Genomic DNA, 69,816 nt, shown 5'->3' with positions numbered 1-69,816 from the left:
ACACTTACATACAAAATACACAGAGGAGAGACTTGTCTAGGGCGTCTAGATGGTACAGATCATAAAGATTTTCAAAATAAATCCATATGTCATCCAACCCCCGATGGAAATGCCTATCTTGTACTCGAGCACGAAAACATTGTGTGCCATGCTATGTCACAGCTCTGTCTAAGCCCTTATTCTTCGTCGGTCCTGACCTCACCCTATCTACATAATGAAGGGTCTAGAAAAAGCTGTGACAGAGCAGGCACAATGTGACTAATGCCCCAATAGCAACACTACTTCGTTTACATTTCACACTTGTTGGTAAGTGTCTGTGAACTACAATGCAAAATCACATTAATTCTCAATCAGAAAAACCTGAATAAATTAATTGAAAGAAATCTCTAATTAATTGAAATAAATCTCCATAACTCCTAATTATTTTGACACCCTTCAATTCCAGGAGAACACTCTTTTCAATATCCAGAAACCATCTAGAAGAAAAAAAACTTATTTCGGAAAATGTATATGTCGGTAACCTCGACCCTGCAGTGATGACACTGCCTTTTGGGGGGACACGGTGCGGTACAAGGATGTCATCAATCGGCCAGACGCAGCACCAACATTTCCGGTTAATAGGAACACAGCACTTGGCACAGGCAGCATGCTCGTTGATATGCTCTTAGTGCAACAACGCCACGCTGACTGCGTCAAATGCTGTCTTCGTATCAATCGGAAGTGCTGGTGATGCGACCAGCCGATTCGCGACGTCCATATAGCATATCGTGTATCCCCGAAAGGTAGTGTCATCACTGTTGGATGGAGATTAACGATGTATACTTGTTTCGAAATAAAGATTTTTTTAGCTTCTAGATGGTTTCAATGTGAGCCTGAATAAATACATCACTAGAGTGTCAAAATAATCAATTCATAATAAAAAAAATCTATTATAATTCTTTCATTAATTCATTATAAAAAAATTAACTATCCACATTATGGTCATATCTACTACAATCACATGCTTTGTCTACACTCATTCTAAAAATTTCTACTATCCACATGCTCATCTGAATCTAAAAATAAAAAATGTGCTACGGTCATTTCTAATATATAGAAAATGATTGAAAAATATGTCTATAAATTTTCCATATTCAACCTAGCCAATAAACCTACTCCCACATTCAAGTCATCGGTTCTATATATCTCAAATCATTGCATAAATCAAAGAAATCATGCTCATCCTCACTATTTCCAAAAGTCACAAATTTCTCTAATTATGGAGCATAAAACGAAGAATAAAGACTATCAATGAAGAGAGGGTGAAGTTGCAAACCTTTGTCGCACTTGGATGACTAGAACACTCACTAAAACTAGAACAAATGGCGGCAACTCTCTAAGGGGAAGAACAACCCCGAGCACGAGCTTCTCTGGCAAAATGGCACTAGCTCGGGCTCGGGGAGGAAGAAGACGCCAATTTATAGTGGGCGCACTAGTACCGGCTGGTGGCTCGAGCCGGTACTAAAGCGCCACATTTAGTACGGGATGGAGCCACCAGCCGGTACTAAGTTTCCTGGCGGCCATTTAATACCGATTGGTGGCTCCAGCCGGTACTAAATTGTCACCAGCCGTTGCAGGCGGAGGTCAGAGCCTGTCGGTGGCGCACTCTAGTGCCGGTTGGAGCCACCAGCCGGTACTAATAGGCTCCCAGGGCCACTGTTCCTTTGGCCCGGTACTAAATTTGTACGTTGGTACCGGCCAAAGCCGTGACTGGTACTAACGGTCGTGGACGAATGTGCGTTTTTCCAGTAGTGTTTATAGCGGTTAAAACAAATGAGGATCATCCATCAAACTAAAATCGACGGCTGAAACATAAACGAGGTAAAAAAAATCAATCGGTATCAAAATATGTGTGACTCATACCAAAATAGAAAAGGTACCTCTTGGTACCTTCTGGTACCTTACCGTAACACATCTCAAAGTACAATTTTAGTTTTCCTCTGCTTTGTGGAATGTATACTTTACTTTCTTTTCCAGGCAATCGCTTTTTCTTTTTGCGTGCTGGCTGGGCGGGGTATCAGATTGTCCAATTGAGCCTTGGTCTTTTCCTAGTGCCTTAACCCTCTAGCAGGCATCGCACCAGGTCTGCTGCTATATATGTGTCACTTGACAATGTATGACTTGCATTCATCTCCCCCAAAATATGCCAAGGTGGCTATTGCGCCACCATATATAGACAACCTTTAATTTCTCCCCCAACTGAAATATCATCGACCACTTCTCTGGTTTTCCTGTAAGTTTTGCTCTGTCTTTACATAGCTAGATCTCCCATAATGCGTGTACACTTTCAGTGTGTATCTGCATGCAGGAAAAAAAAAGAAGCCAATATAACATTACCGGCCCTTTTCTTGTTAAAAGAAATGGCATACACTATCAGTTTCTTATCATGATCGATATGAAGGATACAGAAGTAGCCGGGACGATACACTTCTAAACTAGATGAAAAAAACTTCACATAGGTCATCTTAGTGCATGGAAGGTTATTATTGTAAGTAGCCAGAAATAGTAATGAAAATGATGAGATTTTTTATATCTGTCACCTAGTAGTTCTTCAGCGACGCGTAGTAGAATTTTCTTTGCCATAACGTTTTTCCGCTTGGCTACATTGTCCAAGAACGCTCTCTTGAATCTTTCCCGCCTAAAGCTTTGCACATCATTTCATAAACCAGATCGACCTTGGCTTGGATCTAGTATCACTTGATATGTTTATATGGTCAAATATATATGTATAACTGCCAAATATGGAAACCCAGATACTAGTGACGAAACAAGAACCATGTATAGTATACAAGAGAAAAGATTTGGCAAATACAACCACTACTTCCGTAAGGAAGCATTCCTCTCTGACACACGCTCTGTTTCTCATTAATTTGGTGGTTGCGCACACTTTTTAATTTGCTAATAATTTAGTGCTCCCTCATATTAATTAATTTCTAGAAGGCACTATAATTCTTTGAGATCTTTTACGGTGGTAGTAAGGTACTAACCGGTACCAGGAGGTACTACTTCATTGTTTACCGTTCATCTGAAAAATTCGGTACTAGACTTCTTCTTTTTTGTTTACCAGGCCTACTTATTTTTGGTACCGGACCCACATATTTGGTACCATTTTTTTGTTAATTACCTTCAGGTACCTCTTACTATGATGGACGATTCGTATTATTAGGAAAAAAAGTCCAAATTATTACCCTAAATTATGACCAAAGTCCGGATAACTCCCTAAACTATGTTTTCATTCAATTTACACCCTGAACTATATCATTTGGTTCAATTTACCCCCTAGTAGAATTTGTATTTTTTATTTCTCCATACACAAGTGGAATTTTAACTTCGAATTATGCAAAGTGGTAATAGACATCACAACGGATGTCAAAAAATATATTATGAATTTATCATCATTATTTTTCATATAAATTTATGTTTCAATGATCAATTTATTATTAAATCCACTACCCCATCAAAATAGCGATGAAAAAAGCATGATACATTTTTCTAACATATTTCATGATATCTACTATTATCTCACAAAATTTTAACATAAGATTCCATTTGTGCATGGAGAAAAAAAAACAAAATGTATTAGGGGGTATATTGAACAAAATGACAAAGTTTTGGGGGCAAACTAAACCAACAAATAGTTTAGGGGTTATCCGGACTTTAGCCATAATTTTTGTTTTGCGAGGTAACTTTAGCCATAGTTGAGGGTAGTAATTTGGACTTTTCTAATATTACATTATAAAATCTCTAATTCTAATAGAAGTTCTCATGGCAGTGGGAATGCTTTGGCCGGCAGCCGGCTAGAAGAAGCTAGATACGGCTAAGGTTTTACAATGTTGTGTGTGTAAATTAATAAAAAGAAAAGAGTACGTAATTTTGACTTGTTGTGTGTCAATATAATTGATTGACGAATTCATTTCAGAAGCAAGCGAGCTAGAGGAATCGATGGCAGGAGCAGAGGTTGTGATGGAGGCATGGAAAGAATGGGGTCTCCAAGCGCTGGTGCTGCTCAGCCTGACTGTCCAGGTCGCACTCCTCATCGTAGCGGAGCTCCGCCGCCACATCGACTCCGGTGTGCTAATGGCCTTCGTCGGGTCGGCATACATGCTGGCCGATGCGACGGCGATCTACGTCCTCGGGCACCTGTCCGTGACAAGCAGGTCGCCGGAGCACGAGCTGCTGGCGCTATGGGCGCCATTCCTGCTGCTGCACCTGGGTGGGCAGGACAACATCACCGCCTACGCCCTCGAGGACAACAAGCTGTGGCTGCGCCACCTGCAGACGTTCATCGCGCAGGTGGCCGCCGCCGCCTACATCATCTACGGGTCCTCGATCATCGTCGGCGAGCGCTGGTCCTTGCTCCTGCTGGTCACTATCCTCGTGTTTTTCGTCGGTCTTGTCAAGTATGGGGAAAGAGTGTGGGCGCTCCGGTGCGCCGGTAGCAGCCCAACTGGAAACTACCGGGGTCGTCGTGGAGGTGGAGAAGGTTCAGAGTGTCCATTGGTGGTGCCGGAGTCCTTGAAAAGGCGCCGCTTGGATCCAGAAGCCTTCCTGCTGAAAGCTCACCTGCTATTGGATTATGCCAAGGATGTGTTCAAGGGGCCGTTATCTCCTATAGCTTTGTATGGCACAGCTACTCCAGCAGGATCAGAGCTGGATGGGGAGGACGTGTACAAGATGGTCGAGATGCAGGTCTCCCTGGTCCACGACCTCTTCTATACCAAGGCTGAGGTCACGCACACTTGGTATGGCCTCTGCATCCGTCTGCTTTCGTGTCTGGCCGTCGGCGTGGCCTTCTTGTTGTTTAATATACTGCTCTTGTGCGACGGCCATCATCGTAAGCTCAAGGGAGGTTACAGTTACAGCAGGGTGGATGTCATTGTGACCTACGTCCTCTTCGTCGGGGCCGTCGTCCTGGAGACTGCGTCCCTTGTCAGGGCCATGTTCTCGAGCTGGACATGTGCTCTGCTACTGAAACGCAGTAGCCTGCGCAGCAGCGGATCGAAAAGAATCGCTGCAAGTACTTTTGTTGTGGGTGTCGTTTTGTATCTCCGCCGGCTGGTACGAGCGGCAGATTTGAGGAGGAGGTGCAGCTGGTCGCGCTGCATGCGGCAGCACAACCTGGTTCAGTTTTGCGTGCGCAGCAGGGCCAGCCGAATAAGAAGAGTAGCGAAATGGGTGGGAGTCGAGAATTGGTGGGACATGCAGGCTTGCTCATGGTCCGTCCCTGTCTCAGCGTGCATCAAGCAGCTGCTGCTGAAGAGAATCAAGGCGATGCCGGAGGCTCGAGAGGAGGACGAGGAAGAAGAAGAGGAAATGCAGGAGGCTCAGGTGGAAGAGGAGGAAGAGGAAAGCTCTGCTTCCACTTCTTCGTCTCAGCGTGCGGTACCAGAGGCGAGGCAATGGGGTCGGGAGGCACTCATGAACAGAGGATTGTACGAGAACTTGGCCTCTTGTGTCAAGTTCAACAAGCTGGATGAGAGCATCCTGGTATGGCACATCGCCATTGACGTCTACCTGGGCTGCTGGTACAAGGATCAGCAGGAGCAAGCAAACCCTCCAGATGGCGGCGGCGGCGGTGACCGGGGCCGGGCACCGGCTGATCTCGCCGAGGCGGCGCAGGCGCTGTCCAACTACCTGCTTTTCCTCGCCGCACGTCCCCATATGCTGCCTCCAGATGGCAGCGGCGATGCGTACGGCGAATTGACGGAGTGCCTCACCACTTGCGTGGATTGCAGCTCAGTTGAGGTACTGCGTCGCCTGCTACGACGTTACGACGAGGACCTCCCTGCTAATCGCATTACATCCAACAAACCGTTGCGGAGAGGATGCGAGCTCGGTAAGGTCCTCGTCGGCCGGCGAGACTCACCAACCGTTTGTGACACGCTAGAGATGATCTGCGAGGTGTGGGTGGATATGCTGTGCTACGTGGGCCGCGGGTGCGGCAGGGAATCGCACGCCAAGCAGCTCAGCAGTGGCGGCGAGCTCCTCACCGTCGCTGCCCTTGTAGCAAGATACATGACTTCGCCGAAGTTGCGCCGGTTGGTATCAGCGTCAACCCAAAGTAATTTGCAACACTTTCAATCTGTATGAGCTAGTTAATTAGCTCGTTTTATTAATTGTTATTACTGCCCGCCTGTAAAACTTGATCAGTCATCCATTTTGTAAATATTATTTTCCAAACATTTGGTTGTTCAGATGTATTGTGTGGAGTTAGAACATAGCTATAGTCCTATATGGCTTCAGAAGTTTGTTTTTGTTACGAAACTTCCAGTGTTTAAGATCCGTATTATAGTAGATGGATAGTTAACATGACGTTATTTCATTGTTGCATGTATTGTAGATGTATTGTGTACTAGTTGCATGTCAAAGTTGTAATAGATGTTTATGTTTGTTCAAGTTAAAACCATACCATGGAAACAAGCACTATTTAAAAATGTGAGATATTCAAAAATTCATAAATTGCTCATATAAAGTCTGATAAAAAAATATTTATCCATAATTAGTTCTTGTTAAGATCTTAACTTTATGGTTCATCCAAACAGATCTAATGTAAAATAGTCGTTGGACCCCAGCCCCCTACCGGCCCATCATACTGGGAGTTTTGAACCCGGCCCCCGCGTCGCCCTGAGGGGCGACTCGGGCGGCGCCGCTCCCTCACCCCGAGCCCCCCTCCTTCCTCCCCTCCACCTCGCCGCCGCCGGAGCTCGCCGATGGAAGTCCACTCGGCCGCGATGAGGGCGGCGGCAGGCACTTTGCCCCCCTTTCCCTTGAAGTTCTCCTTCTTCCACAACCTTCCCCTTCTCCCTTCTCTCTTCTTGCCGGTGGTGGCATGCCAGTTGGTGGCCGGCGCCGTCCTTCTGGCGCCAGTGGCCGCAGATCCGGCGGCGATGGCCGCAGATCCGGTGCCTCCCGGGTCGTTGGAGCCTGCCCCTTGCAGATCGGCTTGGGGGGCGTCTGCGGCCTGGGCGGCCGGAGGGGCATGGCTACCGCGGCTCACCGCGGTTGCGCGCGGCTGTGGCGCTGCGGCGGCGGCGTCAACAGCCTGGTGGCCTGTGGGGCGCGGCTGCGGCAGCTCCCGCGGCAGCGCGCTGCTGGGACGCCTCGGCGGCAGCTCCCGCCTGGCGTGACGGCGCCCACGGCAGGGCCGTCGTCGGGGCCCACGGTGGCTTGTGGCTTGTCGCCGCCTGCCTGCCTTTCCTGACGGTCCGGCCTCCGCCGCTGCGTAAGTTTTTGTCTCGTTTCCCATAAAAACGAGACCGTTGATCTATGGTCTGCCGCACTTTGAATGGAATTCAGGCAGGGGATTCTCTCCCCTTCCGGTGACCCTTCAAAAAAAAAGTCGTTGACAATATTTTTATTTGAATTTGTTTAGATGCACAATTAATCGTCCAAAGTTTTGGTCAACAAAAGCTAAATGAATGCAGAGGGTGGAGTTCTGACAGCTTAGCGCCTAAGGCCACTCCATAGGTTGACTAGTAATTTGTGCGCGCCCATGCACACGGTTGAATCCAAACTTGCATGAGATAAGTGGTTTCATGATGAAGCTAATGTAATTTATTATATATATTGATGTACATATATTACATAGAGCCTCAATGTGGCAATTATCGATATGTGTGTGTGTGTGTGTGTGTGTGTGTGTGTGTGTGTGTGTGTGTGTGTGTGTGTGTGTGTCTATATATTGATTTGGCAAATTGTTTGGGAAAATAAGTAGGTTTTAGAAATATAATAATTCAGTGATGTCAATGTGGTGCCGTAAATCTATCAAACATTAGAACCATCAGTATACATATTGAAAAAGAAGATATTAGAACCATAATTGCTAACCTGTTTTGGTAGAATATTTGTAGCAAAACGAAAAACTAAAAGGATTAGTGTTTAAAGAAGGTACTAATGAAGGCCGCCACATCTTTTATTCGAACCTGCATCAGTGAAACATATATCTTGGAGCCTGATCTAAACCCTAGTTTTTTACTCTATTCTCATCTCAAGCCATAGTTACTTGTAAGTTGTAACTGCAAATCTGCAATATATTATTGGATCCTAATTTTTTTTAGGAAACACCGTGTCTAGAAATATACACTGATTTGTAGTTCAAACCTAAACAGCCAAATGTGTCCAGAAGTTAAGGTTCCAAGTATAGCGTGCTAATAAGCAACTGAAGTGGGTAATCGGAGGTCAGGTCACCAGGCATGATTCATTCAGGTACGAACTTAAACAGGTTGTGTGCGTGCATTTGATGGCACTAAACATCAGAGATCAATAATGGTAGGGACATAAACACGCTCACCTGGACAGTATGTAAAATGCATGATCTTAGTGATGGGCAAAACTTATGTCTGTGCTGTAGCTCCCCCTTCACCATTTCCATCCATAGTGCTAGCCTTTCCACTGTAATTGGCTTGACTGGTACATATTGACATATGTAACGTTCAGTCACTGATTGGTTCCTGTCATATGTAATGGTACAGTTACCGATTAGTGATTAGTACATATTTTTTGCAAGTCAATTCAGTTCGTTCCCTATAGAATTTTTGTGGAGGCAATAGGCATTAAATTGCACTAGAAGGAGCTCAAATAAGTGTTGGATTTATATGGGCTAGGCCCAATTTATTCAATAAATCAAAGGAATATTAAAAGGCACGTATCTAATGCAAGGGAGTTAAAGCGGTTAAATCCCGTATTGGTAGTTGTTGAGAGAATCCTAACAACTTATTAGGTGTGCCACGTGTACACCAACTGTGAAGTTGGAAAATGAGACTGGCGAGCCACGCGCGCGCTCACTTGCCTCACCTCACCGGGCCGAGGCCATGGGCGCGGCGCGGCGCGGCCGGACGTGATGTTGTGATTGATTGGATTTCGTTTGTTACCTTAACAGACGAGATCTGGTCGACTCAAGTATGGCAAGCAACCCTCCCACAGGCGTCCAGGTGCATTCCCCCTTCCCCTCCGCTCACCTATATAAGCCAGACCTCCCCTCTCGAGGGACTCACCTCAGAAACCTTCAGATACTCCTACTTAGGAGATCTCTCTCTTCTCCCTCTGTTTTTCTGCTGCTTTCACATTCCCATTGCCAGAGCTTGCGCGCACAAGTCCGGCCCACAAATCCTCGAAGGTCCAGCTGTTGACCAGCTTCGGCGGTATTTCCTCCTGCTGTACGGCTACGGCATCACTAACCAATTGTCTCGCACCGCTTCTGCTGTCGTGCATTCCAGATCTGAGCGGTGTGGAGGGGAGGGGGGAGTTCCAGTTGGGCAGGGGCGGAACTTAGCGGGGGCCAAGGTGGGCAATGCCCCCCCTAAGTTAGAATAATTCTTCATCAAGACTTAATTTCACCTTTTAAGTGTTAGAAAAATGCTAATCTGGCCCCCTCTCATTGCATTTGTTCTCATACTGGCCACCTATCCTTTCTTGTCCAAGCTCCGCCGCTACTATTGGGCCGCCGCAGCACCACCGCCGGTCGCCGTGTTCCGCTTACAGTGGGTGCCGCTTGTCATGGGGACACACCTTGCTCCCCGTCGCATGTCTTCTTGGCTGCCCCGGCTACCGAAGAGGAGGTCAACGAGGTCTGGAAGCCTCTTCCACACCGCGCAAGGGGCAGGGCAGGATCGCGCTCGCCGTAGCTGAGTGTGACGGGTGGGGGCCATGCCGTCCGGAGATGCTGTCAGAGGGGACATGGAGGGGAGCCAGCCGGCGCGGGGGGAGGGGGTGGTACTGCCTGCACCAGGGGATCTGACGCTGGTGGATCCTACCATGCCACTGGGTGACGAGAGGGGACAGGAGAGCCTGTCGTTGCCGCGTAGGGGGAGAACCACAAGCGACTAGCCGAAAACACTAGATCCTGCCGCCGCTATTGCTGTAGGGTTAATTGGATATATGCCATTATAACTAGCGCGATTCGACGATACACCATTACAATTCATCAAATATGAGACTTGCCATTACAATTCGATGACAACCTGAGATATACCATTATGTACACTTGGCTCGACCATGGGCCCACTTGCAGGTGACGGTAGACATACTGTAATTTCGTAGGGACTAAATTACCCTCACTGGCGCCGTATGAAGCGAACGCATGGACTAGATCAAACCGAGCCTGACATTCCCCACTCTTATTTCCACTTCACGAACCCTAACCCTAACCCTAGCAACTGCGACGGCGACGGTGACTCTGACTCGAGGCTGCGGCGGAGCTTTGGAGACGGCAGGCCCCCGCATGAACGTTGATGGAGGAAGTGTGATGGCAGCGGACCCTTCCCTCTGCTGCGCTCCGACAATGGAGGCTAGCGAGAACATGTATTATCCTTTCTCCTCTCATTATTTAGGGTTCAATTTGCGGTGGGTTCAAATTAGTGTGGGATCGATTTGGGGTGGGTTCGACATGTGGTAGGATTGGTTTAGGGGTAACCTGACTTATTTGAGTTGATATGTTTGCTATTAGGCTTGACTTGTTCTCCCTAGAGACACTGACAGACCCTGTATGGATGACTGGGTATTCCCAGGAATACCCTACTCTTATGCAAACAATCCAAGTATACATGGTATATAAATGTGTATAATTCGGTTGGACTACATCTCATCTACGAAATCTTGGCCCAAAACTTAGAAGGCGCGTCAATTCATGGCCCATTACATCAACTGTAGAAAGAATGGATTGATCCCCGTCCCCCTAATCACAGCTAGGCATATACGGTGGCGCCCGTGTGTTGCCTAATGCCTCTCCTTCTCTTTACACTCAATCCCTCCCCAAAATCACTCAAATCGAACCCTAGGAGCGTTCGGTCGTTAGGTGGCAGCTCCGGAGAAGGTGAGCTAGCATCAGCCCTCGGCGGCTTGGCCGGCCACAGTCGGCCTCCAGCTACCACAGTGCCACGTTGGCACAAGGGCAGGGGCTGTAGGCCGCGAGCGGTGGTTGGAAGGGACATGAGGTTCTATATAAAGAATCATTGTTGTCACCATGTTGACATGTTTTTAAGTGTCATTGACAGCCAACTTAGAGAGCTTAATGACAGGTTCGATGAGGTAAACACGGATTTGCTTCTTTGTATGGTAGCGTTCAATCCAGTAGATTCATTTGCTGCTTTTGACAAAGAGAGTCTGATTAAGCTTGCTGGATTTTATCCTAATGATTTCTCAAAAAGAGAGATGGACCGTCTTCCTTGTGCACTCCAACTCTTTATCACTGATTTTGCGTGGAAATGAAAGGTTCGAAAATGTGAAATCTCAGGCTGAACTTTCCATTAAGATTGTTGAAACAAATAGGCATACCAGGCATGAAGTTGTGTACATGCTTCTTAAATTGGTGCTAATCCTCCCTGTAGCAGCTGCTAGTGTGGAGAGAATTTTCAACAATGAACTATGTGAAGAATAAGTTGAGAAATAGGATGGGGGATCAATACTTATGCGATTGCTTGGTCACATTTATTGAGCGTGAGTTCTTTTTGCAAGTGAAGGATAGTGACATCATCAATCACTATCAAGCTATGAAGGAACGCAAAGTTAAAATTAAATTGTAATCTTTTCTAGTATTCTGTAACCTCTGTTTCTTACTAGTATGGACAAGTTTAATATTTGAACAAGTTGTACCTTTTATTTATGATATGCATTGCTACTGTGAACATTTTTGTGGTTTGGGAATACCCAACTTTGAGATCCTGGGTCCGCCAGTTCCTAGAGATTAAGGTCGAAGGTTTCCCACAACGGACTCTTTGGGTAGGAAATCATACTCAAAGGGGACGGTGATTAAGTGGGATGTGGAGATAGGATCATTTACACTAGAGTTTTTGCTTGATAGTTTAAGGAAGGAGGTGAAATGGGCACCAGATTAGGCTCCACAGTGTGGTTTCTTGATAAAAGATGAGGTGAGGACATCAAACTTGTTGATGAAAGCCAAATGATTAATATGTTTACTGGGGACTTAAAATATGTGACTTTGTACATGAGTTGCACTCTGTTGCCAGATTCAGGGCTGCATATGCAGGAAAAATTGAGCCTATGCTAGACAGATCACAGTGGCCTGTTGTTGACCTTAGATTTTGTAACACCCTAAAATTTATCACATCAAAATTGTAGAAACAATTTATGAATTTTCTAGGATTTATTTAAGGGTTTAATAAATTTCCATGATTTAATTGGAATTATCTAGGGTTTAAATCAATTTAATATCATTTTATTAGAATTCATAAAGTTTCTATTGCATACATGATGGTGCATTGATTTTGAGTTGTTGGATTCAAAGTTTGGTTTGAATTCAAACTAGTTTGAATGTGTTTAGGAAAATAGAAAGCCTTATCTTTTTCTCTTTTCTTAGCCCGCTCGCACTTCTAGCCCGGCCTGCTTTTCTTTTCTTCCCCGCGCGCTGCCCCCTCCACTTAGTGGGCCGCAGCCCATTAGCAACCACGCCGGCCTGCCTCGCCAGCCCGCTTGTTGGCACAGCTCGCTCGGCCTCCGGCCCGCTCTGCCGCTCTGAGGCGAAGGCGCCCCCAGCCTTTGCGCCTCCGCCCGCAGCTGCTGACAGGCGGGACCTGCTTGTCATCTCCCTCCTCAAGCCATGCTCAAGCCAGACTCTACCCGAGTCCCGGCCGCACCCGCCGTCCCTGCCTTCCATCCCTCTATTTCCCTTGGCCCGCATGCCAAGAAGGTGCCAGGCCCCATAAATAGCTGATGCCACACCCCTTCCGACCCTCTATTGCAAGCGCCCGAGCTTCTCCAAGCCCTAGCATCGCCGCCGCCTTTGGAGCTCAGGCCGCCGCACCGATATCCCCGACCGCCACCCGGAGCTCGACGAGGAACACACGCCGAGGATCCCACGGAGTTAAGGAAGCTTCCAGAGGTGATCTCGTTCGCCCTCTCTCTTCACATGCGCCGCACGAGCTCGCCGGAGCCGCCGCTCCGCCTCACTGAGCCCGCCGCTTCCTCCGTTGCCTAATCCCCGACGAGAACCCCCTAGATAGGTTCCCCATGTCTCAAGCTCTCTTCCCGTGTATTTCTCTTGCCGAAATGTGCACTGGAGCTCAATTTCGAGTTCGCGCCGGCGAACTCCGCCGGCGTCGGCCATCGGCTGCCGCCATGGCGCCACCTCCCAACCTCCCCCTCTCCCAAATCGAATCTGAGCCGTCCATCTTAGATCAACGGCTCAGATCTAAGTCAACTAAAGTAATATTGGTCAGCCCTGCTCTTTCTCTTTAAGAGTCCCTGAGGTTTAGGGTTAATTACATTTAGGTCCCTGGTTTTCGCGAGTTAGCCCCTGGAACCTTTAAAACCTTGCCAGCCAGCCCCTAGAGCTTGTTTTTAGCGTAGTTTCTTTGTTTTAACTCCGATTTAGGTGATTCTTGCACTCACGCGAAGCTTATCATGTTTACTACATCTCTGTTATGTTATCTTGTACTGTTTAACATGTTTCTTGTACTTTTTTACTTAATTTGTGCTTGTTTGTTGCATATGTTTGGTGATTGATGCGTATAGATGACGAGCTGTTCGAGGGATTCCAATGAGAAGGCTGTGAAGATATAGGACAGTAGGAATTCTTTGAGGAAGGCAGGTGGCCTTGATCATGCTCTTGTCCTATGTGCTCCACATTTTATTTTATTAATCACCTGCATGCATTGAGTATAATAACTTGACGGGAACCTTTTTAAGGACATGCCTAGTTCTCATGATTATTCCTTGTCACTTGGGTTATCACTAGACATTGGGTAGCCATTGCTTTGTAGCTCTACCCGAGTTATGGTGGATTGAACTTTAATGATCAATTTGACTTTATTTATGCTCCATGTTATTCTACTGTTTAAACAAGATCATATGCTTAATCGGAACATGGAGAACTACCCGAGAAATTGGTGTTACCACATACTAACGGGCTCTGGTCCTGACTAATTAATTAGGAACTTTAATGAATAGTAATCTTACCCGAAAGGGGCAAGTGGGGCGGTGGTTAGATGGGGTATAGCCCGGTCCTCTTGTGATGCGCTGAAAAGCTACTATACTCATTAGGGAGGGTTATATTCCGTGGCTGATCCGGAAACCTATTGGGTTATTGTTTATTAATGTTCCTTTGTAAAAGTCTTGAGGTGAAATCCTGGCCACTCACCTTGGAAGTGTTCAAGGGCTTTGCAAACCCGAGCATTAGGGATGACATCTAATGTGGGTTTAGTGTACAACCTTTGCATAGTGTAAATCTATTGCAATAGTTGTGCTCCCTGGTCAAGGAGCGACTCGGATCTTCACATGATTAATGAACTTGAAGTTGATATAAATTGTTTATGCTTGTGTTTATTGTTCATACTCTTTACTATTGCTTAATTGGGATGGTATGTACTTACACCTTTAATTGCTAATAAAACTTGAAAACCCCATAAAAGTTATGCAGTATAACCATGTCAGCCTTCTTTGTGATAGCCTTTGCATGTCATATGATTCCCACACTCACTGAGTTAGTACTCACGCTTGTTTATTTTCAAACAAAATCCCGGATGGGTACGCTGTTCAGATTGTGGAGAAGGAGTTGCTGAGTACATTGAGGATTTTGTGGATTTCTAGGCATACGTCTCTACCAGTCAACTGCCTGTGACGAAGACCTTTGTTCAATAAAGACGTTTTAGTTATTCATTTCGGTTAAAGACTTTGTCTTTCGGAGTGTAATAATGATACTTTATACTTTATTCGTATGCACTGTCTTTGTTATTCACTTATGACGTCGTATTATGTGTGAAACTTGATCCTGGCACACATAACATATACACTTGGTTTTGCCTTTATAAAACCGGGTGTGACAGATTCAAAATGTTGCCACCTATACTGAAAAAGAGCAGGGGGAAGGCCTAGAGTGCAAAGGATAAGAACAAGCATCGAGCAAAATGCTACCAAAAAGAAAGTCAGCTGCAGGAGGTGCAAAGGTGTCGGTTTTGGATGACCGGCACCCTATACAAGGGGGTACCTGTGGAGAGGATTAATGGGCTTCGGCGTAGCCTGAGCTAGATGGTGAACGCAGAGACAACGATTTAGACAGGTTCGGGCCATTGAGAATAGCGTAATACCCTATGTCATGTGTGGTGTTTGCCTTGCATTGGATTGCGGTGTATGATTGATTGTACAAGGGGGTGTGCCCTGCCCTCCTTTATATAGTCTAGGGGGCAGGAGCACGGCTCTAGTCCTAGTTGACAAAGTTAGGAGAGTCCTACTCTATTACAAGAGAAGTCCCGCCTTAGCTTGACCAGGTGATGCTTGAGTCCGGGGTAAGCCATGCCACCTTGTCCCGCGTCTACCAGGCTGTCATTGGGCTGGCCCAAGAGGGATGGCCCTTACTCTTTAGGAACCCCTAGGATCTTGGTCCGTCAAGCCCCCAAGCTGTTCATGGTTGATCATCTTAGTCGTATGGAATCTCCAGCGTCTTGGCGAGTAGAATCAAGTGGTCTCTGAGTAGCCCCTGAGCGTGCGGAGTACAAATCTTTAGAGAAGCCATGATGTGCTCTTCAGAGTCTTCGAAAAATTCATTGGTGTGGACCAAACATGGGTACCCAGTGGGTGTTGCCCCCGATCCTAGAGTTGTTTGAAACTCAAACAGGTTTAGGGTCTGTCTTGATCTTCGAATCTTCAAAATGGCATGCATTTGCAAAACGCCCCGAGCCTCATGCTGTTTTGCATAAAGAGCTTGAGGGTCTTTTCGCACTTTTCCCAACTTGAGTAAGTCTTTCTTCGAAAAATTTCAGACACATCCTTTGAGGACATGTATCCAACAGCCCTCAACCCTATAATCGAGTATTGGAACTCAATTATAGGGTCCATGACATCCTCAGAGGTGCAAATATTGCCACCCCATGCTTTGACCAGCTGTCGCCCAATGACAGCTTGGGTCCTTCTTTCCATCATATTTGTCGATGTTAACTGGCTTGAACTTTCAAGGAAACTTTGCTCAGAGTAAGCATTTAGAAAAGCATGGGAAATGATCCACGGCTTCTCCTCATACGGTGTGAGATTGCTCCGAAGCAGGCGAATGGTGGCCCCTATTTCGGTTGGCGCCACGGTGTGAAGATTCAGCATAGTCATCGCCTCGATTAGCAGCCGGGGGACGGCTACCCCAACTCCTATTGAGATGATTGCACAAATCATCTGGAACCAGCTGTCTTTTGCCTCTCCTGTTGTCTTGATCGCGTCCACATCCCCCGCTGGAGCCATGGTGGGAAGGTGCGGCGTAGGAACTTGTTTGATGATCTTTTTGCACCATCACAGCTGTACTCTCTAGCATCACTTGGAGTTGTTCGAATTCAGGCAGGAGGCTGTCCCTACGGTTGCGCATCTCATTGATGACAAACTGAAGGTTAGCACCAAGAGTGGTCTAGACCTTGTGACCTCCTACCATCTCGAACTCTGACTGGGATTCCTTGCTGAACTTGATATGGCGACTTGGCGATCTTCTTGTGCCTTGTGGCATCTTTCCATTCTCACGCGTCTTGATCATGCATTTATGCTTCAAGGCGTTGGCGAGCGTCTCGCCATTGTTGAGCGCGAATGCGCCATTAGGAATGCTGCCTATTCTTCCTCTCCCTTCGAGTTTGTCGCTCTTCGGTTTGCCCAGTTACCGGCACTTTTTCGTCTGAGGTGTCTTCCAATTCTTCATCATTCTCGTCGACTATATCAGTGATAGTGGCGTAGACTTCTCGCCTCGAACTGTAGCCAGAAGTGGAGCCGATCTCACAAGCGCAAAGCTCGGTTGGAGTAACATAACCAAGGGGCTCGCCCTCTTGGTACGGGAGTAAGTCCGTAGTAGCAATGATCTGGGAGGAGTCGAGGGATTCCTCAGTTGGACAGCTGTCTGGCCTATGGACAATCTTACCCTTCGTGGTTGTCGAGAAGACTAAGCCCTCCTGGGTCACTGCTAGGGGCGTCTCTTGCTTGAAGGTGTCCGCCTCTCGTGGGAGAGTGGACGAGATGGCTTGCGTTGCCTTCTTCTTGTAGATTGAAGAGGCGTTCTTGAGCCCGTATGGAAAACAGACTTGATTCTGACCGCGGTTGCGCGATGGCTTAGTAGCCGACTCAGACAACCTCGTCGTGTTGGAGTTAGATCCGGGGCGCATCCGAGTCTTAGCTGGACTAGAGAGCATGAGTTCACTGAGCTGATCGGCGAGTTCCTTCGGCGGATCTTGAGCTGAAGGCGGTGGAGTCGTGAGAGCCTCCATAAGCTGATGACGAAGCTTGCCATCGTCGCCTGTCGTGCAGACCCACAAGCCGGAGATGAATGTCATCTCGGTGCGAAAGTGGAGATGATGATGGGGTCCATCGAGCTTCCGAATGGTTTCTCACCGAAAGCCCCTACCTGGCGCGCCAAGTGTCAGTTTTGGATGACCAGCACCCTATACACGGGGGTACTCGTGGAGAGGATTGATGGGCTTCGGTGTAACCTGAGCTAGATGGTGAACGCATAAACAAAGATGTAGATAGGTTCGGGCCACTGAGAATAGCGCAATAGCTTATGTCTTGTGTGGTGTTTGCCTTGCGTTGGATTGTGGTGTATGATTGTTTGTACAAGGGGGTGTGTCCTGCCCTCCTTTATATAGTCCAAGGGGCAGGAGCACGTTTCTAGTCCTAGTCGACTAAGCTAGGAGAGTCCTACGCTATTACAAGAGAAGTCATGTCTTAGTCCGACCAGATGATGCTGGAGTCTGGGGTAAGCGCGCGCCACCTTGTCCCGCGCCTACCGGACTGTTAGTGGGGCGGCCCAAGAGGGGTGGCCCTTACTCCGTAGGAACCCGTAGGATCTTGGTCCGTCAAAATGCTATGGCCACTTCACCAATACTTGCAGGATGAGAGAAGGTTAAGACAATGTTGGACCATCTCAACACAAGAAACAGAAAGTGGCTAAGAAGAAGAAGTCCCCTAAGAAGAAGTCCCCTAAGAAGAAGAAGACACCACTAAAAAAGAAGCTAAAGAAGGCTGAAAGTGTTCCACCAACAACTATTGTCAGAAGCCTTAAACATTGCTGGGATTCTAGTGTATGTCATGTGGGGTACCCTTTCATGTGAACTTGTGATGTGACCTTGGAATGTCTTTTGGTGTGTGAAGATCTGAACTTGTGATGTAATATCTCTATGATCTAACATCGTCTGAACTTGTGATGTCGATCTACATCTGAACTTGTGATGTAATATCTCTATCTACACATCTGAACTTGTGATGTTGAGATCTATCTGTCAATTTGTGAGCTTCCTATCTATCTGTCAACTTGTGAACCATATACAACTCCAGAAGTATGTTTTCAACATGATTACTATCAAAATTCATGGAAATTAACTAATCACAACAAAATTCATAAAAATTTGACAGGATTCTTCCCCTTCTTCAGTTCACTACATAGAAGTCATGCAAAAGGTAACACTACATCTTCCCAAATTTCACTTGCAAATAATTGTCATAACCATGCCAAGCACTACGCCTACAACTAGAGCTATTACAACAGCATTACTGTCAAAAGCCTTCTTCCCCTTCTTCACCTTTGATTTCTCCATCTTCAGTTCCTAAATCTGCACTAGAGCCATGTCAATCTGTTGCATGAGCTGATCAATCTCTTGCTTCATCTCACCAATCTGCTGCTTAAGGTCCCTTTCCCTCGGATTCAACTTCTTGTTGCCTACATCATTGTCATACTGCTCCACAGACCTGATGTATCCACAAGTAGTTGGGTCTTCCTACGGCAAGCAGAACACCAGACACAGTTTGAGGGAAACAAGCACAAATCCAGCAAATTTGACCAAACAAACTGACCTTACTGACCTTAAAGTTTTTGGGTCACTTGATGAAAACCTGGTTGTACGTCTCCCGTTGCCTGCTTCGAATCCTAATCAAAGGACCGCAGCAGCCAGGGCACTCACCAAGGGGCACCTGGGTTAGAGGGATATTTCGACAGCAAAGTGATAAACTTCTTAAGATTCTCTTCCCCTTCTATTATTCCTTCCTCCTGCTCAAGCCGGAAAATTCTAGTTTTCCATCTCTTGCCATTTGTACCAGTTGAAAGTACTTGGTATTATTATCCCCTTGTAACAACTTTGTGGTTTTGGCCCTTTGGAACCATTTGATTTCTTCCTCTCTAAGGAGTTGCGTCAGTCTATCCTTTATGCTTTGCTTTAAATCGATTTCTTGCTGACTTAGCAGCATTGTTTCAGCCTTTATATATAACTCAGAAGCCTTCCTAAGAAGTTCCTATTTTTCCTTTTTATATGCACCTTTCATATTTTTTGCCCATCCCCTTAGAAATTGTCTTAACCTTCTAATCTTATTCTGCCAAACTTGCATTGGTGTAATGGAGCGTACCTGTATATTGGTGTCTTTATATGGTACCTTTAACATTTAATACAGGTATGTTTTGATAAAAAAAATTACGGCACGACAAGATCCCGGACCTCACCAAGCTCCCCGATCCACAGCTCTTCATTCGCCAATTCACGGTGCTAATATGATATGTTAGAAAAAAATATTTGCATGAATATTTCATCATTATTTTCATGTAATTTTGTATCTCTAGGGATAAAAAGTTAATTTAGCCGCACATGCTCCTACCAATTACAATAGTCATGAATACTACTTACTTCCTTTTTTACACAAGTTATGGTGACCAATGTAACCACACCAATTTCTACTCAAAACTCAACTAGTGGCCGGAGAAGGAAAAAGGGGGATAAATTTTATTGGGGTCAGATTGAACCAATTTATATAGTCTAGAAGGAGTCGAATCGATCTTATTCATTGGGTTAAGTGAACAAAGTGAGTTGTTTGAGATAGTAACATAGACTTTTTCCTTAATAAAACAATGAGTTCATTTATATGCTATTTAACTAATTACATGCCTAATGTCAATACCAATTTGGTTTGAGAATTTGTTGAACCAAACATTTTTCAATCTTTGAATGCATATAAAAGATCCAAATTTATGAAGTCTAGACAAAATAAATTCATTACATGGATAAAAAGATAGAAAAAGGGAAAGGAAAACAGGAAGACATCTTACTTTGTTGTCGTGAGGTGAGATGCTCCTTTGAGGTGGGCCGTTATGGGCCGTTGCGCTTTTGCTAGTGGGCTGTCGGAATTTGGGTAGTAAATTTTTTAAGCCTCCAAAGTCTCTCATTCCCGTAAACTCTTTTTTTTTTTTGAAGAGAACAAGGGCCTTTCGGAGGGCTCTTCAAAACAGATTCATGTGAAGTCAAAAGAAGCAGCTTGATCCAGCTTCTAGTTCATTTTTACCCTGATTTACAAAATGACTTCACATTACAATGTCCTGATTTGCGCAAAACAGATGAAGCCGAAGCCAAACGGGTTTTCTCTTTAAAAATGCGTCTCTTGCGGTGGCCCCACTTGCCTGTGATACCACTTGCCTGTGATAAAATGATCCAGCTTGCACAGTCGGATCGTTTCACGGTAATTCCTTCTCGCATGTGCCTGCCTACAGGGCCTAGTTACTTGTAATCTTGTGCTGTACCTGTTGAAAAAGGCAGTGCAAATGGAATCTAGTAACATGCATGTGGTGCCCTCAGTAACCTAGGGATGTGGGTAATTTATTTGGAGGTCTAAGTTTTCATAGCAGAAGAGGGTGTGAGATGGGTAGTGTGGTGTGATTAGGTGCAAGCTGCTGAGATGCTTTTTAGGGTTTTGTTTTTTTTTTCAAATACGATACTCCTCCAAGAGAGTAGACTGGCAGGTTTTGGAATAGGTTTTGAAATTTACAAAATCACCATAGACGTGGCTGTTGATGACATGTCATCTGCTGTAGTAGCACTAATCACATATACTCCCTCCGTTCGGAAATGATCTACATATTTTGACTAGAGAAAGTCATTCGAAGTAAAGTTTGACTTATTAATCACTCTTAGAATATAATGTCAATTACGAATAACTCAATGTCATCTCAAAACCTCTTTGAATACATATGTATTGACATAAATTTTATAAACTAATTATACATATAATTTAACTAATTATTAGTCAAAGTTTATAAAATTTGACTTTCTCTAGTCAAAATATGTAGATCATTTCCGAACGGAGGGAGTATATGCTAAGCATAGAACTCAAACCCGTGTAGGTTGGTTCCACCAGAAATGTTCAGAGAGTTTATGGTCACTGTCATATGGTCTACGCTAAAAATTTCTTGTTTTTAGTGAGTTATTCCCATGTACTATTACTGTATTGCTGTAAGTTGGTTATTGCTTTTGATTTTTGGTACTCTAAGAAAGAAGTTGTCTTGAATGTTTGATTTGGTGGATTATAAAAGAACTTGAACTATACCTTGGGCTTCTTGAGACCAAAGAGAAAAATTGGTGTTCAGTTGTCACCATAATACCTTATGAAGGTTGAAAATATTATCATCAATATTTTGTCTCAAGTTTTCTGAATGAAAAACGGCCAACTTTTATGTGAAGTGCCATCGTTCAATAATAGTTGTAACGAACAGCTCCAAGTAGAATAATAGAGCTTATGTTGAATACTTTGAAATAGTACAGTTCATGCTCTAAAATATATCTGAATTGTTTAACCATCTCTTGCTGTAATTTACTAGGATAACACTCTACTTGGATCCAGAAAAGAAAATGGGCATTGCATTGGGATCTAGAATCTCTTGTTTTTGCGAGTAAACATGTTGCTCCAGCTTTGTGTCTGCAGGCTGCAGAGCAAGTATGCAGTAATTTAGTGGCATTTGGTAAGAAGAATTTTTACAGCTTGCTCCGCATGTACTTTTTCCAGGATCCACAAGCACAGCATGATTCACTTCTTGAAGTTTTAACACGGATACGGACACTACTGGAATCGAGTAGTTTGCCGTGTGCCTGGGGCACACGGCAAAACCCATATTGCACACGGCAACGCGCACACGGCATACATGTGTCGGTAAAGTGCTCATGGCACACGGCGAAGCTTCCGACACACGGCAAAATAAATGAACAGTAAATAAAAAAATTGGGCCCGGCCACACCCCCGCCGCCGCTCGCACCCCTGCCGCTGCTGCCCTGCCGGCCGCCGCACGCTGCTGCCACCAACAGACCGCCACCACTAGAAGCCGCCGCCGTAGGAGCCATATCCCCCTCCACCGTCGACGTCAAGCACCGGAGGAAGAGTTCGTCGCCGTCGCCATCGCCGTCCCCCAGTGCGCCCTCCCGGCGGGGAAGAAGGGAAGGGCCGGCACGTGGTGGCTCCAGCGGCGGCGGGCCGGATCCGGCCTCCAGCCGGGGAAGGAGGGTCCGGGCCCATAGATTCGGCGACGGGAGAGGAGAGGAAAGGGGCCGCGCGGCGGAGGAGGAGCAGGGGCCGCAGATCCGGTGGCCGGAGAGGAGAGGGAGAGGGCCGCACGCCAGAGGAGGAGCAGGGACCGCCGCACCATGAGAGGGCCGCACCGGGAGGGGGCTGCCGGACCTTGCGCCGTCCGCCGCCGCTGTCGGAGCTCGCGTTGTCCGCCGTCGCTGCCGGAGCTCTCGCCGCGCAGTCCGCCGCCGCTGCCGAAGCTCGAGCCGAAGCTCGCGCCGCGCCTGGAGCTTGCTGCCGGTAGGGGGCACTCCCAGTATGCCGCCACCGCTCCTCGCCCCGCCGCTGCTCCTCACTACCGGCCTAGCAGGAGAGGGGAGGCGAGGGGAGGAGAGGAAAGTAGGGGAGGGGAGGCGACCAGGCAGGAGTGGAGACCAGGAGGGGCGGTGGGGGATCTGAGGGAGGAGAGGTAGGGAGGTGGTGCCGGTTAAGTGTGTGGGTGGGTGGGTTGGTGGGGTGGGGTGGAGGGTTGTTTGCCGTGTGCCCCAGATCTGGGCACACGACAAACAGTTTACCGTGTGTTTTTTGTTCGACACACGGCAAACGTTCCGTTTGCCGTGTGCTAAAAAATTTGCACATGGCAAAAGTTTGGACACACGGCAAACTGGCCGTTTCCCGTAGTGGGATACGGGTATCGGATACGATACGTATCAGATACGCGGATACGCACTTTCTCAAAAAATACCGATACGGGGATATATCTAGAATAATTAATAATTATATATAAATATCACGTAATCAGATATTTATCCTTATCTAATTCCGAGGTTCAGAGAGAAACTGCTGCTAAAAAAATAGTTAATCAGACACACTGGAACCACGCATCTCCATCCTTATCTCTTCTGTTCCAACCTTATCCCTTCCTCCCCCTCCGCCAGCCAGCTCCCCACCCAGCTCCCGCCGCCGCCTTCGGCTTGCGCGTCGCGCCCCGCCCACATGTCGCACCACACCTCTAGCCCACACGTAGCACCCCGCCTCCACCGCAGCCCAGCTCTCCGTTTGAACCTCGTCACCGACGTGGCCGCCCAGCTGCCCGCCTCCGGCTCGTGTGCCGTTGTCCTGCTTCCGCTCGCTCCCTTCCTCCCCGCTGTCTGCTCGAGCGAGAGATGGCGAAATCGAGGGGGCCAATAGCAGAATCGAGCGGGCGACAGCATGCGCAGGCCCCGCCGACCGCTGGCCGTCGTCTTGCCCTGGACCCCCGCACGGGCCCAATCGCCGCGGGGGCGGCGCGAGAGGGAAGGGCATGAGGGAGAGACCTCTGCCTCCGGTCACGGCTCCTCCTCTGCTCCACATCCCCTCCGCATCAACGGCCGCCACTCCTCCTCTGCCTCCTGTCGGCAGCAGCAGCCGCCACCGCTCCTCTGCCTCCCCTTAGCACTCCGCAGAAGCGGCCGCCGCTCCTACTCTGCAGCGGGGTGGAGTATTGGGCCGTCTTATGGTTTAGCCACGTATCGGATACACGTATCCATACTAATATGTATCCAAAATTTTAGGATACGGCCTGGAACCTATCCAAGATGTATCTAGGGCGTATTCATATCCGATACGTACCGAATACGGATACACCACCCTCTTGGCGTATCCGTGCAACAGAGCCCAGAACCGATCATGATTCTCTGCTGCACGGCTTATTAGATCAGTTCTTGGGGTTGAGGTGTACAGTAACCATATAGATCAGAACAAAAATGTCAGCATTTCAGAAACATGTTGCATTGGTAAATTGTAAAACATTTCAAAATTTCTAGTATTTTGCATAGATGGTTTAATCATCTTACTCTCACTTTTTTTCATGAAATGGCTTCGTTGAGGTAAAGGTAATAAGCATGATAAGTGTTCATGTATGACACTGACATAACTGCTCTTCAACCTATACCCCCCCCCCTCCAAAATTAAAGAGTTGTATGTGTGGGTGGGATTATTCCTGAAGAAATTTAATGTTTTAGAATACTTGTTAGACCAAAGAAAATTGAGTTTCATCATTAAACATTATATGGTTGTAGCATCTCTCCCAAATATTTCTAATACACTTTTTCACCTGGTTGTAATTTATAAAAAGTCCGTTTCCGTATTGACAATTGTTTAAAAAGTTGTCATATTAGAAGCTATGGGAAATACGAATGTAATTAGTTAATATATAAAGTTTGGCCTTTTTTAATCCTACTACGTGTGTGGGGGGGGGGTGGGGTGGGGGTGGGGGCGAGGGGGATCAAACTGAATGCTTACTGTTACTATTAAATCCTTGATGTGAAGTCTTTGTAACCAATGATAATGTCTTAAATGCACACGAGTGGCAATGATCACTTGTCACTATCCCATGATACCAATTGGCCGTCAAATGGGTCCCCTGTGCCAAACTTTCCAGTGTGACCCGGTTCTTTAAACCCCCCAAAACCAGGAACTAGCAGCATGACCTAACCAATTCAGTGACATCCAACAGCTAAAGAAAAAACAGACAACTCAACTTTAGACCAAAACCTATATGCGCAACCAAAAGTTGATTGGTGATATTTGACTAAAACTTTGGATCGTAGGCAAGCTCGTGATTTAACATTGTGGCACACAATTGTTAGGAGTTTTCGTTAGTTCAACTTTCACCCGTAATAATATGAAGAATATAGGATTAGTATCTCATGGAGAGGTGGGAACATATGTAAGCCTATTTGACATTGCAATCTTGTTATGGCCATATTTGTTTCAGCTTGTAGATTGTAAGAAGCAGCTTGCATATAGTAACATTGTACAAGCTGTGTGGATCAGTTTATTCGATTGTAACAGTTTATATATGGATTGTTACAATCTGAGCGAGAAGTTGCTTGCTAGCGCTTATTTCAGCATGCGATTCTAAAAGCTACAATCCACAATTCCACACTGAGAGGGCTTATGTTTTAGAATGCTTTTAGATATCTCATTTATTTTTTAAATTTAGTTACAGGAAAAGATATTATTGTCTTCCATCCATGAATGTATCAGATGAATAGAAAATGTGGAAGGGGTAAAAATAGGATAATATAATAACTTTAATTTCAGCTCCATTTGTTACTACCTTAGAGGGTTTCACAACTGTTTTTACGTGATAACACGCACAAGAAACATAAACCACACAAACTGTGTCTCGAAAAAAAAGAGCATGTAAAGAAAAGAAAGCATAAATAAATATCAAAAAAAATTGATACCATCATTTTCAACTATATTAATCCTACAATGATCTTCCCCATAAATCGCAACTAACCACATTTTTTTTCATATCTACAACCTATCGGGTATACTGTATTAACAACTACGCATGCTTGCACAAGATTGGAGTGCTATGCCCTTTTGCTGACTTCATGAATGCAGGAAAATAAACCCTTGTTGTGCATGACCCTTTTGTGGCACTAGTATATGACTATATGTATCATGAAGACAGTGAACTAGTGAAGGATGAACCCCACAACAAGTCATCCTAATCCAAGGCACTTATGCCTCCCAGTTCCTTCTGCTTTACCTCAAAAGAAACCCCACAACCCCATTCAAATTAGAGAGATTCTTTTCCTGGGGCACAATTGACTAGTTACCTGCAGCCTAACATGGCTCCAATTTAAATAGGTAGCCACAGGCCGGAGCCCGAGGCAGAGCCTACCATTGAGCCATCTGGTTAAGCTGAGATTGTCAATATTCTAATATTAGATTAGACAGAAGGTTAGGCTGTAGTGTAAACACTGTTAATGTAGTACTAGGACTGTAGGAGTAGAAGTACATGTTTAGGATTAAGGCATCATAGGGCTAACGTGGTAAATTAAAGTTGTTAAAGTGTTAACCACCCCTCAGAACGAAGTCACACCCCCAAACTACCTTCATGCTGAACGTTACCATTTGATTCTAACTTTTTGACAGCTCAAGTTTAAGTTGCACAAAACTCCCTGACATTGTCATTATTTATTTGCAAGTACACGCGAGTGTTGTGGCTAAACCTAGTAGTGCAAAACAAACGATGTCAATTTTTTGTTGAGATTGTTGACAGTCCTTCACGGTTGATTCTATTGTATTAATACAGATCTTCACATCAATTTGCCAATAGGAGCAATATTTGAAATGCCAATCCTTAAAACATGATATACTAAAACACTTAAATATTTAAATAAAATGGATCATGATAAATTGTTTCACTACATGGAGTATTTCTCATGATTCAAAAGACACGAAATGAGTATTGTCTATTCCTTAGGTTTGCTGGACTGACCCAAATTGCCAACTCCTTGTTTAAGAATATAACTTGACAGATATTGACCTCATTTAACACTTTAATTTATATTATCTCTCACTCATGGTTTAGTGTTGCATGATCTTAATATATAAAAATATGCATCTAGAGGGGCTAAAATGCGAATGCAAGAGTAAAAAGGACCGGCAACTTATCTAATCAACTCACATATATGCATCTAGAATAGTCTTTGTCTTGGTTTGTGTTTGATTAGCTAGCTAACCCCTTGTTATTTGCAATGGAGGCTGTTATTGTGGCGGTCATCTAATTTGTACACCTTGCAAAATTTGATATAAACTAGTTCAAATAAGTCACAAATTCAAAGTGAAAAAATTAGCACTAGCTGTGCAGTGTGGCATCATATACGTGCGTGGAGGTGATGACAACTTGAGAAGGCAGCACATACGGCTCCCTCCGTCCCATAAAGAGTGCAATTTTGAATTTGAAAAAATTCCACAAAGAGAGCAATTCTAGAAATCAGATCTTAACTAGCTACCTAATTAAAGGGTCAGATTTGATTTGCATTCTAAAACAAACTTTATATGGCAAACAAATGAGGGCATGAGAGTCTTTTCATATCAACACTAATCTATCTAAAAATATAGAATTATACTCTTCATGAGACGGAAGGAGCATGCATCTGCAAGACTATCACCACCTACTATGATGGCGGTAAAACCCAGAGAGAGATGACGCTATAAGAAGTAAGTTGATAACTAATAAATAGTTACCAGTAGTAACTAATTAACCTTGTTTATAGTCTCTGCGCGCTCGCGTGACGTACGCGTGATCCAATGAATAACCCATGCCGGCATCTTCACATCTCTATGCTAACAATGCACTAGTTCAGAGAGGGACAAGCTTGCAGTGCCGTATGCTGTTTAATATCTATCAGTGGTTAGGTCAGTCTTAATGGAAGTGTCATAGGAGTGTCATGAGCATTAAATTTGCTAATATTACATAGTCATTATGAAGAGAAAAGATATGGAGTGTTATGAAATATGAGAGAAGTGTCATCACTATAATACTCTGTCATAGAATGTCAGAGGAGTATCATCACTATAATACTCCTCCGGCTCGATTATCTAGTTGATGGTCTTGGTAACTGTGCCGATGATACTGAGACTGACCTTAGTTTGAGGAACAAACGATATCTATACATACTCCCTCCATTCTGAAATATAAGACATTTTGCTTTTTTTCAAATCAAAGTACTTTAAATTTAACCAAATTTATAGTGAAGAATATTAATATCTAACACATCAAATAAGTAAATTATAAAAATATATGTCATAATGGATCTAATTATTATCGTTTGACATTCAAAGTAATATTACTCTTTTCTATAAACTTAGTCAAACTTAGAACAATTTGATTTAGGACAAACCAAAATGTCTTACATTTCAAGATAGAGGGAGTACATTTAGAATTAACAGATTTATCAAATTGCTCATGCAACTTCAGATACCTAACTTTAGGCTGTGTTTATATCCAAAAAATTTACCCCAAAACCCGTCACATCGAATATTTAGACACATGCATGGAGTACTAAATAAATTTTGTTTACAAAACTTTTTGCATAGATGAGTTGAAAATCGCGAGACGAATCTAATAAGCCTACTTAATTCATGATTTGCAACAGTGATGTAACTATCCGCTAATCATAGATTAATTAGGCTCGTTAGATTCATCTCGCAATTTACAACTCATCTGTGCAAAAAAATTTATAAATAGATTTTATTTAATACTCCGAAATAGCAAGATTCCCTTTCAAATTTTTTTTTGTCAAAACATCTAAACACAGCCTTACATTCAGAATTAACTGTATCAACTAACCTGGCATTCTACACAGGATTTTGTGCCAACTTCACTTTCGCTCAGCCAAGATTGATAGCGAAAATATGGAGTAAAGTAGATATTTAAGGATTTGAACAAGAAAATCTTTGAGGTCAATTGTAGCTCTCTATAATCATCACATTTTATTGGTAGAATAAAAAATCCCAGTATTGACTCTAAGACCAGTCTTAGTGGGGGGTTTCATGGGAGTATTTCCAAGGGTGACACATCATCATCACAGTCTTGATTTGCGGGATGAAACACCATCTCTCAATGCACAGTTTCATATGCTAGCCTTAACATTTAATTGTTGTATGGTGTTTGTGATCACTTGTGCCATACAAACTATGTAGCCAAATCTAAACTTGTTGCCATTTGAATGGCTGCATGCTTCTCATCAGTTGCTGCACCATTTGGTCCATATTTTTTTTTGTTTTCTTTTGCTTACTAGAACATGATCATAGTAGAAATAAAAATAAATAGTCAAAGGTCTTTTAAGTTGCATTCATACTAGAAATTTTAGAGAGATGACAAATACACCCTGCAGATACACGCTTTGACACACACATACATCAAGCTTTCACACACGGATATCAGTACTCACACTTGAACGGAATTCAAACATTCAGACTTGAATTCAAGTAGAAAAATCTTAGTATTGTTCTACGAGTTTTGGAATTTAGGCACTACAATTCTAACCGAAACATCTCAGTATAGTTCTCAGGAAGCAGGAAGCATTTTTTTTAAGGGAAAATTCGATTCATGCCACCACAACTCCGTGAAATTGGGTTTCACGTTGAAAATCATGCCACTCAATGGCATGGATTTCAACATGAAATCCAACTTCGTGAAATTGTAGTGGCATGGATCAAACTGACCCTTTTTTTAAAGCAAGCCAATATTGTTTAGAGGCAGCAACTAACAAAAACTTTCACCCTGGACATAATAGGTCCTTCCTCCAGTGAGACAACAGCAAGTCAACAAGCAAAACTGAAACATCTCAATAGTTGCTTTGTCCCTCTGTACTTCACAGAGTGGCTGGAATTCATCTACTTGGTCACCCTGCGAAACGAATAGCTCACAAAGTCAACTCCAGTTATACAGGGATTGCAAGGCAGGAATTCTAAAATTCAAGATGAGTGAACAAACAAAGCTTGTGACACAATCTATGCAAGGCTAATTTGAATTTCAGATCTCATTCCCAGGGTAGTGTTCTAGAGCTCTTTTTTTCTTGGGACAGGGCATATTTTTGCAATGTTAAGAAATAACAATTATATTCTTCACTGCCTGTGCTCATTCCCTCCCCTGATAAGTGGAATTAAATTGCTCGACTATGCTGTATGACCCAATAACAAGCACGAATTTACAAGGGAATATGGGAAACAAAATCCGTCACCGTTAACAAACGAAATCGCTCACCAGCGCATCCCCGCCGTCCAGCACGCAACACAGGTAGCATATGACACTAGGGTATATAGTGCAGGCACATGGATGGTGATATAGTCTGAGGATTGATAGTCACTGGGGTGTTAGTTATCCAAAACTCTTGTTAGGCTGTGTGCTTTTGGGCCGAGGCTGGGAATATTTCAAGAAGTTGTATCTCCTCAATGTAATGATTTGAAATTAATAAAATTTCTCTTTCCCAAAAAAAAAGCATATGACAGGGTGCGTACGTGTAGCATTGCAGATATAGAAAACACCCAAAGCAAAAGAGGCCAGCCATTGCTAATCCCTCCTCTCCCCTAATTTGTCAGAGCCTCACTAATTTCTTTCCCGCCCTCCAATGCAAATGCTTTCTCTCTCCACCACCAGGAGAGAGAAGCTAGCGAAAGAACAAGGGCATTGAGGGTTTTGAGGAGCCCGATGCCTTGATGCAAGAACCCATATTCATCGTCCACTCTTCCTGCATTAACCGAGCAGGCAAGCCGTCTCAAAAAAAAAAAAACCGAGCAGGCAAGCGGCAGGACACAAGCAAACACCTTTGAGGGTTTTGAGGAAGAGAGAGAAGCAAGAGCGAGAGTGTGTGAGAGTGCCCTCCTTCCTCCACACACACACAGCACCACACACACACAGCAGCAGCATTGAATTGAATCCATTCCATCTCCATTGAGATCATCGCCACTCCCGGGGCAGCAAGCAAGCCTTTGCTGCTTGGTGCCTTGTGCACTGCCCGAGCCCCAAACACCGCGCAGTTTTTCATGCGGCTGCCGTTGCCATTGCCGTCGCCAAGCCCCATGAGCCGCCGCCACCTCCTCCTCCCCCTTCCCCTCCTCTTAATCTACCTCCTCCTCGCCGCCTCTTCCCCCTCTGCTGCTGCCGCGGGCTCGTCAGAGGTCGCCTTCCTGACGTCCTGGCTCAACACCACGGCGGCGCGGCCGCCCGACTGGTCGCTGGCCGCGGCTTCCCCGTGCAACTGGTCCCACATCTCCTGCGACGGCGCCGGCGCCGGCGTCACGTCCGTGTCCTTCCAGTCCGTGCACCTCGCGGTCACGGTCCCGGCGGGCCTCTGCGCCGCGCTTCCCGGGCTCGTGTCGTTCGTGGTCTCCGATGCCAACCTGACCGGCGGCGTCCCCGACGACCTGTGGCGGTGCCGCCGCCTCGCCGTGCTTGACATCAGCGGGAACGCGCTCACCGGCCCCATCCCGCCGTCGCTCGGCAACGCCTCAGCGATGGAGACGCTGGCGCTCAACTCCAACCAGCTGTCCGGCCCCATCCCTCCGGAGCTCGCCGGCCTCGCGCCGACGCTCAGGAACCTCCACCTGTTCGACAACCGCCTCTCCGGCGAGCTCCCTCCGGCGCTCGGCGAGCTGCGGCTGCTGGAGTCGCTGCGCGCCGGCGGCAACCACGACCTGGCGGGGCCGATCCCGGACTCCCTGTCCCAGCTCTCCAACCTCGTCGTGCTCGGCCTCGCCGACACCAAGATCTCCGGCCCGCTCCCGGCGTCGCTCGGCCGGCTCCAGAGCCTCGAGACGCTCTCCATCTACACCACGGCGCTCTCCGGCGCCATCCCGCCGGAGCTCGGCAACTGCTCCAACCTCACCAACATCTACCTCTACGAGAACTCGCTCTCCGGCCCGCTGCCGCCGTCGCTCGGCGCCCTGGCGCGGCTGCAGAAGCTGCTGCTCTGGCAGAACGCGCTCACCGGCCCCATCCCGGAGTCCCTCGGCAACCTCACCTCACTCGTCTCGCTCGACCTCTCCATCAACTCCATCTCCGGCACCATCCCGGCGTCGCTCGGCCGGCTGCCGGCGCTGCAGGATCTCATGCTCAGCGACAACAACATCACCGGCACCATCCCGCCATCGCTCGCCAACGCCACGTCGCTGGTGCAGCTGCAGGTAGACACCAACGAGATCTCCGGCCTCATCCCGCCGGAGTTCGGCCGCCTCTCCGGCCTGCAGGTGCTCTTCGCGTGGCAGAACCAGCTCGAGGGCGCCATCCCGGCGACGCTCGCGTCCCTCGCCAACCTCCAGGCGCTCGACCTCTCGCACAACCACCTCACCGGCGTCATCCCGCCGGGGCTCTTCCTGCTCCGTAACCTCACCAAGCTGCTGCTCCTCTCCAACGACCTCTCCGGGCCGCTGCCGCCGGAGATCGGCAAGGCAGCCAGTCTCGTGCGGCTGCGGCTCGGAGGCAACCGCATCGCGGGGTCGATACCGGCCTCCGTGTCGGGCATGAAGAGCATCACCTTCCTCGACCTCGGCAGCAACCGGCTCGCCGGGCCGGTGCCGGCCGAGCTCGGCAGCTGCTCGCAGCTCCAGATGCTTGACCTCAGCAACAACTCGCTCTCCGGGCCGCTGCCGGAGTCGCTCGCCGCCGTGCACGGCCTGCAAGAGCTCGACGTCTCGCACAACCGGCTCACCGGCGCCGTGCCCGACGCGTTCGGGAACCTGGAGGCGCTGAGTAGGCTGGTGCTCTGCGGCAACTCGCTGTCCGGGCCGATACCGGCGGTGCTCGGGCGGTGCCGCAGCCTCGAGCGCCTGGACCTGAGCGACAACGACCTCACCGGAAGCATCCCCGACGAGCTCTGCGACATCGACGGGCTCGACATCGCTCTGAACCTGAGCCGGAACGGCCTCACGGGGCCGATCCCGGCCAAGATATCGGCGCTGAGCAAGCTCTCGGTGCTGGACCTGTCGTACAACGCGCTCGACGGCAGCCTCGCGCCGCTCGCCGGGCTGGACAACCTCGTCACGCTCAACGTGTCCAGCAACAACTTCTCCGGGTACCTCCCCGACACGAAGCTCTTCCGGCAGCTCTCGGCGTCCAGCCTTGCCGGCAATGCCGGGCTCTGCACTAAAGGCGGGGACGTCTGCTTCGTGAGCATCGACGCCAACGGGCACCCGGTGATGAACACCGCCGAGGAGGCGCAGCGCGTGCACCGCCTGAAGCTGGCCATCGCGCTGCTGGTGACCGCGACGGTGGCGATGGTGCTCGGCATGATCGGCATACTGCGAGCGCAGCGGATGGGCGGCTTCGGCGGCGGCGGGAAGAGCGGCGGCGGCGGCGGGAGCGACTCGGAGAGCGGCGGCGAGCTGTCGTGGCCGTGGCAGTTCACGCCGTTCCAGAAGCTGAGCTTCTCGGTTGACCAGGTGGTGAGGAACCTGGTGGACGGCAACGTCATCGGCAAGGGCTGCTCCGGCGTGGTGTACCGCGTGAGCCTCGACACCGGCGAGGTGATCGCCGTGAAGAAGCTGTGGCCGGCCAGCAGCGGCAGCAGCCACTCGGCGGCGTGCAAGGACGACGGCGGCGGCCGCGTCCGGGACTCGTTCTCGGCGGAGGTGCGCACGCTGGGTACCATCCGGCACAAGAACATCGTCCGCTTCCTGGGGTGCTGCTGGAACAAGACCACCCGGCTGCTCATGTACGACTACATGGCCAACGGCAGCCTCGGCGCGGTGCTCCACGAGCGACGCGGCGGCGGCGGCGCGCAGCTGGAGTGGGACGTCCGGTACCGGATTGTGCTCGGCGCCGCGCAGGGGCTCGCGTACCTGCACCACGACTGCGTGCCGCCGATCGTGCACCGGGACATCAAGGCCAACAACATCCTCATCGGCCTCGACTTCGAGGCCTACATCGCCGACTTCGGCCTCGCCAAGCTCGTCGAGGACGGCGACTTTGGCCGCTCCTCCAACACCGTCGCCGGCTCCTACGGCTACATCGCCCCTGGTACGAACTTGAATTGTACTAAGCTTTAATTCTGCTGAAAATTATTGTTGCAATTAATTGAGATCACGAACATTTGTTTCTGAATTCTGATGAACAACGAACAATGGGATCCATGGTCGTGCAGAGTACGGGTACATGATGAAAATCACGGAGAAGAGCGACGTGTACAGCTACGGCGTGGTGGTGCTGGAGGTGCTGACGGGGAAGCAGCCGATCGACCCCACGATTCCGGACGGCCTGCACGTGGTGGACTGGGTGCGGCGGCGCAGCAGGGACCGTGCCGCCGTGCTGGACCCGGTGCTGCAGGGCCGGTCGGCCGCCGAGGTGGAGGAGATGCTGCAGGTGATGGGCGTGGCGCTGCTGTGCGTGAGCCCGGCTCCCGACGACCGGCCGACGATGAAGGACGTGGCGGCGATGCTCAAGGAGATCCGGCTGGAGCGCGAGGACGTGGCCAACGTCGACGTCCTCCTCAAGGGCGGCTCGTCGCCTCCGCCCCATCATGCCGCCGCGGCAACAGCGGCGGCGGCCAAGTTGGCGTCGTCGTCCACGTCGAGCACGCTGCCGTACCGGCCGGGCCCGAGCAACAGCAACAGCAGCAGCTTCTCCGCCATCTACTCCTCGTCCCACAAGGCCATGTCACCCTTTGGCTGAAGCTGAACCAGCAAAGAAGCTGCAGGGTCGCAAACTAAACATGCAGGGAGGTGATGTGATGCAACACCAAGCTGTTACCAGCAGCAAGTTAGTGATGGTGGTGAGCTGTGTAAATGAGAGGATAATAGGTTGTTTGCATTTGTTTCTGTTTTTGGAGGACTTAGGATTAGACCTTGGAGCAAAGGCTTTAATGCCTTTCTTTCATGAGTGCTGAGTGTATGTTTGTTCGAATAAAGATGAAAATTTGCATGCTCATGCAGATGTGCAAGATTTAGAAGCGTTTGCAATGCTTAAAGCCTTAAAGCTTGTTTCGATGTAAAATGGCCGAGTTCTGACTGCATTGCATCTTTCAGAAGATGCAGACTAGCAGTTTCTGTACAAGACTGAACAGCCAAATCAGGATCGGATAGCTCATAGCTCCATGAAACAGCAGTAGACTCTGACGCAAATTGTGCACAGTAAAGGCAAAAATAGATCCAGGTCAATGCCACATCTCCAAGACCATAAGAAGTCAATAGCATCCAATTATATTAATGAGAAAAGATGGAGCAAATTTTAGTGATAAAACAAAGGTAATATTCTAATGATACAACAGGACACTATCATGGAAGCCTAATCTGAACTCTGAAGCCCTTGTACCAAAAATGACATCCATGCTGCAAAACAGAAACCCATGGATCCATCCTCCAAGAAAATTGGAAACAGGAGGTTCTATTGCATCAGCGTTGTTTTGAACCATCATTCAAACCATTCAAGTATGCGTCAGGTACTGAAATCCTAAATACGTTGTAGTGATGATTAAGACTTTTCTCCCCATGCAGCCTGTAGACTCCACCGAGTGCTCCATTAACCGGATTAGGGAAAGCGTAGAACACACGCTTGAATCTATGATGTACAAGTGCCATCGCACACCTTCAAATAAAGTAACAGGTAAGCAACGCAAACAATAAGAGGGGGAAAATGATGTCAAAGTTAGATGAAGATTGAACTTACATTGCGCATGGTTCCCAAACAAGGTAGATATCAAATCCTGTGCACAGATATGGTCTGCTTGTTTCGGACAAGTTGCCATAGCATGATTCATCTGCTGATTGCTCTTTATCCTTAAGTTCAAATTTGATGAGTCAGAAAAAAAAGTAGAGGAAAGAATATGCATCATTGCTAGTTTCATAAAACAGTAAATAAGTAATCGCAATGAGAATTTTATGCCAACAAGCAATAAGGCTCACTTTTGTATCTGCCTTTAGCCTTTTTGCCGGTTCATTATAGTTCTCCAGGTTGCAATTTGAACCTGGCTTCGTTATTGAAGTTGAAGAAGGGAACATCGTTCTATCCCTCTCAGCAGCATTTTCAACGGCAACCATGGCAGCATGTCTTAGAGGATGCCATGCAAAACAGCCTTCACCGGGCAATGGCTTCTGCTCCATAGTCCTTTGTTTCGTCCATCCCCAAGGATTTATACATGATACTTCCATGTTCAAACTGTTGGGTTTAGACAAAAAGAATCTTGGAAGTAACAAATTGCCATCATTATCAGTTGGTTCACTCAAAGAGCAGGTATCATTTGTTCTGACTTCAGAAAATTTGTTTCCTTCATCAGAAGTATCATGCTGGTGTGTCTGGTCTGTAGCCTTTGCAATTATTTGTGTACTTGATGGATCAACAATAACGGCAGCATTGCCTACCTGGTACATGCAGTTAACCATAGTGGAGGTTAGCGAAAAATACTTGATCAACAGAAAACATACAGCAAGATAAAATAAAACTGTGCAAATAACTTAGCATGCTTGACCAACACTTGATATAACAGAAAGACAGATTTTGTCCATTTCGCATAGCTGCAGCTGTGGTTTCTAGCCTCCACAAGCTGGTTTCTTGAGAAAAAGCTCAACAAGAAACTTGAGCTGGTCTTATTCTCTTCGTACACGCATCATTGGTGCTTGATAGCTGAGCTCCTCTCCAAGGGACACAGTGGTAATGCTCCAAAGACTGCCGATGAGCATATATTTGCAAATTTTTCTCTTCAGTGATGCAGGAGGATCAAAGAGTACCCATTTTTTATTTCTTTTATTTCGGCATTGCAAACAAGACCAACCCTACGGGCAACTTCAATGGCACCCACTCATGTTTAGCATAGTAACTTCAGGTCTAGCTCAGAAGTTGGGACTAGGAGAGAATTCAAACAAATTTATGTCATGAAATATTATCTCAAGTGTAGTAAGGATAGATTGCGTATGAATCATGGGCTGTGTTGCATTGAGTTTCGAGGGCGTATATAAATATGGGGTACAAGACATGGGGGGCAAGAAGCCTCCCCAAGATATTTCCTATACTACCAAATATACTCCAACATCCCTCCGCAGTCGTAGCGGTAGCAATACGAATGGTCAAACTGGAGAACAATAGAGACATCCCCCGCAATCGGAACGCAGTTGCGAATGTTACAGATGGAGCAGAAACTAGGAAGAGCTTATGCAGATGATAGCCCCTTAGTGCCGAAGTAACCAAAGTCGAGGTGGACATGGTCGAAGCCGTGGCGAAGGGCGCGGGTCCGAAGCATCAACAAAGGCACTCGAGTACACAAAATCAGCAGCTTCTTGTTGATCAGCTCGGCGACGATGATAAACCGACCACGTAGACGGTGCAGCTAACAAGCACAAAAGCGTCTTCCTTTCAGCAGCATCGACGGCACTGTCTCCGAGGTGGCGGCAGTAGGCGCGGACTCGGTCCGAGAGCCAGTATGACAAAGCGGATCAGTAGCATGGGTAGCACTAGCGCCTGAACCGGTGGTGATGGCCTGACTACGAGCACCGGCGCTCTCGTCGTCAAGAGTGTCAATGATGTAGCGACGATGAAACGGCAGGGCGACGCAAACCCGATCTCTGATCGGGAGAAAAGAAACATAGCAACAAGATGAACCTTAGATACAAAGCCCCATGGTGTTGTGGCCCGCCAGTGATGGCGGTGAAGCGGCGCGGTGAAGAGGCGTGATGGACGGGGAAGGGCAAGGTGGCCCCAATAGAGCCCATCCGGCGATGGATCTTGTCAAGGGTGCCGACCCGAGCAGGGTGTAGTAGCCTGGCGAAGACGTCAACAAGCAACACGGTGACCCGGCGCCCGACCCTAGTGCTTCAATGGTGTGGGAACCCAGCACCCGTCCATGCGACCTCCGTAGCCATGCGCTCATGCTCAAAGCTGTGACGGCGGCGGCACAAGAGGAGATAAGGGCAGCCCTAGGCCAGATGCGCAAGAAGGTGCGACAAGAGGAGGAGGTGACGAGGCAGCCCTACGAGATCGAATCACCATGGCAGAGGTAGGCATCTGCTTCTGCTTGACCACGATGGGCGTGGCAGATTGGAGGGATCAGCCGCGCATCCTACAAGGACGCTGGCCTCGGTGGAGATCGATCTCCCCGGTGGCGGCGTGAAGGCAACGAAGCCTTCGGTCTATGATTGGTAACCTAAACTTGTGATACCATGTAGGAAGCATAGATTGTGTATAAATTGTGGGCTGTATTGCATTGTCTTGAGGGCGTATATATAGGGGGTACAAGACATGGGGTGGGGGGGGGGCAAGAAGCCTCCCCAAGATGTTTCCTATACTACCAAATATACTCTAACATTAATTATATGAGGTGTGTATAGTCTATACCTTCTCACCATCTCGCATAAATTTTGATGTTAATACGGAAATGTGCAATTGTCAATTGCATTCCTAATATATGATGGCATCAGATCATTGAAAACCCACCCAACTTCACTAAAAACCACTGCAATTTTCCCCTTCAATCTAAAGCCATTGGTGTTCAATCTGTCACCACCCCACGACTTCCGATCAGTTATTGCTGGTCTCTACTCTCTAGTCTAGTGCTGCAACACAACTCCACCATGATTGACCATGCTGCCAGCCCCAGCCAATCGCCATTGTTCCAATCCAGCAGCAGCCAGCTGGACATCCATTTGGTTCATGTTTTGACCAATTTAGTTGTCACCCAGGTTTTTTTTTATTGTCAGGAATTAGTCTCGCAGCTGCCAGATCTGGTTTCCCAGGTGGGCAGGTAGTGTACTCGGTCTCCAAGTGATCTGCTCTGCTTGTTCATGTCATTCAATGGTGTGGTGTCATAAATTAAATGTACATAAACTTTCTGAAACGTTTATGCCTGGCCTAAACAATTACACATATAACAACGCTAAGCTAGTGATTGGTAGCCTGAGTTAGGGTCTAGTCAGGCTTCCATGGTGCCGGATAGGTTTGATTGGATTCTTGCATAGGACCCTTAGCCAGGCTTGTGCAATGCAAATGGGTATATACAGCCTGCATACTTGGAAACACATTTAATTTCCATCTCCAGCTTGTGCAGCCTGCATAAGCTTCAGCGCAGTTCCGCTCACCTCCATCTCTCTCGCACCTCTCCCTCTCTGCTCCTGATCCTCCGGTGCACAACGATCGAGCCGTGTGCCTGTGCCTCATCTGAGCCAGCCCAATGATGCTAACCGATGATGGATTTTCCTCGATGGGTGGCGGATTTCTTTTCTTTGATCTGGATTCATGTTGGCGCGTGAAATCTGATTGGCGGCTTTGGGCCGTGGGGGAGGGCGTCGCGTCGATGTACAGGCAGGGGAGGCACCTGGAGCGGTCAACTCAAAGCGGGTGCTTGACCATGGCGGCAGCAGAGGTTATGAGGCCTAAGCACCATGTACCCGCCCTCACTAGGTGACTAGTTGAACCTGACAAAATGATGATTGGACTGTTGTGTTGTGACAGCTGATTCAGTTGCCTATGCAGATGTGCAAGTGCTGCTTAATTTGGCCAAGTAGTAGGAGCAAACCTTGATAGTAAATTTGATTGCTAATGCAGTGCAAGTTTGTGAATCCCGACTTGAGTGTCCCAGTTAATCAGAATGGGTCAAAAACATTGTTTGCGAAGGATCCCAATAGATATTTGCTTAATTACTCTTTAGTTTATCTGTCATTGGATATCCATTTGCTGAATAGTGTTCTTAATAGATTTGGCGAGAGGGAGAGCAGCATGTCTGAGATGAATGCTCGACGCTACTCCATCACCACTGCCTCCCGACCAGTTCAGGAGTGCTTCAAAAGTGTTTCAGTTTCATCAGAGTTTCAGTTTCTTGAGAGTCTGTAAAGTTGATCCAGTCAGTGTTGTTTCCTATTCTTTAGGAATTGTCATGGTTGTCGTGCCTGAGTTTTAGCAGTCACTAAGGCCACGATCCCCGGTCACTCAGACATGTAATATATACTTTATTTGTTTGGCTATCTAATCAAAACAAAGCACAGAGCACAGCAAGCTTTCAGCTGCACAAAACCACGAGCTCTTCAGCTCACTAGAGAACGCAGAAAGTAAATGAGGTACTGTGAGTTGAACTCACTATGGGAGAGGAGAGGTGACTATACACGATACAGGCCAGCCAAGCAAACATCCACGAAACAAGCCAGGCTAAAGTTAGCACAACAACCAAACAAAGGGGGTTCATACTGCTCCAGCCCAGGCTAAGACTGGCCAAGGCTTACTCCAAGCCAGGCTTGGGCTAAGCCCAGCAACCAATCACCACCTAAGTAGCATCCTACTGATGAGTACAGCATAATCCCAGCCCCATATGAGATTACATTTGAAAACAATGGAGAACAATATAATATAGCTTCAACAAAGTAATCCAAAACCAAGAGTGGTCACCTTTGATAATTGAATAGCAGTCTTCATGCAATTAAATATTGATGGTAATTCCTCCTCTTGAAATCCACGGACAATATCAAGGCTGTAAATTAACATAGAAGGCCATCAGAAAGGATGCCTATAGCACAGAAGAAAACAGCATGGAGACTACTCAGTGAAGCTGCCGTATCCAGACAACTCTGTTTGTTAGTACTGAAACTGTATCTACAGATAACAGAACTACTGAACAATTCTAATTGTCAATTGGACGCAAATGTTTGTTACTGTCAGGAATAAGTCTACATAAACACCTAAAGTATTGCGGCCTGTTTACTTAGCCCCTTAAACTATAAAACTGGATATTGAACACTCCAAACTATTTGAAACTGTCTAAATAACTCCCTGAGCAGTTTTGAAAGGTGGTTTTGCTGACGTGGCACCACTGGCGCATCACATGGATGCATTGGACATAGCATATTGTTTAGCGTACCTTAGTACTTTGGTTATCTGTGATGGAAAAGATAAAGGGATGTCAAGGGTAGAGATATTGAAAGGTTAGACACATGCACGTGTCCAAACTGTTTTGTCATGCCATGTAGAACATGCCACGTACATAAATTTGTCCATGTCAGCACGCCGCATCAGCCAAACCGCTATGCAAAACCATCTAGGGGGTTATTTAAATGGTTTTGAATAGTTCGGGATGTTCAATATCCGGGTTTCATAGTTTCGGGGGGTTAAGTAGATGGACCTCAATACTTCAAGGGGTTATGTAGACTTATTCCTTGCTGTAATCCCATTCTGTTAAACAGTTCAGTAAAAAGATTGGATTAATCTTTTGTAAATCCTGAGCCATAATTTCATGTTAACAACAGGAGCCCATCCACACCACCATCCACTTGAACTCAAAACCTAAGAGCTATGCAACTGATATAATCAATGTCATTCCATCACTGAACAAACTCACAAGGACAACTATAGACCATACTGAAAGCAATGGAGATTGCAGGGAATAGTTGTGACACCTCCGGTGTTTAGCACTGTTTAAAACATGCAATCAACATAAAATGGCACGTTAAACCCCCCCCCCCAATTCTCAATTACTTAAAGCCGAAGTTCCGTTTAATTACACCAAAAAGTCAACTCTCACACCTTTGCTCAAATGAACTTTTGCCCAAAACGAAAGTTGTAGAGTTTGACAAGATAAACAACTTTCGTGTTCAAAGTTTTTCAAGTTACAACATGAAATTTGGAGTTAGCCCCAAAAAACAAGCGGGATCATTAAACTTGAATTCAAATTTTAAACTTTCAAATCATCGCTCAAATGAATTTTTGCCTGAAAGGAAAGTTGTAGGAAATTTAATTTTGAACAACTTTCGTGTTCAAAATTTTTCGAGTTTCAATTGAAAATCTCGAGTTTGGACTAAGTCAAACCGTGGACTTTTCTTTCTCTCTCTCCACTCCCTTTCTCTCTCCCTCGCTGACCCTCCCCTCTCTGCGCGCGCGCGCAGGCACTTGAGCGCGCCCGCGCGTGCCTCGCTGCGCCGCTGCCCCCGTGCTCGATGCCCGGCCTTGAGTGCTCGCCTGCACGCCGCGCCACTGACCTTCCCCTCCCCCGTCCCGTCGAAGCCTGAGTCACTCTGCTCCGTGACGAGCACGCCGCTAGCGACGAACACTCGGCGACGCGCCGCGACGCCGCCGTGGCGCCCAAACGAGCCGGCCTTGCACCTACCAAGCCGCTGACCGCGGCCGGCCATCAATGCCGCGCGCCACCGGCCCCCAAACCTCCTCCCTTTCCTCCCCGGGTTCGCTTTAAACGGCCAGAACCTCCCCCGTGCGCGCCTGAGCTCGCCGCCGTCCGCTGACCGGCCGCCACCCACGTTCCTCCCCTGCCCGAGCTCCTTTCCCCCTTCTTTTGCTCCCAGCAGCACCATCGCCCCTCCACCCTTCCCTCTCGTGCAACAGAAGGCCACCCGAGCCCTTGCCGCCGCCCAGAACACCCCCGCTAGCGCCATGGCCGCCGTTCCTCCGTAGGCCGCCGTGGAGCCCTACTCTCCGCCCCTCCTCGACTCAAATTGACCCCCAAACTCGCTTCCTCGTGGTCCAGTGAAGCTCCCCAGCCGGTCGTCGCCCTCCCTCCCACGCCGGAGCGGCGCCGCAGCAGCTCGACGCCGCCGGCGAGCCACTGCTCCGCCGCCGACCCCGCCACCGGCCGCCCCCGACCTCGACAAGCCTACCTCCGAGTAGCTCTTGCCTCCCTCTTGCCGTTCCCCCACTTCCCCGCCGCCGGCGAGCCTCCTCCTCGTCGGGAAACAACCGCCGCCGCCTCCCCTGTTCTTGGCTCCGGCCAAGGGCATGTCTGTGAGCCCCCAATTTGTTCCAGGGGCCTAGATGCAAGTTTACATTTCCTTTTTCTTTTTGTTTTGAAAAACAGCAAACTTGTAAATTCGTTTAAAAATCGTAGAAAAATCAGAAAAATGCAAACTCAACTGTTCTGGAATCTTTGCAAAGAGATCTACAACTTTTGCTACATGCACTTTTTCTTTTGCTCAATAGTTTTTACTTCATTTAAAATACAAAGAAAATGTACCTTTTATTAGATCTCAAGTTACAAGCATGAGCTGTTAGCCATTTTTGGTCAGTGGGTTACATGTTAGATGTATAAACTTGTGTAAAAGTTTCGTGGACAGTTTACATGCCTAGCTATCAGTTTATTTAAATCTTGATGTATGCCTAGTATAAATAGTTTTGTTTTTCCAAGTTGTTCCACCTTGAACCACAAGCTGAAACTTTTTCAGTGCCTCTGAGTTGTTACCTGGATGCTCTAGAAAAATGTAGGGACTTTTTACCCAAACAGAACATGCTCAAGTGTTTTATGCTATGAATAAATACACTAAACTAAGAAAAATAGTTCCTCTGCCTAGAAAAATCTGATGTTTTTAGAAGAGCTGCTATTTTAGTACTGTATCTTGCTGGAAAAATTTTAACCTCTGAAACTCATTAGAACTACCTGTGGAAATTAATTTTCTTTACGGCAGTTGTACTTTGCTCTATTTTTCATGCCCTGTACAATGCTTGTTTAATTGTGAAAAATTTATGGAAAGCTCATCTTTAGGTAGGCAACACTCAGTTAAAATTTCATTACCATTACTTACATAGTTTGACCTGTAAAATTCATTTTTGTTTCTAGCAGTAGTTGTTTGTTTTATTTTTCATGGTTAATAGGCTGCATGAAATGGGCTGAAAATTTCACAGTAGGCAAGTTACTCAGATATGTACCTTGCATAAAAATTTCAAACCCAGAATCTCTGTGTAACTTTATTTATGATAAGAACATGCTTAACCTAGTAATAAATGAGAAAAATCATTTCTTTTGCTGCATAAGGAGAAAAGGTAAAATCCACCCTAGTTACTCTGTGAAGTCAGTTATAATGATTATTACTCTATAAATGATTGGCCAAAATAATGTAACCGAATATTTTGCAAATCATCTTGAGTTGCGTTGGATTACAACTCTATAGTGAAGAATTGAATAAATCGATATCACTAAAGTAACTCACGCTTATGCATTCATATAGATTCGACTACTCTCCCTGACGGTACGTACGAGTTGGTGCCGGAGTCCGAGAGTGAGCAGCGTGAAGCTCAAGTGAATCTAACTGAAGCCACTGAAGACCTGAACCAGAGTTCAGAAGAGCCCAACGCTAGCTCCGGTCAGGAAGGCAAGCCCCGGAGCATGTCCTACCTATTTTAATTTATGCAACTATTTATATTCCTATTTATTTGTGCATTTAAGTTGTAGGAATTGTTTGGAACCTTAGTTGCATGATCCTAGGTACCTATGCTTGAACACTAGTATGTGTAGGTCGCTAGTTGGCTATGCTAATGGTTCGGTAGAAGTCGAGTGATTTCCTGTCACTCGCGAGCTCATAGGAGTTGAGTGACTACTACACACTGAAATATAAGGTTTACGGGCGGGGTTGTTGTACTCATGATACTCCGTCTGTTTAGTGAAAATGGATAAGGTCGCGGTGTGTGGTAGTAGTGGTTAAGCGTTTGAACGTACTAACCACATGCCGAGAATATGGTAATCGGTAAGCTTAAGTACCTGATGGAACCGGCCGTGGAACATACTCCCCACTGTCTGGTCTATGGTCACGCACGGGTGCAGGGCACCCTAGGGCGGTGGGCCTGTTTCATGCCCGGGGAAAAAGGGGAAAAGTCGCGTGGGTGATTGCATTCCCCATGCGTGTGTTTAGGTCTGCCTGGCCAGGTTAACAAATTCGATTCGAATCGTCCGTCTCTCACGGATATTGAGACTGCTTAATCTTTTTGCCACATAGAGTAAGAAGTGGAACAATGATGATGAGAAATATGACTGAATGATGAAAAATAATTGTTTTTCACCATGTATGCTTTAGGGTAGATGCTAATGTAGAATGGTTAATCAAACTAGAACTTAAAAGCTAAAATCGAAAAATAAGGACTTACTCTTTATTGCTTTTCGGCAAAGACAAACCCCTCAAGCCAAAAGCCTTGCATGTCTAGTTAGAGGGCTAATTATATCCTAGTCGGGTAAGCCTTACTGAGTATTAGTATACTCAGCCTTGTTGAGTATTAGTATACTCAGCCTTACTTGTAACTCAATTTTATTTCAGGTGATACTTTTGAGGACATGATTGCTAGTTTGACTTGGCCGTGTACTCTGCCTCCTGGTTGATCGGTGGAGTGGGATACGACTCCGGCCAACGATGACAATGCCGAGTGATGTCATGTACGGGCTTCATCATGACATCTTATATCGTCGTTTAGTACTCGTTTTATTTCTGCTGCAGTGAACTCTGAACTACTTTCAATCTGAACTCCAAGTACCTTTCGGAGATTTCGAACTTGGTTTGTAATAATTAAGTTAAGACTCTGTAATGTAATGTAACTGTGAGTTGTTGTACTCTCTGGACTCACCTTCGTGTGGGTTACATGTAAGCTTTGGGTTCGATCGACGCTCAGGTGGATTCTTCGGGACTTTTACCCGACAGCCCTACCGGATTACTCCGTTTGAAGTGCGTGTTAGCCTGGATTACCTTTAAGGTGATGGTTAGCGCACTTGAGCCGGATTAATTTGGGCGGTACTGCCACAATAGTAGATCGATTAATCAGGAGAGAGTACAGGAGTTTATATAGGCAAGGGTCATGGTAGGGTTTATGGAAGTATAACTGTACACGAGATCCTTGCCTATTCCTAATCAATCAAGGCCTATCCGGCGGGCAGTTCATCTTGGGCACTAAGCCAATGAACCTGCCCCTATTACTATCCACGTACAAGCCAATGAACCTTGCTAACACGCCCCCGCAGTCTGATCGTCAGCCACTAACGTTCAAGCTGGACCGAAACTCCCCGAAGATCGACGAAGGAAGCCCTTTCGTGAAGACGTTAGCATACTGCGAAGTGGTGGGAACATGCAGTACTTTGACATGGCCAAGGGCGACGCGCTCCCGAACGAAGTGGAGGTCAATCTCAATGTGCTTGGTCTGCTGATGCTGCACCGGGTTGCTGGACATGTAGACAGCACTGATGTTATCACAGTACACAACCGTGGCGCGGCAGAGGGGAGTGTGAAGCTCAAGCAGTAACTGGCGCAGCCAGGTGGTCTCTGCCACAGCATTGGCCACTGCTCGGTACTCGGCCTCGGCGCTGGATCGGGACACAGTGTTCTGGCGCTTGGAGGACTAGGAGACAAGATTGTCACTGAGGAACACCGCATAACCCGCAATGTTCTTAAGGCGTTAAGGCGAGGCACGGCGAGCGACCCCGTCGGCACGGCGAGGCGACACCTAGGCGGACGCCTAGGCGAGCAAGGCGACGCCTTATAGCAGCAGGATGTAGGGAGAAAAAGAAAAAAGAGAAGGAAGGAGAAGGGAGAAAAAGAAAAAGAATAAGAGAAAGGAGACAACTTGGCCCAGCCCACTAAAAGCCCAAGCACCACCCCACATTCCCACCAGGCCTGACCTAGCTCCCCTCTCCCGAACACTCTCAAACTTGCCCACCCTTCGCTCGCGAGTCCCTGCCGGCGGCGGCGGCTGCCTTCCGCTCCTCTCCCTCCTCGCCCTCGCCCTCTCCCTCCTTCTCCCTCCCTCACCGGAGCTAGCAGGAAGCTTCCCCCTCCTCTCCCTCTCCCTTCTCCCTCCCTCAAGTTCTCCAGGTGAGCCGCTGCCTGCTGGATCCGCGCCAGCCGCCAGAGCCAGCAGGGAAGCCTTCCCTTCCTCTCCCTTCTCCCTCCCTTCCTCACGCTCTCCAGATGGCTGCTGTCCGTCGGATCGACGCCAGAGCTAGCAGGAAGCTGTTTCTCCTCTTCCTCCCCCTTCTCCCTCCCTCCCTCTCTCACTTTGCTGCTGTTATGGTAAGGCGACCATGGACACCTCATCCCGGTCGCTCCTTCCCCTTACTCTTCCTCTCTTCTGGCTGGGCGTCGGCGACGCCTTGGCCTCCCTGAGCGCCTTGACGCCTTGGCGACGCCTAGGCGACGCCTTAAGAACCATGATAACCCGATGTGGATTTGCGTGTGTCAGGACAACCAACCCAATCTGTGTCGGAGTAAGCAACAAGATCATCAACTCCGGAGGGACGCAGGTGAAGCCCCAGGTAAAGTGTACCACGGATGTATCGCAGGATCCGCTTCAAGGCAGCCAGATGGGGTTCTCGCGGGTCGTGCATGTGGAGGCAGACCAGCTGAGCAGCATAGGCAATATCTGGTCTGGTGAAGGTGAGGTACTAGAGTGCGCCTGCCAAGCTGCGAAAATTAGTCGGATCCGAGAGAGGTGCACCATCAACTGCAGAAACCTTGGGGTTGGTGTCAACCGGAGTAGAACAAGGTTTGCAGTCCGCCATACCAGCCCGATCCAGTATGTCCAACATGTACTTCCGCTGAGACAAGAGAAGTCCATCACCATGTCGCTGAACATGCATCCCCAAGAAGTGGTGGAGCTCGCCAAGATCCTTCATGGAGAATTCTCGCTACAAGGCTGAGATGATCTGCCTAAGAAGGTCCATTGAGGATGCTGTGAGGACAATGTCATCGACATAAAGCAGCAAATAAGCCATGTCAGTGCCGCGGTGGAAGACGAACAAGCTAGTGTCCGAACGAGTCTCCACAAAACCAATGGTCTGAATGAATGCTGCAAACTGTGTGTTCCAAGCACGAGGAGCCTGCTTCAGGCCGTACAGTGACTTGTTGAGGCGGCAAACGAAGTCAGGGCGAGCAGGGTCCACAAATCCAGAAGGCTGGGAGCAGTAGACAGTCTCAGACAGAGTCCCATAGAGAAAGGCGTTCTTCACATCGAGTTGGTGGATGGGCCACTGACGGGACAGAGCAAGGGAGAGCACTGTGTGAACGGTGGCGGGCTTCACAACTGGGTTGAATGTCTCATCAAAGTCCACACCAGGTCGCTGTGTGAAGCCGCGAAGGACCCAGCGTGCCTTGTACCTCTCAAGCGAGCCATCAGTCTTCAACTTGTGCTTGAAGATCCACTTGCCGGAGACGACATTGGTCAGCGGGGGGCGCAAAACGAGGTCCCAAGTGTGGTTCTGCAGGAGCGCCCCATGTTCTTCCATAGCAGCCCGCCAATTGAGGTCGGCAAGGGCGCTGCGGAAGATCTTCAGAATCGGTGACAGTGGGGCTGCATGGTACAACGCTGGCAGCCAAAAGCCCTGCTTGGCTCTGGTGGTCATAGACTGCTGGTTCACCACTGGGGGAACGGGCACAGCACCCTTGGGCAAGGGCGGCGGAGGACCAACAGGAGCGGTAGCAGGGGCAGGTGCACGTGGGCGCCGGGCGTAGACGTGCTAGAAGGCGCTGAGAGGCCGGTGAAGGCTAACGGGTGCAGCACCCGATGGCGACGAGGAGCCGGCTGGAGCCTGCTGATGGCCGGCTGTGCCCAGCTGGGTGCCGGAGGCGGGCGCAGCACCCGGTGGCGACGAAGAGCCGGCTGATGGCCGGTTGTGGCCGGCTGGGTGCCGGAGGAGCCGGCTGGTAGCCAGCTGTGGCCGGCTGAGTGCCGGCGGAGGTCAACGCAAGTCCTGCAGGGGCAGCCGCGCGTGGCTGCGCAGGAGAGGAGCCCATGGCCGGCCAGGGAGTGGCCAGCAGCGGCGGCGAGGGGACGTCGGAGGCCGCACGTGGTAGTGCGGGTACACCAGCTGGAGATCCTGCAACCAAAGGCAACTGTGCGGGTCCAATGATGGCCGGCACAGGGTTAAGATCACCTGCCAGAAACTCAAAATCAGCAAGGCTGGGTGGTGATGGCTGCTCGGAAAAGGGAAAAGAGGTCTCATCAAAGATAACGTGCCGAGAGATGATGACTCGATTAGTAGCAATGTCGAGACAGCGGTAACCCTTATGGTGAGGGGAGTAGCCAAGAAGGACACACCGAGCAGAGCGTGGGGCGAGCTTATGGGGGGCTGTGGCTGAGAGGTTTGGATAACACAGGCAGCCAAAGACTCGCAGATGATCATAGGTAGGTTGGGAGCCGAGCAAGGCGAAGTCGAGGGTTTTGGTGGGAGTGATGTTCAGCAAATGGGTGGAGGTGTTGAGAGCCTCTGCCCAATATGCAGGGGGCGGGGGCGGGGGGGGGCATGCGCCTGAAATAAAAGAGAGCGCACCATGTTGTTAATGGAACGAATGATGCGCTCCGCTTTACCGTTCTGAGGCGAGGTGTATGGGCATGACATACAGAGATGGACGCCATGGGTGAGGAAGAAGGTGCGGGCGCTGAGGTTGTCAAACTCACGACCATTATCGCACTGGATGTTCTGGATGGTGGCGCCAAACTACATACATACATAGGAGAAGAAGTTAGCAATTGTCGGGAACGTGTCAGATTTTAGGCGCAAGGGAAAAGTCCATAGAAAATGTGAGCAATCATCCAAAATAACCAAGTAATATTTGTAACCAGAGACACAACGGGAGAGGTCCAAAGATCACAGTGCATTAACTGGAAATTATGAGTAGCACGAGATGATGACACATGAAAGGGTAGACGAGTATGACGCCCTAACTGATACGCATGACAAAGAGTATCACTAGCACTTTTATTACAACTAATGGTAGATGATTGTGCTAGTTTGGCTAAAACTTCATGACCAGGATGCCCAAGATGCTGATGCCAAAGCGAAGAGGTGGTAGTGGCATGGAAGGTGGACGCCGGAAAATGGAGAGGGTATAGAGCCCCGGAGCTTTCACATCGGACGATCTCTCTCCCCAACTGAAGATCCTTCACAGAACAGCCACGAGGGTCAAAATCCACAGAGACATTGTTATTAGATGTAAACTGGCGTACAGAAATCAAATTCTTGATGAGGTTAGGGGAGACAAGAACATTATTAAGATGGAGTGAATGAGGTAAAGTAGTACTGCCAGTAGAAAGAATGGGAAGTAAATTGCCGTTCCCGACAACAATGGAGAAGGGGGTGGCGAACTGTGGGGAGGAGCGGGACAGGATACCGGCGTCGGATGTCATGTTGTTGGTGGCGCCGGAGTCGAAGTACTAGTCGTGGGAGGAAGGCTGAGCGAGCGACACCGTGTTGAAGTTGTTGGCGAGCGCCTGCTGGTCCCACAACATCGCGCCGGAGGGCTGGCCGTAGAACCCCGGAGGCGGAGCGACCTGACTGTACAGTCCAGGGGTCGGCGACACAGGAAAGTAGGGCCACGGCCCCTGGCTCTGGGCGCCCATGTCCTGGGGGGGGCTGCTGCTGGTGTTGCTGAGTCGCCGGGCGGGGAATAGGCGCCAGGGGAGGCCGTTGGCCCGGCCACATGTAGATGGCCCCGGTCCAGGGGTGCTGGATGCTCACCATGCCGGGAGGGATAGTGCTAGCGCCCCCGAACTTGGAGCCCTTGCTGCTGCCTCTAGACTAGGAGGTGTCGCTCGGCTTGCCGCTGCCGGAGCGCTTGCTGTAGCGTGGCTTGCCCTTCTTCTGGCCGCCCCCGGAGTTGCTGCCCCCATGGCCGCCGGCGTGCTGGGGCGGCTTGGGGGCGGGCGGGGGAGGCGCTGCCTTGCCGGTGGAGGCGAGGAGGGCGGAGGGGGGTGGAGGAGCAGTGTTGAAGTTGAGCTCCTCCAGCAGCAGCTCGTTCCGGGCGTCGAGATAGGAGGGGAAGGGCCGGCCACGTCGGATGTGGCGGCCGACATCCTTGAACTGCTCATTGAGGCCGCGGATGAGAGTGAGCACGAGCGTGCGATAGGGGACCTCCTCACCAAGGGCACGAAGATTAGTAGCCATGCCTTGCAGTTTGCTGCAGTAGTCGATGATGTTGAGGTCGCCCTGCTTGACGTTGCGGAACTCTTGGTCGAGGATGAGGGCGCGCGTCTCCCTGTTCCCAAGGAACTGGGATTCAACGGCGAGCCAGGCAGTGCGAGCGCTGACCCCACGATTCAGCACAGCGTCGGCGAGGTCGTGGGAGAGGGTGCCGAGGATCCACGACTTGACCACGCAGTCCATGCGCACCCCGTCCGGCGAGGTGGGGAAGGAGGCTGGGCCGCTGCACCAGGGGTGGCGAGCTTGGGCTCAGGGTTGCGGAAGCGAGACGGGAGAAACTCGGTCTCTTGATACCATGAAAGCAATGGAGATTGCACGGAATAGTAGATCGATTAATCAGGAGAGAGTACAAGAGTTTATATGGGCAAGGGTCACGGTAGGGTTTATGGAAGTATAATCGTACACGAGATCCTTGCCTATTCCTAATCAATCAAGGCCTATCCGGCCGGCAGTTCATCTTGGGCACTAAGCCAATGAACCTGCCCCTATTACTATCCACGTACAAGCCAATGAACCTTGCTGACACATACAAAAAGTTTCAGACGCAGCTAACCAAACAGTAGAAATGGCTCGTCAAGAATAGAACCATGACGCCTGATGGAGTAGAGCACTGCCAGTTCAAGGGCAGGGCCATAGGATAGAGCCTAGAGTTCCACCTTCACAATCAATTGAAACAGTTTTTCTGGAAACCTTGGTTGGGACGTGCAGAACTTCTAAAGAAGTCTTTTGATGGTGATTGAAACATTGAAGAAATTGACTCATTTCAAGATCAAGTGACATAATTATCTTTCTCTAACTTTATTGATATGTTTTTCTGTACAAACAGGGGTCCCACATGTCATTTGTTCTACTAAATATTGCACGTTTGAGCAGAGAAACTACTTTTGGCAAACTATATGAGTTAGGACATACTCATGTGCAGGATGGTAAGAAGTTGGCCAAAGTTTGCATTGTTCTTCCCATTCCTCTTTTGATGTAGCAGGACACTTGGAAACCTGTGAAAGACTTTTACAAATAGTAAATGTCAATATGTGATAGGGCACATTGTTAACTATAGCTAACCAAGCACAGATTCTGTCAAGGGGTTCAACTTCTATGCATTTAGGGTGATTTGGTATTAGATAGTTATACCTGTAGGCACAAACCTAGAGCTATCATGCCAAAATCGCATGGTTACAATTTTCCAATGCCCAACAAAATTGACAAAATGAAAGTTCATCCAAGGATGAAAGAATTACTTACTTTAGCAGTGAAAGGATTCAACTGATAAGTATCCACTATCTTTTGCACATCATCAGGAAGCTGTTTGTTACAAGTTTCATACCCAGTGGAAAGACATAAGATTATTGATAGCTCAGATTTTCCTGCCAAACATAATAAAACACATAATTAGAAAAAAAAAGTAAAAATTAGAAATAAAACACATAATTAGCTGCCAAACATAATTGTTGGCCAAGCTGAAAAATACTGAACTGCTCAATTTTAGTTCCACATTGTGGTGGATGGTTCCGCTTTTAATAGTTTAAGATTAAGGATTCTGACATAATTTCTTGTTGCAAGGTAGGCGCAACTTAATACTGTGAAGTTTTCAGTTTTGTTTCCATCTAATGATTATCATCTTTATAGTCTTTAGAAGAAGTGCTCAATATCTCACATGAACATCAGTACAGAAGGGGACCTTTGCATAGACTGAAAAAAAAAATACTACACACGTAAAAATTTTACAAGATGAACAAAAAGAAGAGGCATCCTGCATCACAATGATCCAAACGGAAAATCATACTGATGATTGTGCAAAAGTAAATTTGATCCATCACAAGGTTGTGCTTGACTATAAACTAAATTCTGTATCTAATGTTCAGGGGTATTTCTAGACATATTGCATGACTCTTAAAACATGTGTTTTCAGAAAGCTAATGACACATCTTCCATGAGTAGTGTGCTCAGAACGTAAAAAGAAAATCAAGATTGAGATGAATGTGCATATTCTACCGCATTCAGTACGTCGACGGACCCGCTTTACATGCCTCAGATTCTCCAAAGGGCATATATGGCTCAACTGCCTGCAACCAGTATACCATTAAAACATTTCTTGTAATGCTTATCACACCAATTGGTCAATTTTGAGTCAAATAGAGCAACTAGGAACACGGGAAAACTCACAAAGATAGAAAGATGTAGGATAGTCGCATCCGCAAAAATTCAAAGAAAGGTATCAGCATTCCTATTTGTGAAGCTCTGTGTTAATTTTTCTATTGAAGTAAAGAACTAATAGAAACATTGAGGTTTTATGTCATGTGGAGTAACATAACTGAAAATGAAAGACACAGTGGTAAATTTCTGTCCAATAGAATTGAAATTTCAGATGAAAATTGGTTTTTATGGACACCATTCTTTAATCAAACGCACAGCCCTCCAACTATTATTTGAACTGAATTTCAATGAAACAAGAAAAAATGCCCCCTGCACTGTATTTAATTGTAGACCAAATTCCCAAAGCAGTACTGACTTAACTGAAAAGTTTGAGTTGAAGCTAAAACAACAGGAATGGAAATTCCTTTACCTAATGAGTGTGTTTGCTAGCTTGGGCTCAATCTTGGCAGCCATCACATTAACTGAGAGGCCCAACAAGAAAAAAAAATTAGCAACCAAAAACAAAACAAAACAAAGAATAGAGAAATCAAAAGAGCATACCTGTGGTGTCCTGGATGGACGTAATCAGGTTGCCAGGGACCTCAGTTAAAGCCCACTCCATGATTGCCAATCTTCAAATGAAACTGAAATCCAGAAACAGAGAAATCATGGGCAGATTTTTAAGGCAAGAAAAACAATTGTAACATAGTAAAAATGCAATCCTGCATAGCTGGGCTGGAATTAGGCCCATCCAGCCCACTTGGATGGGCAGGGGAATTGAGTGAGCATCTATTTTCAGAACCGAAAGTAATCAGAGCTGTGGTGTAAAAAACTGGAAACTAATCAGAGCTAAAGGAAATAAAATAGAGACCCAAGCTTGAACTAGTACAGCTACTGCAGGTGCTTTCATGTAAATCCAAAAGCTGATAAACTACTCAACTGCCAAAACAAGCAAGTAATGATAATGATTAAACAAAGGAGTGCAACAGTAGCACTGGCGATGTAACTGAGCTACAGATCATTTGCAAACAGGCACGAATAATAAAAGCAATGGAACAAACACCATGCCAAGCTCTGTTGTTGCAAATTAATAAACACATCTGTCAGTATCAGTGCATTGATCAAGGAGTACTTCACAATGCAATACTTTATCTGAACAATGACGACTGCTACTTGGCAACCTGTTCTGAAAAATCAGATCTGATCGACAAGCAAAAGGCAAAGATAATTGATTCGCCGAGTAATCAGGAGTATAAACCCACAGTACCCAACAATATGACATCTGAAAGAGCCATGTTGCAACAAAATTTTGTTTGGTGCTTCTCTAATGCGCATACAATTAATGCAGTGAGAGTAGTCTTAGTGCCCTATCATGTTATTAATTTGACTTGTTGCTCACTTTCAGTATCTGTTTGCAAACTCGCTTGTTACTATACACTACTAGTCCCTTGTTGAAGCACCATTATCAGGAAAGGAAAAACAGCATCCACATCAACCAATCGAGATATGAGACTTCACATCACAAGAAAGTTAAGCTACCCGGTGAAATTTTGCCTGTATCAGACAAGATAGAATTTTAGATACGTGGCAAGGTTGCCGAGAGGCCAATGAGCATCCTCTGCAAAAGCATCCACACACTGATCTCACTCGCTGCATAAACAAATCGCAGGATATATAGAGGGCACATCGACTGCCAAACACTCGCTATTTATCACAGTCTTCACGATAGCAATTTTTTCCACGAGTAAAGCGAGCAGAGCAAAAAACATCAGAGTAGCATGATCTAGTGGTAACAAAGGACAGACATTCAGTAGACGAAACCATGTCTCCGCTAGCTACTGCCCAATTGATTAAACTAGCGGCCCCTTCGAACCATTTCCCTCGAAACTGAGCATCCCCAAGAAAAAAAATCGCAACCTACAAATACATCAACGAAGAACAGATGCATGAGCATGGGATTTAACCTAGCAAGAAGGGAAGCAGCAGCAGGAGGAGATATGCACCTGAGGAGTCGCCGCCGTCCGAATCTAGACCGGCGCAGGGTTGCGGTCTTGCTGCCGCCGCCGCCGCCGTCTGCTGAACCCTAGCAGGAAACGAACGGGATGAGGAGACGGAGAAGGGGAGGAGGATGAAGCGGAGGGAAAGATGGAGAGGTGGGAGCAGGAGGCGCACCTGGCGCAGGCGTCGAACTCGCCGCCGGCCGCCGCGAGGGAGAGGTGGCGGTCGGGAGGAGTCGCTGCCGAACGGGAGGGGGTCCAGCGGCAGCGGCAGTAACGTTGGGAGATAAGGTTTGGGACTTGCCTTTTCCTCTGTGCATGTTGCTGCCGTATTTGGGCCCCGTGGTTGTATCTCTATCTCTATCTCAATTTATTTCTAAAGCAAGTAATAACTTTTTAATCCATCAATCGAAATTCTAATCTGAATTATAATCGGAATCTGAACAAATCAATCTGAATCATAATCAAAATTCGAACAATCAATACCTCACACGATCACGACACGATCTGTACACGGAGTTAGTAGTCTTTGTGTAGGTGTTGGTAAAATTTATATTACCCATAGCAACATATGAATACTATGCTAGTTAGATTGTACTTGAGCTCCTACGACAATTCAACATAATGGACCAGATCCGTAACGAAAACCGGCCCTAGTTATCCCTGGCAACCGCTCGCTTCTGTCGACCTTTCCCCTCGCTACAGTCAACACAAGGCGGAAAGGGGGCGACTTCCATTTGCCGCTGTTGATTTAGCCGATTCCTCCTCTCCGGGCATCCTCGTCGGCGCTCCGGGGGTGGGGATCGTGCTAATCGACGGCCGGCGGTGTACAGACTACTAGCTATACTAGGTATAGATCTGTAGGTCTAGGTTTTGCTAGCCATGGCGCGGCGGCATCCGTTCCCCGTCGGCAGCTACGGCGACGACGACGAGCCCGTCGTCATCTCCGGCGATGCCTTCTGGTGGATTTTGCTTCCTCTCCTCTTCTTTGGATGTGGTGACAGCGATGGTGTTGGCGGGGCATCCGGCGAAGATCCAAGGATGAGGTTTGTTGGGCTCTATCTTCTCGTGTTTGGGATGGAGTTCCTGTGTACCCCCAGTGGGTTTGCTTTCGGGGTCGGTAGCTTCGTCGCCAGCGCCGGATTTTCTAGGCCTTTGCTATTGACTGCTGGTGGTGGAGGTGCCGGTTTGCTGCTCTGCTCGTCTCCGGTGAGGTGGTGGCCGACGTTCGTTCAGTGGATTACATGCGCCTTGGGTGTGCCAGGGCGTTGGATCTTGCGGCATCGTCCATGCTGTGGAGCCCCTTGTCGGGGCCGAGGAAGAGCGGTCTCTGCTCATCGTTGTCCTCGGCGGCGGCGGCAACTGGAGCAGTCGGAGGAGAAGACCCTGGTGGACTTAGTTATATATTTCTCTTTCTTATTTCTCTTTCTTCCGGATCATGAAGATAATCTGGGGATGTACTGTGGTGCTCTTTTAATATAAGTCCATCCCTTCGCAAAAAAGAAACCGGCCCTCGTCCTCCCTACGCGGGTTTTGACCGGCGGCGGCTGTTCGTTGACAGAGTCTCCGGTGGTGTTTGGATTGTGGAGTATGGAGGGTGGGAATGGGAAATGGAGAGGGATGGAAATCTTATCCGCCATTCGGTTCATGGGAAAGGGAATTGAAGAGGGAAAGGGAAATTCGGACCTCATTCCCATCGATTCTATCCCGTCTGGAGGGGTGGGTTATGCCGGGATAAGAGCTTCGAGAGCTGTCTCAATCTGACCAGGGCGTTGTCTTTGTCGACCTTGGCCGCCGCCGCACCTGCTAGAGTTCCTCATCTGGCAATCCCGCGTCGGAGTCATTGCTCACCTTGAACAGCACTGCACCGCAGCCGCAAGCTCCCGGACTTCCACGCAAGTGGGCGGATCTGCAGCCTGCAGCACGCCTTGTACATGCGAGCCACGCGGAGCAGGTGCTCGATTCGCCATCGCACGCCTCTGCGGGGGGGGGGGGGGCCGCAGTCTCTAACAACGCTACCATGCGCTCGGCTTGAGCTGATGCCACTACTACAAAATCTAATTAACTGCGACCTTTTGTTTTGGGCTCGAAGGCGGGCAAGCCGGCGGCCCACCTCGGTTAATGGCGGCCGGGCCACCGGCCGTGTAACCGCCTCAGTTAATAGGTTAACCGAGGTGGATATTTTAACAAAACCACATCGGTTAATCGTCCATTAACCGAGGCGGTTGGGTTAAGCCGACCACCTCGGTTAAAACTTAATTGAGGCACTACGCCGTAACACAACCATCTCGGTTAATGGAATATTAATCGAGGTAATTTCGTTAAAGTGCCCGTCTCGATTAAGTTCCCTATATAACTGTCCAGCCCCTTTCTTCTTCCCCGCGGCTCCTCCTCCATTTTATGTTTTTTGAGCTCAAATCACCATTTTAGAGGGGGAAGGTTTTGCCCTTGGATTTGGTGAAGGATGGCACCGCAAGAGGTTGATTTCTTACCTCTACTGTTCTCATCTTCTCTCCTTTACATGATTTAGGTTCTTTTGGTCTAGTTCTAGATCTAGATCTAAATGGAGGAGAGAGAGAATCGGATCCGGTTCTAGATCTGCTTATCTGACTTTAGTTTCTCGTTGTGTGTAAGGTCTCATTCATGGATATGGCAGAGTGGTTGTACAAGATACCGAGGGTTGGCAACGATCTGACTTTCCTACAATATGTGAGAAAATTTGTTGCCGCTACGAAAAAGCATCATGTCAGTCCGGGACGGAAGCGCATCATTTGTCCATGCAATGCCTGCCAGAACACACTTCTCCTAGAAGATAACGTGGTGCAATCTCACTTGATCCGGCATAGTTTTATCAAGGATTACACAGTCTAGAAGTTTCACGGCGAAGCAGATCCGAGTGTCACTGGTGCATCTGAAGGAAACTCGTCGACAACCTCGACGGTGAATGAAAGAGGACAACAGCCCCCCTCATCAGCAGCAACAGCAGGCGGCAATAGTGCGAATCGAGATTACGTCAACATTAATGAACTTCTCCAAGACATGGCAGTCAATGATGGTGATGAGCAGGGTGATTTGTTGGGGCCCGAAGATGCAGAGATTTTTGAAAATCTTGCTAACCGTATGGACCAAGATGATGTTCTGTTTGGGAATCCGAAGTGGCTGGAGAATTTCCAGGATATGAAGTAGGCAGCAATTGATCCGCTGTATAAGGACACTGCCCGAAACATTGGACGGCGTTGCGATTTAACCTCCAGTTGCTGCAGCTGAAGTCTCGCCATGGGTGGTCCGACACTAGCTTAAATGACCTATTACGTATGCTTGCTGACACATACCCAGAGGGTAACAAGGTGCTCGCCAATACCTATCGAGCGAAGAAGGTGATCCGGCCAGTGTCGATGAAGGTTAAAAAGTTCCATGCATGCACTAACCACTGTATCCTGTATCGGGGCAAGTATGAGAAAATACAGAGCAGTCCACACTACGGCGCGAGTCGGTACAAGATGAATGCCGGTTGTCGTGCCGATGTGGATGACGAGGAATCCAAGAGTAGGCAGAAGAAGAAGAAGACGGCCAAGCAGATACCGGTTCCTGAGGATGAGGAAGAAGAGGGCTACATGCAGAGGAAAAGTCTTGCCCTGTCAGTGTGGTACCTGCCCGTGATCGATCGTCTGCATTTGCTATTTGGGAACCTAGAGGATGCCAAGCTAATGTCGTGGCATGCATAAGCAGAACGCATCAAGGGCGATGGCAAGCTACGACACGCTCTAATGACAAGCAGTGGAAGAGTTTCAATGCCAAGTTCGCGAAGGAGTTTGGTGACGAGGCGAGGAAAGTCACGTTCACCAAGGCGGTTGTTGGTACTTTGTAACGTCACGAATAAAATCCGCAAGCACACAGATACTGCTGTAGCTTTCATCCAGGAGTATTCCAAGGTATCGTATCCACTGAGAAATGTGAGTACACTATCTACGGGCTCAGGCTCATCCAAGGACACACACTTGTGTAGGAAGGATAGAATAGAGAGGACTTCCTAAGATCTAGAATCTATGTTTAGAAGAAGAGATAACTTCGCCTTGTACTTCGAGCTACTGGTTTCCCCTGGTTTAAACAAGCTAGTTGTTCCGGCAATAGTGTTCTATCCTATAACCGAACATGGAGGGTTACTAGGGCTCGAACAGGGTTGTCACCATCTGCCGGCTACCTCACAATCCATGGGAATATATAATAACTGAGTGGTAAAGTCTAGCCTAGACACCACGTCTATGCTATTCCGTACTAATTCTAACCCTGGTCAAGATTATCCTTCTCTATCCGGAGTCTTAAGCTAGGATCAAATGTTACTCTAAGCATACACTCAATTCAATAAAAGGCAGAAGAAATAACTTGCGACTAAACTCTAATTCTAAATAAGAAAGTCTCGAACACTTACAACCGAATAAGCATCCGTCGAGGTACAAGTGGAGAAGAGTGCCGACAAACCCGGCACTTCCCCCAACTCCCCCTCTCTCTCCTCCTAATCTCTTACACTCCTAGGCTGCCTGAAGCATCTAGGATGAAGATCTTCAAGCTCCAAGAGAAGAGGTATGTGTTGGGTGTGGTGTTGTGTGTTGTTTCATTTCTCCACCCCCTCCCTTATATTTATAGGAGGGAGCCACGGCCGAGGGGAGCTCCATTTGCAGCTGTTCCTTGGTGAACCGACCTAAGGAGCCAATGCTCTTCCTCCACGTGGCAAGTTGAGGCGGTGGGGCCCATGGCCCAGGGCGCCAACCGCCCCCAACTGTCGGGGGTTGGGCTTGTCTGGGCCCTCTCTTGTCTGAACACCGAGGCTTGACCTGTCTTGGATGGATTTGCTTTGGTTCTTGGGCTACATTTGGTCAAATTGAGCCTGAATCTGTGCTCTAGTATTTTATGTGATTTTCTATTGGGCCAAAGTGTGCTTGCAACCTGCATATTAGCTCAAAATCACCTGCACACATTCTCAAACACCATATGTGGAATTCATTAGTAAATGAACCTAGACTAGCATTTATTCCATATTATGGTTGAATTTTGTGCAGGAGTTGACTGTCAAAATGAGTCGTTAGTGACCGTCAACAAGATCCCCCACAGTTAGCTCTTTGCTCATCCCGAGTAAAGGTTAGGACTAAGGTGCTTTGGCCTTTCCTTGATAGAACATCCTGCACAAAAGTTATTCCATACCTTGCTTTCGTTCATGAACTTGAATGTGTCTACCATGATGTTTGTAATTGTTGAAGAACGGAATGTACTTGACTTAAATGTCATCCTTGCCATGCTGCCAATGTTGGGGGTTTTGCAAGAGTTTTCATAAAAAAATTGTTCATGGTCTTTCTCTCCTTCTTGGGTTTCTCATTGTCACTCATGTGTATCTTCTCACCATGGTTTACCTTTACTCTGTCCTACTAATATGGCTGGTATATGTGGAGTTTTGATAGGGAGTAAAAAGGCATCTACTTGATTCAAATATGCTGCAAGATCAAAGATTGGATCCATAGGTATAACACTTATATTTACGGTCTGATTAGGTTAGTGCATAGATAATTCCATACCCCTTTCATGACTGATTCTATTTATTGGGTCATGCTTCTTTGGCATTCCATCCTCTCTCTCTCGGGTCATGCTTCTTGGGCATGCCATCTTTTCCTCTGCCTTTTTTTTATAATACAATTGTCAGTCAATACTTATGGAACATGTGTTTTCATCTATGCACACATCCCTTAATCAAGAATGCAAATAAAGTAAAACCATGATGGGTCACAAAATTTGATTGAGCTCAACACGTAGTCAAGAGACATATGCAAAAGATTTTTTTCTATGGAAAGTATAATATGGGTCCAGTAGGGAAAGGTATACGGAGGAAAAGACCATGAACTTGATTTTTTATTTTTATAAATAAATTCCCCAACTTGTCAATATGTAAGGATAAACAACTTAGAGCAAAGACATTTCACGTTAGTCAACAATTAAGCATTATGTGGTCCCTAAAAGATTTGGTTCACAAACTCAAGCGCAGCAAGGAACATCAATTATGCAAGTACTCATCAAGAGCTCCTTTTAGCCGATTTTAAACAATTTTAGATATTCAAGAGATTATGCTCATGTTTAAAAAACGCTATAGGGAGGAAACAAGTGAGGTAGTACAAACTTAGGAGTTGGAGCGATAGGTGTGTATGAGGATGACAATAGCGTGTATGTGCGACATCACGGGATCTCCCCCCATACTTATTTTCGACCTGCTCATCGATCAAAAACAAAAACATAAAAGATAAAAGGGCTCTACCAGCATTAACACCAGGGAGCCAAAGTTCTTATTCAAGCAAATCGAACTAGCCTGGGGCGCAAACTAGACCGAACTAAGCCTAAACGAATTAACCTAACTAGCACCCAAACTAAACTAATGATAATGAGAGACCCCCTCTCTAGGGCCCTTACTCAAAATCTATGATTCCTAGTGCACTCACTAGGCGATCCATCTTGTCATCAAGGTACTTCAGATAGAGGTCAATGTCTTCTTGAATATCTTTAATTTCCGATCTCAGTCTCTGTTGGGACATGTCCAATCTTACGTTGGCCATGTGAGCTCTTCTGAGTTCATGGGAGAGTTTCCCCATCTCAGTTTTACCTTGATCATCTTCTGCCTTGGCTGGTGGCCGAACTCCAAAGATCGTGAGACGTGGCTGGAGTGGTGGCTTATCTGGAGATATTTTATTGCGCCGGTAATTGTGGCTGATTACGCGAGCCTCCTTGGTCCCCTAAGAATGCACATATTCTTCACCGGGCTTCAATCTTGGCCCGGGTGCATTCTCGTCTTGGAAGAGCTTGACGGCGAAGACCTCCAACTTCTTTTTTGACGGTCTATTCCGCGGCTTGTGACGTTGTCCCTCCATGGGAGGCACTTCACCATGCGAGGGGGAACATCCGGAGGAACCGGGGGCCGAGCGGGCGCGTGAGGGCATCGGCCGACCACCATGGTCGACCGACCGTCCCCTAGCCCCCCGGTTCCCTCCTCCTTGGGGTGCTCCGAGGTGTTGCCGGTGAGGTCGCAGTCACATAGTAGACCTCTTCTTGTAGGGCTTTGGCGAAGTATTGTTCCATGGGGCTGAGGCGCTCTTCTTGGCTGGGTTCTGTGACACCTCAGGTGTCAGTACATTTAAATACAATCAATGTACCTTAGTTAAAGTTAAAAGAAAAATTTGGGAAAATAATTCAAGAGAAGGGTTCAAATAAAAGACCAACTATTGCATAAGAAATGAAAGGAGAAAGAAAAAGGGTGAAAAGCTACTCAAAAGTTAATGCAAAAATATGCACAAAATTTTAGTTGGCTCATGGGAGGTGTTTCAATTGACATGTGCTCAATTGAACTTTAGCCAAAATCAATTCAAAAACTGAATAAAACTAAAGTCCTTTTGTGCAAATATGCAAATGTACCAATAGTTCAAAATGTGAGTTTCAAATGAAAATTTGCATAACACAAAAGTTGTAGATCTTGAAAAGTTATGCAAAAGTGGTATTCAACACTTTTCCATTTGAGCCCTCCAAATAGGAGATAATTTTAGTTTACCGAGAGGTCCCTGGAAATTTCAGAAATCGCAAAAGAGCCCCCATCTCCATCTCTCTCTCCCGGCTGGCTCTGTTTCGCCCGCCGCCCGCCGTACGCCGCCGGTGGACGAAACCGCGCGCCCGCGGCCAAATGGACCCAGGGAGTCTCTCAGCGCCACCTGGCCCGCCCTTTGGCATCTCCTCGCGCGCACACGCGTCCCAGGCCGCTCCCCGTGCCGCCACGACATCCCCCGCCATGCGCCGCGCCGCTGCTGCTCCGCCCGCTCGCCGTCGTGCGCCCCTGACCCAAATCGACCTCCCCCAGTCGCTGCACCCCTCGCCCAGGAGCTCTATGGCCTATAAAGACCCCCAGAGCTCCACCGTCGCGCCCCTTCTCCCCCTTCTTCCTCCTCCCGCCGCTCCGCCATGGCCGCCGAGATCCAGCTCGCGCGGGCCGGCTAGCCCAGCCCCACATTGCCCCCTCCGACCACCGCAGAAGCTTCTCCACCTCCTAGTTACGCTCCACGCGCGCGGAATCGAACCCAAACCCCCTCCCGACGCCGTTCCCCTCTTGCGCCGCCGCCGGCGAGCTCAGCCTCACCGCGGACCGGCCAGCTCCGAAGGAGACCGAGCCCGACAGCTACCCCAGAAGCATCCACGAGCTCATGCGGTGCTCGTGCGCGCCTTGTTCCCCTACCCCGAGCCCTCCTTCACCTCCAGCGCCGGCGAACCGAACAACCGACCCGCCATCAACGCCGACGAGCTCAAACCCGTGCACCAAACCCTCGAACGTCGACCAGGGTAGGTGTTCCTCGATCCCTTCTCTCCCACGCGCCTCCCCGTGGCAGCCCCGGTAAGCCCTGCACCGCAGAACACCACCGGCAAGATGCCACGGCGGAGAAGGCCGGCGAAGGACCCGGTTGTAATTTGTTTTTTTCGTTTAAGGGTGTTTCTGCAAGTTTTTCAGTGTATACCAGTGAACTCCTAAAATGCGAAACAAATCACAGAAAAATCGGAAAAATGCAAACTCAACTGATCTGGATTCCTTGTAACAAGATCTACAAATTTTGTAACATTCACATTTGCAGAAACTCAACCGAATTTAATCTAGGGAAAAGAATAAGAAAACCACCTTATGCATGTTCATGAAGTTCTACCCATCAAATGACCTTGATTTTTGGATATGTTGTCATTAAGGGAATTTTAAGATCACAGTAAAAGATGGCACCCAACCAAAGCAGTATCATATGGGAACAATCAAGATTCTCTAATCTGTTGTTAGCTTTTTCGATTTAAGTCAGGAAAATATACACATGAACTTGCTCTGAAAATTTTACTACAGGCTTGTGCTACTGAATCCTTGCTAATCTCTAAATTTCAAATTTATTAGAGTTCATGTGCTATATACCATGATTTATGCTGGTTTAATCAACTTAATTCCTCATATATAGTTCTTATGCTCACAAAAATCTATATTTATTTCTGGAGTCTCTTTTTAGCTCTGTGTTCCTGTCTAAAAATTTTGAGCTGCAGTTATTGAGTTTTGCTTTGTTGAATAATCATGCTTAGCATCTTAGGGCTAGATTTACTATTTTTGTTCTGAGTAATCTACAATGTTTCTGATCATTATTTTTGGGCACGATCTTGTCTAGAGTATGCTCTACCTGTAATAAAAAGTTCATAAGCAATACTGGTTAAATGCACCTTGAGAAATTTATGCAAACTCATGCTAAGTTCACTGAATAACTAATTTATCATAGTGAGTTAAATCTTGAAACAATTTCTGGAGTATGTTTAACTCATGGCTAGTCTCTGGTAAAAATTTGAGAGCCATATCCCTAGTAAAACTCTCTGTAGAATTAATCTTAGTTACAAGCTTGCTGTTTTTGTTCTTTTTATTACCTCAGTTACATAAGTGAATAAAATCTGGAAAAATTTCAGTGCTGAGTAGATGCTATGAAGTTGCTCTCGTAAAATTTGTAGCACCAGAACCCATATTAAACGTTCTGTACAAAAAGATGAAGTAACTAGAGTGATCTACTTGCATGAATAGTTATAGTTTTTGCTTTATGGTTAAATGCTGAAATCTATACCATAAGTACTTATTTTGAATCTGGGTTACTTTGGTGTTTCCGCACTAGCTCATTAGTGAATTTGGGTTGTTACGAAATAATGAAAGCATGCTATGTGTTGAAATTGAAAAATGAAAACTAAAACCCCCACTCATTCATGAATAAACGTAGTTATGTTTACTACTCTATAAACGATTGCCCATGCAATGAAATGTGAAATCATCACTAAATTAACTTTCGTTGGACTACAACTTTATCGTGAAGGAAAGAAATTGTATCCATGAATAACTCATAATCTTGCATTGCATATAGAAATGGTTAACCTCGCGGACGGAGACTACGAACTGGTGCCCGCGGACTCTCATGCGGAGCAGGAGGCCTCTTTGAACTGTACTAACTTATCTCAAGACCTGGGCCAAGCCCCAGAGGCTTTTCTGCCTGACAGTGCCCAAGAAGGCAAGCCCCGGAGCATAATCCCACTATTTTTCCGAATTATCATTCTGCTATCTAGTTATTAATGTATGGTAATAGTTGGTTTTCTGCATTTAAGTTCTCTAGGCGTTGATCGAAAACCCTAGATGCATGATCCATAGGAACCTATGTTTGATACCGGATCTTTTTATCGACTAGTTGCCATGCTAAATAGGTACGGTAGAAGTCGAGTGGTTTCCTGCCTCTCGCGAGCAAATAGGAATTGTACTGACTTTAATTCCTGTTGAAATGTAAGGACAACGGGCGGGGTTGTGTAGTTGTGATACCCCGCTGGTGTAGTCAGAAATGGCTAAGGTCGCGGTGTGTGGCTCATCTCGTTAAGCGTTTGAAAGTACTAGCCACATACCGAGAAATATGGTAATCGGTAAGCTGAAGTACCTGATTGGACCGGCGAGTGGAACGATCTCGCACCCTCCTGGTAGAAGTAGGGTTTATTTTTATGTCGCGATGTACGGGTGCAGAGTGGTCGGACTCTATAGTCGGGGAGGGTGTTCCGGATCCACGGACTGGAAAGAAAGGGGAAAAGTAGCGTGGGTGGGAGCGAAGTCGATCCCCATGCGTGTGGTCTAGGTTCCCCTGGCCAGGTTGAAACTCGATTCGGAATCGTCCGCCTCTCACGGCATGAGATTGCTTAATGATTTCGGTCACATAGAGTAACAAGTGGAACATGATGATGGTAATACTGCTGGTTGATTAAATGATTGCTCTACTATGTTTGAGTAGAGTTAGTTGCAAATTTAGAATGGTTAATCCCACTAGAATCTGGCTAAGTAAAACCTGAAAGTAAGGATCAACACTTAGCGGCATTTTTTTTGGCAAACAAACCCTACCAACCAAAAAGCCTTGCATGTGGCACTGTTTTTCAGGTACTAACTTTGAAGATCTGTTTGCAAGTCTTACTTGGCCTTGTACCTTGCCTCCGGGTTGGTCTGTTGAGTGGGATGGCCCTTCAGCTGGTGCTAATCGCCCTCCCGCTGAGTGACGCATTCGTATGGGCTTTATCGATGCGTCACTATATCTCGCTAGTTATCTTTTACTGCTTCCGCTGAACATGAGACTTGAATAATTGAGTAGTTGGAACTCCGTGGTACTTTGCTGCTCTGAACTTGGTTTGTAATAAATTTTCTTTCCGCTGCAATCACTCTGAGATATATGAAATGGTTTGTGTTGTAATCTCTGGTCTCACCTTCGTGTGAGTGTTGTCTGCTGATCCTGGAATAGCGTGGCTTTTATCGAGCCTTCACTCGAGGAACTACCGGTGAGTGCCAAATTGGGTCAGAGTTGCTTAGCAACAAAGATCAGTGCACCCGGGCCCAGTAGTTTTGGGTGGTTCCGCCACAGGTTCTATGGCAGAACCACCTGAATTATCCTGGCTCAAGTGCGCTGGCCATCACCATAAGGGCAACACCAACTCAAACGCACTTCAAACGGAACAATTCTTGGTCTGTCGAGTAACGTCCCGATACAACCACCGGATCTCGGATCGAACAAGCAGACCCCGCACGAAGGCGAGTTCAGAGATATTACAACCATATATTTTACAGCACAGGCATAGATATTATTACAACAAGTTCAAAGTATTATTACAGGTCCAAACTCAGTAAACGTTATACAAGACATAAGTTTAAAGTTCAGAGTTTAAGCAGTGGAAAGAAAACACGACGGCTACAACACCTATTAAGCTAGCCCAAGCAAGGTATCACTCGTCGGGGTCATTGCCAGTCGGAGATGGATCCCACTCTACGGACCAGCCATAGGGCAAAGAGCAGGGCCAAGTCAGACTAGCGGTCTGGACCTCAAAACTCATACCTGAAACAGAATTCAACAGCAAGGCTGAGTATACTAATACTCAGCAAGACTTAATCGTCAATGGATATACTTAGTCCACTTAGCTAGACTATGCAGGGTTCTGTAAGGCTCTAGTTTTCCTTTTGTTGAAAAGCAACAAAGAGTAGGTCCTTAATTTCACATTTTAGCTTTCAATATTCTAGTTGATTAACCATTCTATGTAAGCAACTATTTCTAATCAACCATGGTAGAACTTTAGTCAAACATCAAGATTGATCATAATAATATTACTCTTATTACTCTGTGTGGCAAAGGGATCAAGTAGTCTCAATATCCGTGAGAGACGAACGATTCGAATAGGGTTTTCAACCTTGCAAGGTAAACCTAACACACACGTTTGGAACACCGTCGGGTCATTCCCAAACAACCGTTGACCTTTCATTCCGGCTTGTGGATAGGGTCACTCTCCCCGACTATAGGGCACCAACTTCCTCCCTGCACTCGTGGTGTTGCGCAACATAAACATAAATAAAAATCTATCTCTAAGAGAGAGTGAAATGTATATCCACTCACCGGTCCGATCAGCTACTAGGCTTACCGCGTACCATATTTACGGCATGTGGCTAGTACATTCAAACACTTAACCACAGCTACCACACACCGCGACCTTAGCAGAATTCATTAACACAGACGGAGTCTCGCCCAAGGTCATGATATCGAACATGACCCCGTCCGACATCCTTATAGTGATTGCAGATAAAAGAAAACAAGCAACTCCTATTAAGCTCGCGAGTGATAGGCAATCACTTAACTTTTACCGGTCCTACAAGCATAGCAATTACTCGAACTCAAGTCTAGTGTTCAGTACATAGGTTCCTAGGATCATACATCTAGGGTTTCAATTCAAATCCTAAGAACTGTAAATGCACAAGTAAGTAGTATATAAAGTGCATAATTTGAAATACTGGGTTTATGTCTGGGGCTTGCCTTCATGGTAGTCACTAGCTAGATCAGCCTTGGGCTCTTCCGGATTTTGGCCCGGGTCTTCAGTCAGTGTAGCAGCGTTCACCTGGGCTTCTTGATCACCTTCTTCAGACTCTAGAATTAACTCGTACATCCCATCAGCTAGAACAGTCGTATCTATATGTGATGCAAGAAACGGTATTACAACATACTCACTTCGCGATAAAGTTGCAGTCTAATAATTAGTAAACATAACTTAGCATATGGGCAATTATTTATAGAGTAGTTATTTAACATTTCTTGCTACATAAAACAACATGATTAACCTCACAAGACAACTTGATTATCTTCACAAAGTAAGTTTTAGTTAGTTCACATGACATGTAAATCATGGTTTGCTAAGAATTAAGTAACTCAGTACACAACTAGCATTAAAATTCAGCAAAATTACTTCAAATAGGAAGTACAGAGAGCAATATATCCTGTAAATTTCATACCATTTCATGCAGCCAATTATTCAGAATAAAACATTTACTCAGATAGCACCTAGAACAAGACTAAATTCTACAGACTAAACTAGAGCAAATCAGAGGCTTTAAATTTAAAAGGATATTGATGCAGAGCTAGCACAGCTACTGTAAAATTTTCAGAATTTATCTGATCTTAAAACAGAAGTAATAATTTTGACAAAATTAAACCACATATGGTAAAACTAATTAGTACAGAAAGTTCTATAATGTTTCTAGATCCTATATTTTGCAGACATGAATATATGACCAAAATAAAGTTCCACAAATATTCTCAGATTTTTCTAAGCAAGGAAACTATTTATTATAATTAAAGCCTACCTAACAAGAATTAAATCAAAGATATAGTTAAACAGATCTAAAATTTCTCAAACTTGCACAACAACAAGTTTTTAGTGACATGCATGCATGGAAAAAGTTTCAAACACAGAACTTTTATATTTCTACCAGCATAAATACATTAGCAAAACTAGTAGATCTAGAAATTTTGAAACTTTGACCTAGTTAATGATGTCAAAAAGGGTTCAAATTTTTATCAGGTACTAGTAACACTGCAAGACACATTCTAGCAAAAAACCACATGAAGTTACTGAGTACAACTCCTAGAACAATTAAAGCCTATTTATCCTATTCTTTTTCTTGGATTAACATGCAGACCAAAACTGAAAATGTGTATGTAACAAAACTTGTAGGTCTTGTAACCAGGATTCCAAAACATTTGGATTTGTATTTTTCTGATTTTTCTACGAATTTCTAGGCATTTTCAAATTCACTGATTTGAATTCTAGAGTTCATGTCGTTTTTACACATGGACCCCTGGAATCAAGTTTCTAAATTACGAATAGGTCCTTCTCTGGAAAACAAGAACAGAGCCACCATTTCGGCTCGGATTCCGGTGAAGTTCGGCACCGGCGGTGAGGGAAAGGTGGGGAAAAATGATGTGGAGCTCGAGCCACACCTTTTGGTGGCCCTGGCTCGGTGGAAGATGGTCGGGAGGGGACTTGTCGATGGCGAACAGCGGCGGTCGGCATAGGGGATCGGCGGCGAGGATGCTCCGGCGATCGAGGGTGGAAGATGAGTGGCCGAGGAGCTACGCGAGAGCGAGGTGAAGCTGAAGGTGGGGTCTGCGCGGGCGGAGCAGCCGTGGAGGAGCAGGGCGACGGTGAGCTCGACCTCGCCGGCGTTCGGGCGGGCGGTGGCGGCATTCTGGAGATTTGGAGCGGGGAAGTGGTGAGAGAGTGAGGGGATTGGGATGCGGAAGTTCCCCTGGTGCTGAAGCGCTTGAGAGAAGGGGAGTTGGGGCTCTTCCCCGAGCTTGCCACGGCGGCGGCGATGTGGCGGCTGACTGGGGCCTCGGGGGTGCGTGGCAAGAGCGGGGGAGGTCCAGCGCGAGGGGAAAAGGGCGGCGAGGAGCCCGGGCACGACGCGTGGAAGGCCACGGTGAGCAGGAGGTGGCCTGCGGCCCTCCTTCGGCGGCGGGCGGCGCCGCTCTGCGCCGACGGCAGAGGAAGCAGAGAGGGAGAGATGAGGAAGACACATGCTGGACCTGTTTGCAATTTTAGAAAAGTTTAGGGGTCCTATTGTAAAACAAAAATAACTCCTAAACTAGAGCTCAAATGAAAAAGTGCCCAACATGAAAGTTGTTCAACTTTTCAAGATCTACAACTTTGATGTTGTGCAAAATTTGATTTGACCAAAGGTTGAAAAGTTATTTTGAAAACATAGAAAGAATTTTGAATTTAATGGACTTTCATCTTTTCCATAGCAAATTCATCTTAATTTCAGACTGAAAAGTAAAATTTCCTGCCATGTAATGATTACACTGAATTTTACAAAGAAACCCTCCACAAAAGCAATATTCACCCATCTTATTCAAATTAAATTATAGGAAGGTCCTTGTATCAAATCATATTTACACAATTAAACTTATTATTATTTTTAAATAAGACCCTTGTTCAAGCAATTAAGCACATGATGCATAAAATAAATATAGTTCTACTGTGCAGACACCTAGGGTGTCACAGCCTTCCCCCCTAAAAGGAATCTCGCCCCGAGATTACGGGAAGATTAAGGACGAAAAGATTTGGTATCTGGATTG

The 69,816-nt window shown here is 47.0% G+C and overlaps 3 protein-coding genes across 6 annotated transcripts; 2 read left to right on the top strand and 1 right to left on the bottom strand.

The window, feature by feature from the left end:
• Window positions 1-3,967: 3,967 nt before the first annotated feature.
• On the top strand, window positions 3,968-6,129 carry LOC120680879. Its single transcript, XM_039962460.1, has 2 exons — window positions 3,968-5,307; window positions 5,431-6,129. Exons 1-2 carry the CDS (start codon window positions 3,982-3,984, stop codon window positions 6,127-6,129), a joined length of 2,025 nt encoding a protein of 674 aa, XP_039818394.1. The 5' UTR covers window positions 3,968-3,981.
• Window positions 6,130-30,467: 24,338 nt separating this feature from the next.
• On the top strand, window positions 30,468-34,486 carry LOC120681994 (LRR receptor-like serine/threonine-protein kinase RGI1). Its single transcript, XM_039963707.1, has 2 exons — window positions 30,468-33,565; window positions 33,690-34,486. The coding sequence occupies exons 1-2, from the start codon at window positions 30,595-30,597 to the stop codon at window positions 34,214-34,216; spliced, it is 3,498 nt and encodes a 1,165-aa protein (XP_039819641.1). The 5' UTR covers window positions 30,468-30,594; the 3' UTR covers window positions 34,217-34,486.
• Window positions 34,487-34,720: 234 nt separating this feature from the next.
• LOC120681995 (tRNA-specific adenosine deaminase TAD3-like) lies at window positions 34,721-54,620 on the bottom strand. 4 transcript variants are annotated; one of them, XM_039963712.1, is made up of 12 exons: window positions 54,495-54,619; window positions 54,326-54,405; window positions 52,884-52,966; window positions 52,753-52,804; window positions 52,353-52,413; window positions 52,182-52,252; window positions 51,432-51,553; window positions 51,102-51,184; window positions 39,908-39,989; window positions 35,446-35,901; window positions 35,210-35,319; window positions 34,721-35,128 (listed from the first exon to the last, which is right to left on the bottom strand). In XM_039963712.1, exons 5-12 carry the CDS (start codon window positions 52,409-52,411, stop codon window positions 34,936-34,938), a joined length of 1,176 nt encoding a protein of 391 aa, XP_039819646.1. In that variant the 5' UTR covers window positions 52,412-52,413; window positions 52,753-52,804; window positions 52,884-52,966; window positions 54,326-54,405; window positions 54,495-54,619; the 3' UTR covers window positions 34,721-34,935. The 4 variants fall into 4 exon arrangements, with proteins under 4 accessions (XP_039819646.1, XP_039819642.1, XP_039819643.1 ...); XM_039963708.1 differs by lacking the exon at window positions 52,353-52,413 and having other exon boundaries at window positions 54,495-54,620; XM_039963709.1 differs by lacking the exon at window positions 52,353-52,413 and having other exon boundaries at window positions 54,326-54,395; window positions 54,495-54,582.
• Between the last annotated feature and the right edge of the window lie 15,196 nt (window positions 54,621-69,816).

Source organism: Panicum virgatum, chromosome 7N (genome assembly GCF_016808335.1).
Source record: "Panicum virgatum strain AP13 chromosome 7N, P.virgatum_v5, whole genome shotgun sequence".
Classification (NCBI taxonomy): Eukaryota; Viridiplantae; Streptophyta; class Magnoliopsida; order Poales; family Poaceae; genus Panicum; species Panicum virgatum.
This window is presented reverse-complemented; position numbering and strand designations above follow the sequence as displayed.

Excerpts from the sequence above, each read along its gene's own strand:
- LOC120680879 (XM_039962460.1), top strand. The coding sequence starts at position 3,982 with ATGGCAGGAGCAGAGGTTGTGATGGAGGCATGGAAAGAATGGGGTCTC. Across the intron at positions 5,308-5,430 it reads TGCTGCTGAAGAGAATCAAG|GCGAGGCAATGGGGTCGGGA; the intron begins GCGATGCCGGAG and ends GCGGTACCAGAG.
- LOC120681994 (XM_039963707.1), top strand. The coding sequence starts at position 30,595 with ATGCGGCTGCCGTTGCCATTGCCGTCGCCAAGCCCCATGAGCCGCCGC. Across the intron at positions 33,566-33,689 it reads CTACGGCTACATCGCCCCTG|AGTACGGGTACATGATGAAA; the intron begins GTACGAACTTGA and ends ATGGTCGTGCAG.
- LOC120681995 (XM_039963708.1), bottom strand. The coding sequence starts at position 52,944 with ATGGAGTGGGCTTTAACTGAGGTCCCTGGCAACCTGATTACGTCCATC. Across the intron at positions 39,990-51,101 it reads TCTTACCATCCTGCACATGA|CCTTGATATTGTCCGTGGAT; the intron begins GTATGTCCTAAC and ends GTTAATTTACAG. Across the intron at positions 35,320-35,445 it reads GGCTAAAGGCAGATACAAAA|GATAAAGAGCAATCAGCAGA; the intron begins GTGAGCCTTATT and ends TTTGAACTTAAG.